Source organism: Phyllopteryx taeniolatus, chromosome 3, assembly GCF_024500385.1.
Source record: "Phyllopteryx taeniolatus isolate TA_2022b chromosome 3, UOR_Ptae_1.2, whole genome shotgun sequence".
In the NCBI taxonomy this organism is placed as follows: domain Eukaryota; kingdom Metazoa; phylum Chordata; class Actinopteri; order Syngnathiformes; family Syngnathidae; genus Phyllopteryx; species Phyllopteryx taeniolatus.
Window position 1 is genome coordinate 7098655 of NC_084504.1, and position 55903 is coordinate 7154557.

The window sequence follows — 55903 nt, forward strand, 5'->3', positions numbered from 1 at the left end:
ATGGATGGATCACTGTGGTGGTACTTAGAGTGCAATGTATTTTTAAGGTTATACCTGGTGAAAGAAACACTGGCCTAGAACCATGCCTTTCAGCTTGCTAATATGCTTGCCCATTGTCACGCAATATGTAACAATGAACAAATTGAACAAAAAATTTAGGAATGACTGAACACACAACACGAAGATAATTATTTTACAGTTTGCTTATGTTACAGTCAGAAGTACTGGAGAAAATGTTCTGAAGCGTTACAGTCAGTGGTGTGTGTAGTCGGCTTTTAGGGACAAGTAGGTGCAACTACATTGCTCTCCCTGTAGCAAGATAATAGTGTTCTGCTTACATTCTAACATGAAAGGAATATAGTCAGAAAGATGTCATAACATATCAAATGAGAGGACTAAAATCAGAATCAGATTCATCTTTATTTTCCAAGTATGTCTGGTAGTTGGAGCCGCTCTAGTAGAAAAAGTGCATTGAATCAAATCAAGAAAAAAAACAATTGACTATTTCAAACCACACATTTAATCAGTTTCGATTTTAAATATAAATTATGGTGATCAATATTAGAGTTCAGTCCATGCATGACCAGTGCCAGTGCCTCATCATCTGACATAAAAATGGTTAAATGTGCACTATTTCACAGCACTTAAGAGGCCTGGATCCCGAAGCAATCAGAAAAGCGCTAATTATCCATATTTAGCCTTGAAATGGCGCATCAACTTTACTACCCATTTGAATCAACGCGAGTGGATGTTATACCTATGAAAAAATGCCTCATGTCAACAATTGGATGGACACACTGCCAATCACGTGTGTTGCTTCAGCATATGTCAGGTGAGTGCACAGAGGTCAGCGAGCAGCGCAGTGGAGGGTCTGGTGAATCCGTCAGCGAAGCCTTCCCCTTCCACCAGTACTGGCCTCCTGTTGCACATGGGACAAAGTCTGTTGCGCTCCTGAGAGGATCTCATCCAAATGATGAGGTTCCATCGCTGGCCAGAGGATATAGGCAGGGCCCCATGCATGTGCTGGCCCCGGTGAAGAATGCCCTCGCACGCTCTGTGTTTGATCTCTGAACATTCAGTCTCACTGAGAGCCAACTGCAACATAACAATGTGGTGGAAATCAGCCACATAAAAAGTGGAATACAACAGTACTGCTCATTTTATATATATTACCAACCATAATAATAACAAATTGAAAGCGTTCCTACAAGAGGGACTCGCTGTAAACATGATCACCTGTCTCATATCGCCAAAGTAAAGGTTTCCCTCTGTGAAGTCCCTGCCCAGGGAGACATTAAGTGTGACCTCTGCGTTATCGTAGTGGTAGCTGAGGTCCAGGTCTTCATTTATGTCGTATTTGACAACAAAGGCTTTGTGACTGTCCAGACAGTGCCCTCCACAATCTGGGTAGAGCAAGGAGGTGAGTGGGTGTAGGTACTGCTCACGAAGAGGTGTAACAAAGCCCTCATCAAAGCCAAGTTCATTTAGGAGGATCTAAGAAGAAAACAAGACATCCCTTTGCATGATTGAACATATTCAAGTCAGCCATTTAAGATTCAATTAGAGCTTTGACTCTTTAAAAAGGGGCATATTACTTATCATTGTTTGTATAGAAATAGTTGGGTCTCTGGAGTGGCTGCCTATCTATCAAGAGGAAAATTGAACACATCCTATCTGCTTATTTCTGAAAATGTAACCAGGAGTGTCCAATAACACCATTAAAACACACTAGATTTGTTGGTCATCACTATTTTGGGAAAAATAGGTGGGGTGGAAAAGTTGCTAAATTTAGCGACAAAGTCTCTCAATTGGCAACACTGAGTAGCCGCTGGCTTCCTTGCATGCCCTTCAAGTTCTGACCTCGGTCATCACCTTTGTGTGAGATAGAAGCTTGACCAAAACACAAGTGATTTTAACCATTGTGTGACAAAGGGTAATTAAGTGCCCTGTAATTCTTTATTCTTTATATACTTTGACAGAAGAATGTCATTCACCTTTTATGACAACACCTGGGTAAAGATTTTTTTTTTTAAATTGCATGTCTCCTTTAGGTTTGTGATGAGTAAGATTGGAGCACGCTATGTGAAATGACGTGATTGCTAAGAATAGCAATAAAAATAATAATAATAATAATTAATTTAAAAAAAAAAAAACACATTTGAGCAGGACTGCAGCCCTAAAAAGTGAATTAATCACCCCATATTTGTTCATGGTGTTGGGTCGACCTTTAGGTGCTGCAGAACGCTCAAAGTTGTCCAGCTCGTCCATCAGATCCTGGCAGAAGCTCTTGTTGAACACTGGGAAGCGATAAACCCTGGGCGCTTTAACAGAAAAGTGCAGTGATTGTAAGCTGCTCTGTGTTTCAGTGTCATGGCAACAAGCAACCAACTACATTGGAACTTCGATAAAACAGACTAATAGAGGCGGGGGTTGTCCATGATAGCCAATTGTCCAGTACATTGAAGCACTTTTTTTTTTTGTGGCCATGTGAACCCATATAACTGTACAGTACAAAATTAATGTTTTAAATTGTTTAATTTTACATTGCCTTTTTTTGTGGCCTAAAACGCCCAGTACAGTACAAAGCTATTGTAAATAATTGTTAAAAAAAACAAAAAAAAAAAAACTGTAAAATGTCTGAAAAGTTTCAAAATGTTTCCAAACTTACCGCTGGTGTGCTTTTGTGTAGATACTGGGTTATATTTTTTTTTTATATGTACATTTGTTTGATGATTTTAAACAATTAAGTGAGGAAACTGTGCAAAAATAGAAGAATTTGAGAAGGGAGCCAATACTTTTTAACAGCACTGTATATTGCGCCACAGCAACAGTAAACAACAGCGGCCAATTCTAGAATTAACAGACTTTGTCAACGGGAGTTTAAGTGACTAATGGAAACTATTTTTGGACACATTGTTTGGTCCCGACGGTCCGTTTTATCCTCTATCCGATATATCAGGGTCCATTTTATCGAGGCTCCACTGCATGTCTAATGAGATCCAGTACAAAAGGCAACCTTTACACATAATTACAAATGCATTAACGTACATTAGGTGACTATGATGTAACCCACCAGAAATCCTGTATGGTGAACCCCAGATACAGTATGTTGCGGTTCAAAGCACAGCTAGATCACTGTTGTTATTTTTTCCCCCGAGCGCACCTACTTCCTCAGGGATCATTTTTAAAATGTATTTTTCCAGCTTTAATATTCATCTAAAAACTATGCAGTAAACATAACTATAGACCTAAATGCAGTGCAGGGTCAATACTGGTCTGTATATAAAATAATGACATTTAAGCAGTCTCACTGGGTTTTCATCATCTTGGGCTCTGATTGGCTGCTGATAACTTCTCGCATTGTTGGAAAGAATACTTTTAGTTTATTTTTAAGCGCTACAATGCCCACCCCAGATGCATCCTGCATCTTCGGAGGTTTCTGGTAATGAGCCTCAGCACCAGAGGAAGATCCTGACCATTCAAGGATATGAAATACCTGGATGTGCTCGGATATGGAACTGCATACCTTACGCGTTGCTGCCATCTAGAGATATTCACAGCACACAGCTCTTCAATATTGCTCAAGATTTTCTAATATGCTTGCAATTTTTTCGTGTTCAAATACATTAACATTAGTTAAAAGATGTTTCATTACGTTAAAATGTGTTTAAAGCAGGGGTATTGAAGGGGTAAACTATTACAAAAATGTTTTTATATCGCAGATTTTCACTTATATAGTGGGTGGGTCTTGAACGTATACCCTGTGATAAATGGTGGTTCACTGTAATTTCATTGTTTACAACGTACCAGTATGTAAGGCAAACACACTACTGATGAATCAAATCAATCTGGTGGCATACAATAAAATGTACTATCGTTGCATTACATTGATGAAAATGAGCTTGTCGTACAAAATTAAATGTGAAAATGTTTGTTGAGCTCACCCGTTTCTTCTTCCAACAAATCAGAAAGACTTCTGAGTGCGACATCGCGACTTTGACAATACTCGACTATGTGCTTGAACTCAGCCGCAAGAAACGTCTCCTGACAAGAGGCGTGCAAATGTCTCAAGAGGAATGTTTATGACACATAATGGTGACATCTACAACAACAAAATACTTTACCTGCAGATGGTAGACGTGAGGATGAAGAGGCCGATATGTGTTTTTTATGACAGCAGCTCTGTCAACAGATGTCACTGCAAGACGCATTCGCCTGTCCACTTCCTGGGAAATCTAAGCCAAGAAGTAAGAATTGACATCCAAGGGCTCTTTTGTGGTTTGCACAAGTACAGTATTTATCCCTTGAAGTTTTCCCACATTTTGTCACTTAACAACCACAAAAAACATTTTATTGGGACTTCATGTCACAGACCGCAGGTGTAAAACTCAAGGCCAGATCTGGCCTGCCATCTCATTTTATGTGGCCATATGCGTCCACTTCATGTTTATTACTAAAATCTGTAGCAAAACTGCTAATTCTTCACTTTTAATAACCAAAAGCATTTTTTTTTAACAAACCCCCTTTTTAAAATAAATTCAACAAACTATTGATGCATCAATGTGTTGCGTTTATTTGTATTAATAAAATGAGGCAATTATATATTTAGATGGTTTCACCATCATAACTGCCCTGTGGGAAACAATTACAATGTGGCCCGAGACAAAAATGTGTTTGATACAGAGACCCACATGAAGTGATGCATAACTGTAATGAGGAAGGAAAATGATCAATGGCTTTATTTTAGTTTTCAAATAAAAATCTAAAAAAAAATTATCATACAGAAGTATTAAGCCCTGCTGAGTCAATACGTTGTAGAATCTACCGCTGTAATTCCAGCTACAAGTATCTTAAGGTATGTCTTTGCCAGCTTTGCACACCTCCAGTGATTTTTTTTGTCCATTCTTTTTTGGAGAGATGGAGTCACACATTTTAAGTTTTGTCATGGGATTTAGGTATGGACTTTCACTGAGCCATTCAAACACTCACAAGTGCATTGATCTTGGGTTGTTATGACTATGAAAACTTATAAATGTATATTAACCTCATCATTTTATCACATATGTATAATAAAGTGGATTACCAGTTTTGGAATCAGAAGTCAAGGAAATGTTTGTTCTACAACTGTTCAATTTGTTTTAAAAGGGTAAAAAAAAAAATCTAAAAAAAATCAACATCATTAAAATATTAAATATCCATCCATCCATCCATTCTCTACCGCTTATCCGGGTCGGGTCGCGGGGGCAGTAGCTTCAGCAGGGACGCCCAGACTTCCCTCTCCCCAGCCACTTCATCCAGCTCTTCCGGGGGGATCCCGAGGCGTTCCCAGGCCAGCCGAAGGATGTAGTCTCTCCAGCGTGTCCTGGGTCGTCCCCGGGGTCTCCTCCCGGTGGGACATGCCCGGAACACCTCACCAGGGAGGCGTCCGGGAGGCATCCGAATCAGATGCCCCAGCCACCTCATCTGGCTCCTCTCAATGCGGAGGAGCAGCGGCTCTACTCTGAGATCCTCCCGGATGACCGAGCTTCTCACCCTATCTCTAAGGGAGAGCCCGGACACCCTGCGGAGGAAACTCATTTCGGCCGCTTGTATCCGGGATCTTGTTCTTTCGGTCACGACCCACAGCTCATGACCATAGGTGAGGGTAGGAACGAAGATCGACCGGTAAATTGAGAGCTTCGCCTTTCGGCTTAGCTCTTTCTTTACCACAACGGACCGATACAAAGTCGGTGTTTTTAGTGTCGCGATGCAGACGCTGCACCGATCCGCCTGTCTATCTCCCGTTCCATTCTTCCCTCACTCGTGAACAAGACCCCAAGATACTTGAATTCCTCCACTTGGGGCAGGATCTCATCCCCGACCTGGAGATGGCATGCCACCCTTTTCCGACTGAGAACCATGGTCTCAGATTTGGAGGTGCTGATTCTCATCCCAGCCGCTTCACACTCGGCTACGAACTGCTCCAATGAGAGTTGGAGGTCACGGCTTGATGAAGCCAACAGAAACACATCATCTGCAAAAAGCAGAGATGCAATACTGAGGCCACCAAACCGGACCCCCTCTACGCCTCGGCTGCGCCTAGAAATTCTGTCCATAAAAGTTATGAACAGAATCGGCGACAAAGGGCAGCCTTGGCGGAGTCCAACCCTCACCGGGAACGAGTCCGACTTACTGCCGGATATGCGGACCAAACCTTGACTCCGGTCGTACAGGGACCGAACAGCCCGTATCAGGGGGTTCGGTACCCCATACTCCCGAAGCACTCTCCACAGGACTCCCCGAGGGACACGGTTGAACGCCTTCTCCAAGTCCACAAAACACATGTAGACTGGTTGGGCGAACTCCCATGCCCCCTCGAGGACCCTGCCAAGAGTGTGGCGTTGGTCCATTGTTCCACAGCCAGGACGAAAACCACACTGCTCCTCCTGAATCTGTGATTCGACTTCCCGACGGACCCACCTCTCCAGCACCCCTGAATAGACCTTACCAGGGAGGCTGAGCAGTGTGATCCCCCTGTAGTTGGAACACACCCTCCGGTCCCCCTTCTTAAAAAGGGGGACCACCACCCCAGTCTGCCAATCCAGAGGCACTATCCCCGATGTCCACGCGATGTTGCAGAGGCGTGTCAACCAGGACAGCCCCACAACATCCAGAGCCTTTAGGAACTCCGGGCGAATCTCATCCACCCCCGGGGCCCTGCCACCGAGGAGCTTTTTAACTACCTCGGTGACCTCAAACCCAGAGATAGGAGAGCCCGCCTCAGAGAACCCACACTCTGCTTCCCCATGGGAAGGCGTGTCGGTGGAATTGAGGAGGTCTTTGAAGTATTCTCCCCACCGACTCACAACGTCCCGAGTCGAGGTCAGCAGCGCCCCATCCCCACTATACACAGTGTTGGTGGTGCACTGCTTTCCTCTCCTGAGACGTCGGATGGTGGACCAGAATTTCCTCGAAGCCGTCCGGAAGTCTTTCTCCATGGCCTCAACGAACTCCTCCCGTGCCCGGGTTTTTGCTTCAGCGACCACCAGAGCTGCATTCCTCTTGGCCAGCCGGTACCCATCAGCTGCCTCAGGAGTCCCACAGGCCAAAAAGGCCCGATAGGACTCCTTCTTCAGCTTGACGTCATCCACACCAACGGGTTCGGGGATTGCCGCCACGACAGGCACCGACCACCTTACGGCCACAGCTCCGGTCGGTCGCCTCAGCAATGGAGGCGCGGAACATGGTCCACTCGGACTCGATGTCCCCCGCCTCCCCCGGAACATGAGCAAAGTTCTGTCGGAGGTGGGAGTTGAAACTCCTTCTGACAGGGGATTCTGCCAGACGTTCCCAGCGGACCCTCACAATACGTTTGGGCCTGCCACGTCGGACCGGCATCTTCCCCCACCATCGGAGCCAACTCACCACCAGGTGGTGATCAGTTGACAGCTCCGTCCCTCTCTTCACCCGAGTGTCCAAGACATGCGGCTGCAAGTCCGATGACACGACCACAAAGTCGATCATCAAACTGCGACCTATGGTGTTCTGGTGCCAAGTGCATGTGTGGACACATTTATGCTTGAACATTGTGTTCGTTATGGACAATCTGTGACAAGCACAGAAGTCCAATAACAGAACACCGCTTGGGTTCTGATCGGGAGGGCCGTTCCTCCTAATCGCGCCCTTCCAGGTCTCACTGTCATTGCCCACGTGAGCATTGAAGTCCCCCAACAGAACAATGGAGTCCCCAGCGGGAGCGCTCTCCAGCACCCCCTCCAAGGACTCCAAAAAGGGTGGGTACTCTGAACTGCTGTTTGGTGCATAGGCACAAACAACAGTCAGGACCCGTCCCCCCACCCGAAGGCGGAGGGAGGCTACCCTCTCGTCCACAGGGCCCCAACGTACAGGCGCCGAGCCGGGGGGCAATAAGTACACCCACACCTGCTCGGCGCCTCTCACCATGGGCAACTCCAGAGTGGAAGAGAGTCCAACCCCTCTCGAGAGGACTGGTACCAGAGCCCAAGGTGTGTGTGGAGGCGAGTCCGACTATATCGAGTCGGAACTTCTCGACCTCACATACCAGCTCGGGCTCCTTCCCTGCCAGACACATTCCACGTCCCTAGAGCCAGCTTCTGTAGCCGGGGATCGGATCGCCAAGGTCCCCGCCTTCGGCCACCGCCCAGCTCACACTGCACCCGACCCCTATAGCCCCTCCCACAGGTGGTGAGCCCCTGGGAAGGGGGACCCAAGTTACCCTTTCGGGCTGTGCCCGGCCGGGCCCCATGGGTGCAGGCCCGGCTACCAGGCGCTCGCCTTCAAGCCCCACCACCAGGCCTGGCTCCAGTGGGGGACCCGGTGGCCCGCGTCCGGGGAAGGGAAAACGAAGTCCATTGTTTGTCGTCATCATTAGGGGTCTTTGAGCCGTGCTTTGTCTGGTCCCTCACCTAGGACCCGTTTGTCATGGGTGACCCTGCAAGGGGCATACAGCCCCAGACAACTTAGCTCCTAGGATCACTGGGACACACAAACCCCTCCACCACGACAAGGTGACGGCTCAAGGAGGGGAATATATTAAATATATTAATATTAAATATTAAATATCATTAAATATTAAAATATTTTCGGATGATGCATTGAACGGCGTTCCGTGAGATATTCAAAGCTTGGGACATGTACTTAAAGACAAGTAATGTATTTTTTATTTGTTTTTGTCAAACCTCATTGTGTTTTAAACTTGTCCACAACCTTTTATCCCGGACCTGTTTGTTGATGACGATGATTACTCCGGCTTCATGGTTCTGATTGTTACCTAACAATCCCAACTAGTTGCAGTAATATCACGTCTCAACGCACTTGCCTTGTTCAGGATATCCCCAAATTGTTGCTCCGTAACGCAGCCAAGCCTCTTCAGTTGCTAAAATAGACGTGTCAGATAGGTTAGTGGGGTTCAAAAGTGCAATCAAAACAAGCAACTCTGAACTCAACTCACAGCTTCATGGTCTCGTCTGAACTGCTCCTCTGTCACAAAGCGAACGTGAAGCTTGTAGTCCTCGAGGAAAATGTTGTCCGTCGTGAAGCAGCTGCAGATATAAAACTGCGGCTTGCTTTTCCCCTCGTTTGTCATTGTGGGCTGGTCAGTATGAAAGAGCTGACTACAACTTGAAAAATATCAACACACAAGAACTGACACGCGACAACTTCCTTGTTAGCTCTTATTTGCAAATTATCACAACAACCACTTCCGGTTCACAAGCAAATGCGTGATAAATGCGACAATAACAATGAAAATATATTTTTTTTAACTTAATATGATTTATGTGGCATTCTGGAAGTATATTAACGTTCAAAACCAAAATCACTGATCTATTTTAAAACATGTTGGGTGTCAAATAATTCATGCGAGTGACTCTGTGGCGACCCCTGATGTGAAAAGCCCAAAGTCACAAAAACAACAATACTACGTACTGTATGTGCACATCATGTGTAACTTTATTTTTGTGATGGCACTATTACTACAAAAATAAATAGATTTTTTTTATTTCAGTTCTGTATGGAGTCTAGACCAACTCAAGCACATTTATTATATCCATCCATCCATCCATCCATCTTCTTCTGCTTATCCGAGGTCGGGTCGCGGGGGCAGTAGCTTTAGCAGGGAGGCCCAGATTTCCCTCTCGCGAGCTACTTCCACCAGCACTTCCGCGGGGATCCCGAGGCATTCCCAGGCCAGCCGGGAGACGTAGTCTCTCCAGCGTGTCCTGGGTCGTCCCCGGGGTCTCTTCCCGGTGGGACGTGCCCGGAATATCTCACCAAGGAGGTGTCTGGGAGGCATCCTAATCAGATGCCCGAGCCACCTCATCTGGGTCCTCCAATGTGGAGGAGCAGCGGCTCTACTCTGAGCTCCTCCCGGATGACCGAGCTTCCGACTGAGGACCATGGTCTCAGATTTGGAGGAGCTGATTTTCATCCCCAGCTGCTTCATACACTGGTGCGAAATGGACCGCCAACAGAACCACATCATCTGCAAAAAGCAGAGATGCAATACTGAGGCCACCAAACCGGACCCCCTCGACGCCTCGGCTCCTCCTAGAAATTCTGTTAATAAAGGTTATGAACAGAACCGGTGACAAAGGGCGGCCTTGGCGGAGTCCAACCATCACCAAAAACGAGTCTGACTTACTGCCGGCAATGCGGACCAAACTCTGACACCGGTCGTACAGGGACCAAACAACCTGTATCAGGGGGTACGGTACCCCATACTCCCGAAGCACCCCCCACAGGATTCCACGAGGGACACGGTCGAACGCCTTCTCCAAGTCCACAAAACACATGTAAACACTGGTTGGGCGAACTCCCATGCACCCTCGAGGACCCTGAGTGAAGAGCTGGTCCACTGTTCCACGGCCAGGACAAAAACCACACTTCTCCTCCTGAATCCGAGATTCGACTTCCCGACGGACCCTCCTCTCCAGCACCCCTGAATAGACCTTACCAGGGAGGCTGAGGAGTGTGATCGCCCTGTAGTTGGAACACACCATCCTTGGATCGGCTCAACCATTTCTCATACTGTACATTAAATTAAGTTTCGTTTCTGTTCCAGTGATGAAAAAACGGAAACATCCAACCACATTTACTAGCCACTGATTTTAAACTGAAATCAAATCAAATAATACAGCTGTTGTAGGCCAATGTTTTAAGGCACAATAGACCCCCGCCCACTTTATGAGCCAAAAATAACATCTATTAAATAACCTTTACATATGAAATGAGATGTTTTTACATATGACAAACGTATACGTCATTATTTTTCTGCAGTGTTTACCACTGGGCGGCACGGTGGACGACTGGTTAGCACATCCACCTCACAGTTCTGAGGACCCGGGTTCAAATCCCGGCTCGGCCTGTGTGGAGTTAGCATATTCTCCCCGTGCCTACGTGGGTTTTCTCCGGGCACTCCGGTTTCCTCCCACATTCCAAAAACATGCGTGGTGGGTCGATCGAAGAGTGTTTGTTTCTCTGTGCCCTGCGATTGGCTGGCGACCGGTTCAGGGTGAAGACCGAAGATAGCTGGCAGCAGCAGCAAATAGCAGTCGTGACAGCTCCGTGTGCGTTTTCAAAACACGTTTTGAGTGCGAGACAGTTGGTGGCGATAATGATCCTCTGTGTTGCTTTTCATCATTATAATGAAAGAAAGAAGAAGACGACGCTCCTCCCGTAGCATGCTGAAACATTAGCTTAAAATGCTTCTGGATGTATTCTGACGTTTATTTTTTGTCCTATTATTAATCAGGTCATTGGAAAAAAAATGTTGAGCGTGGACTCTTTGCAAGTAGCAGAAGAGGAAGTGATCGACTCCAGCTCGAATAAACTCGGTGACATTTACACTTTTGTGGCCGAGGGATGCTTCCCGCAGACGATGAATCCCTTAAGGAAGAAGAACCTCAAAAGATACGCACAGAAATTCATCATCGACGGTAAGACTTGCTTTAAAACATTATACACTACCGATTTGCCGAAATCTGTGTATAGATTCCCCCCATGTCAAACACGCGTCAAGATCGACGAGCTTCCGTTTCCTAAACATGTTTATTTGAAATCATCGTGGCTTTCTGTGTCATAAATACTATGCAATGCATATAATAATAATAACAATTATTATTAATATTATTATTGTTGTTGCTGTTGTTATTATTACTATTTAGGAATTTATTAAAAATGTTTGAAATGGCCACTTCCGCTGAGTGAGTGCCATGGATAAAACATTTTTAACTCTAAAAGTTGATCATCTTATTTAAGTTTTTTTTTTAGTTTGTCAGAAAAGTGCATGCCAAACTTAAACATTGATCCTAAGTTCGCAGTGATTTTTTACTAGCCGACACCCCGGCAAACAAGAAAACATTCAATACATTTAATGTGATAGTCTCTTTTCACTGTAAGAGCATTAACTTTTTCTTTCACAAATTTTTCACATTTATGTAATTTAAAATCGTTAATAAGAACCATTCCTGGCTGCACCCACTAAATTACAATTTGTCTCTGTATTTTAAGACGGCAAGCTCTATTATGTGGGGCCAAAGAAAGAAGAAAAGAGAGAGGTGGTCATTGAGGCTGACAGGAAGAGGCAGATTTTTCTCGACTGCCACTTTAATGACATCGGACATCATTTGGGTCAGAAGAAGACTGTCCATAGAATTCAAAGCAAGTACTACTGGCTGGGCATCATCAAGGATGTGGTGGACTGGGTACTGTTGTTATGTGCTTATTACTTTTTTTTTTTTTTACGTCAGTGGACTGTAGCAAAAAAATTATAATGCCTAACCTGTCTGATTTGATTTTTCAGATTAAAGTATGTGAGACATGTCAGCATGCAGAGAGGAATAAAAATCTGGCGAGGACAGTCCGACCTATCAAAGTTGATGCACCATGGGATATAGTTGGAATTGACATCATAGGTTTTTGCCTAATTTTCTTTTTTTTTTTAAATAATCATATTTTGTGGGACTGGTTCCAGATTTGAGACATTCTCTGCTTTTCTTTTTGTGTTCCACAGGGCCTTTCCCAGAGACCCAGCAATGCAACACACATGCTGCAGTTCTTATTGATTACTTTAGTAAATGGCCCGAGGCGTTTCCAGTGCAAAAGACGGATGCTGTCTCTGTAGCGAGATGTATTTCCAAATGCATGTCCAGGTAAAAGCACACATTCTGATCACTTGAAATGAGAGAGAACATAGGCTTTTGTCAACAAGAGTAAAGTTTAGTTCTCCAGTTGGTACTGGATATCTCAATAATTTTAAAGGTCAGAGGACAAAGATGTTAACATTTTTCTTGATAACTCTAGAACCCCTTTACAAACCACATCTGCCATTTCGAAATGATTATATAGCAGATATACAGCAGTTAAATCGATAAATATGATTCAGAATGCTCCTGCTTTTTGCATCTAGTGCCTTCCGGTCTTCGGCTCGATCTGGCGCTGTGACGTAACACGAGCCAAACAGCCTGTTCATTCGTAGTTGTGTGCTATTGTTCCCGTCCTTGTATATTTGTTGTCATATGACTTAGCGATTTCACGATGGTTTATTGTGTGGCATTTGTTTGTACAAATGGTTCGGGCAGTGGCAAGAGTTTCTTTGGCTTTCCAAGTGCAAAAGGAATACGTGACCAGTGGACAGGGGAAGAAACGTGGTCAGCTATGGGTGCATAGCAAGCATTCAAAACTCTGTGCTGATCACTTCGAACCGGCGTGCTTTGAGAAAGATTTAGCAGAAAGCATTGGATACACAGGTGTAGTTAGGCAGAGGCTGAAACCAGCTGCAGTGCCAACTATTTTTCCTATGGGCATCGGGACCTCAACCGCCAGCAAGAGAACTAAATCTCGCAGCCGCCACAGTGCAGCGGCGAAGTGGCGCAGACAAGAGCTGAGGATTTCCTTGTATATACCTACAACTCTATTATGGTTATTATGCACTGGGCAGTAGGAAAAAAAGACCCATGCAGTACTTTTAACTACTGTCGTCTGTACTTTTGCCAATATGAGAAGCCAGCAGACACTGCAAAGACTTTCTCTGCGGTGTGTTATAAAGCGAGGGGCACACAATATATAGGAATACTGCATATGATGTCAAAGCTAGTGCTGTGTCATTGAAACATATATGAATATATAATACGTACAGTCGGGCTCAGAAATATTGGCACCCTTGGGTTGCCATTATTTCTAGCCACGACTGTATAAAGACATACTGTCACATCGACCCAGTGGCCACTCTCTTTTTCTGTTGTACAGCTGCGACTTGGCTGCTCGTCGTCGTCACTGTCAGGTTCCGACCTGATCAGCTCAAACGTACGGTTTGACGATGCCAAGTTCAATTGGGTGCTCCTGTACGTCGAAATTGCGGTGGATAGAGTAACCGCACCCCGGTGTCTTGAGCTTCGGATATGTTCGGGGAGTAATCAATACGCGTAATAAAAACCAAATTTTTAGCTAAACTACAGTTGACAACTTTTTGGAAGTGACGTGCATGTACTACATAATATATAAACAATTCACATGAATTTTAACTGATCCCATAACGTCTTTGTCCTCTGACCTTTAAGTTGCCTGAATGGACTAAAGTGTTTATTTGTTCACCCTAATTGCAAGCCATGACCCTTCATCCAACATCATTGATAAACGAAGAAAGAAAATCTCTCAGACACACTCCAAAATATTGTTGAAAGTCCAAAATATTGGAACAGCTGCAAATTCTTAAACTCTTGTAGCTGAATAATCAGGTGTCATTTGCCCATGTAATTGCTGCCCTGAACCTCCACAAAGTTGTGTGTTTAAAGACCCTTTAAGTGTGTTCAGAGATTTGTTTCTAAATACTGTACATTGTACTTGTTTGAAGATAATTGCTCAAGACGTGCAAGACTGAGAACTGGGTTGTGCTTACTTAGCCTATTAGCCCGCAAGTTAGCTGGTGGCTACCATCTATCATGGTAAACTTAATAAACATATTTGATTGACAGTTGAGAGGATTGTGGTTTTAGCGCATTTGGCAGACATGCCCACAGCGTCTTGAGTGCTGAAAGAAAAGTTAGATTTATCATGAGTTTTTTGCTTCATTTTTCATTTATTTTTATTTTATACACATGGACAAAGTTGTTGGTACCCCTCTGTTAAACAAAGAAAACCCACAGTGGTGACAGAAAAACCTTCAATCTGACAAAAGTAGAGAGTTCTTACGCAGTATGTAAAGTATAGAATTTGATTTCATAAGTTTCCAGGTCTAGGAAAGTATGGAAAATGGAAACTATTGTATGGAAAATATATACAGCTGGCGGCATGGTGGACGACTGGTTAGAGCATCAGCCTCACAGTTCTGAGGACGGGGGTTCAATCCCCGGCCCCGCCTGTGTGGAGTTTGCATGTTCTCCCCGTGCCTGCGTGGGTTTTCTCCGGGCACTCCGGTTTCCTCCCACATCCCAAAAACATGCATGAATTGGCGACTCTAAATTGCTCGTAGGTGTGAATGTGAGTGCGAATGGTTGTTTGTTTGTTTGTATGTGCCCTGCGATTGGCCGGCAACCAGTTCAGGGTGTACCCCGCCTCCTGCCTGATGATAGCTGGGACAGGCTCCAGCATTCCCGCGACCCTTGTGAGGATAAGCGGCTCAGAAAATGGATGGATGGATGGATGTAGTGATTGCTTCAAAAGGTTGTGCAGAAACATATTAAGTTAAGGCTTGTTTCATGAGTTTCATTTTTAAAATCATTCTGTTGAACCACAATCCAAAAGCTATGCCTGATTTTCATTGTCTAATTTTCATCAGATTTTTATTCATTACTTTTGTCTGATTCAAGTTATTTCTGTGACCATTGTAGGGTTTTCATTAACAAAGGGGTAGCAACAATTTTGTCCATGTGTGTACTTGGCAAATTTTATTTTGGTTTTTTTTTTTAATTAAAAATGTTTTAAAAAATTCTGTTATGTCAAATTTATGACATTTTCATTTAAACTTTAGAGGGACTTTAAGGTCCTTAAAATCTTAACATAAAATCAAGAAAAAACAAAACTTAGAAATGTATTACTTTTAAAATTATGCTTTTATCCCGTTTTCAGGTTTGGTGCCCCTAAAACAGTTGTGTGCACACAGAGCGCAGACTTCTGTGATGAGGTGAGATGTAAGTCCAAAATGAATCAAGCAAGCTGATCAATCAGAGGATGACAAAGTTTGGAACTTTGGTGGGTCAGTGTGTTGTGGATTCTTTTTGGCAGGTTACAAATCTGCTGAGCAACAGATGGGGCATCGTGCAGAAAGTCTCTCCTCTGGCCCAACCCCAGCTTAACCCGTTACACGACTGCACCAGTCCGTTGCTGAAAGAGGCCATTAGGCAGATGGTGACGGAAAAGCAGGCAGACTGGGATGACTTCCTGGACCCTCTGCTGTTTCTCTTTAGAACATCCATAAACCCCACAACTAAGTTCACTCCTTATTCTCTCATGTTTAACCGGAAAGCTAACACTATAAACCAGGTAAGACTGGGCACAAGCTATTTCTAACAAGGCAGTTGGTTTCCTGTTCTCTAAATTCTCTTTGCTTTCATATAGGCTACATTTGGTCCACTTGGATATGATGATGAGCAGGATGTGTATTCTGTCAAAGAGAAGGCTTCTACATACATGACTATAATGCAGGAACAGCAGAACACTGTTAAGCAACTGGTAATTGATTATCTTATCTTAAGTGGAATAGGGTCATTATTGCTCATTTTGAGTATGGCTTGAAATGCTGATTTTCTGATGTGATTCTTTGCTATTTAAATTATTTACAAAAGTAAATCAGGTTACAAGACCAAGTCAGTAGAAATAGTTCCTTTTTCCTTGCGTTTTTCAATTTTTATGCAAAGACAACAAATGTAAGGTTCCAGAACCACGTTGCCACACAAATGACCAAAACGTTCAAATATCTGTTGCTTAATGGGTTCTGAAACCACGACTATTGATGCCGTTCTTAAACCCTTATTTTAAATACACACTGTGTAATTCTCTTTGTTTAGTTTGACATAAACGTCAACTGGGAGTGGCATTAAACGGCTTGAACCTTCTTGTTTGATCAATTGAGTGAATCATGTATGTGTGTGTATTACACCACAGTTTCTTTCCATTGCAGCCAAGATAATTGAGCTTGTGCTAGTCTAGTGAATGAATTTAAGATGACAGTAAAAAGTTGAATAGATTTAGAAAAAAATATATACTATGTTTCTGGATTATTTCAATGACATTGTTTATTTTCCTTCACGTGTTTTGTCTCTGAATGTGTGTCCTCTTTTCAGGTGATAGCCAACATGAAAGCAGCCTATAAACAGGAGAAGAGTGTAAAAAGAAAGGCACACAGCAACCCCTCAATGACTTTGAAAACATCTGAGCCACTGTTTTGTGCTGGAGATCCCCATTCCTCGAAAAAACTGAAAGAAGAGGGTTTATATTTGTCTTTCCCTGTGGAGACGGTGCTGACTACAGAGCAAAGCAGCTCTGAAGTTATAAAAACTGAATTGACCTATCACTTTGCTGAATCTGATGTACATTGAGGATTTAGGACTCTCTGGAATGTCCACCTCACAAGGAGGAGACCTCATTTCAGCTTTTTAAGGTTATGGATGGAAAAGGGTATCTAGATTGTGTTAAATTGAACAGTTCGGTTTACCACTCACGAAGAAGTGGCTCTAATAATGATCAAGCTTAATTGTGCTTCTTCGCCTGGAAACCAGATCAAATACAGTATTTCCCCAGAAAATATTAAATTATTTCAGTCCACTTTTGTCTTTGGTAGTATTTTGTTGTTAAAGGAACCAGTTATTGGTGAGAACTTTAGCACTTATTCCATAGTTCTGCACTTTAAAAATTATGTTTGCAAGCCCCCTCTCCCTCTCCCCCAAAATGGATTTAGTAGTAATTTTAGGCTCATTTTTCTGATGAAATATTTGATTTTCAGCCACATTTTGGACACGTCAGCCTGTCAAGCCTGATGTAACGAGCAGTGGTGTAATTTTTGCCGATATTGTAAGTCTGGATGTTTTATTTTTTTGACGATAATGAGTGAAAATAGTGATAGTTAAACATGTTAGAAGGATTGTTGTTTGAAAAAAAAACAACAGTTGAAATGCCTGCTTGCGGAAAGAAGACAGCCAGGTCCTCCCACATGAAGTAATTCTTGCAGATTAATATCCGTATATGTCAGATACATTTTGTATTTATAGCACCACAAATGTCTCTTAAGATGTTTCAAAAGAGTTCCTATGGCTTACAAAGGTGTTTCCATAGGTTGCATTGAGTGACAGACTTTGGCTGGCTGTCATGATAGGCTCTGATGGCCAAAAGCGTTACGTCGCGTAATGTCCCAAAACTGACCGATCTTCACTAAAAGATATGTGAACATCCCTATTTATGCCCAATTACACCTCTGAAACTATCAGAGCAATCTGTCTGGTATTTATGATTTTATGGACCAAAGCATAATCCTGCTTATAGACGATCATTTGAGAAAAAGGAACACGCGTAGCATCCATAAAATCCCAAATATTGGGCCCATCGTTGTAATATTTTTTTTGGAGGTTGAATGTGCCATGAGTAAAGATGTCCTTGTAAATTTTGGTGATGATTGGTGACAGTTTTGGGACATTAAGCCACGTGCATGAGGTTTGTAAGAATGTGGCACTCGCCCGCTGTGTTTGTATCATTTTTTATCAATGACACCCTAATAAATCAGCAATTTTTTTCAGCATATTAGCGATTGAACATAATTTTGGGATGCTAGCTGTAGTTCATATGATAATACAATGATATATGACAGCAATAAGATATAATGCCAACTTGCACAAAGCGGTGTTAACTCAAGCAAGCTATAATTATTATTTTTTTATTTCCTGAAAAGTTGTCATTTTGGAGGTGATGGGGTTCCACCCAACAGCTACGATATATAAAACAAGTTAATACTCCAACTTTATAGTATATAGTATTCCTTTGTCCACACCGTTGTTGTTTTTTTTGTAGATGGGGCGATTCCACCCGACAGCGACAATATATTAAATACAGAGGTGGATAGTAACGCGCTACATTTACTCATTTACATTGACTTGAGTTTTAATACTGCATACTTTTTACTTTTACTCGTGTTTTTGTTAAGAAGAAATGGTACTTTTACTCCGTTACAATGATCTAAATGGTGCTCGCTGCTTTTATTGAACAATTATTGCTTATTTATCAACTATTTTGTGCGCGACTTCGACGTTAACGCATTGGGCGCTGTTTGCGCCTACCCAATTTAAGCGCAAGTGACGTTTAAGTCTGGTGACGTTTAAATCTAGTTCACCAATTAAGCGCGAGTGACGTTTAAGTCTGGTGACATTTAAATCTAGTTCACCAATCAAACGACACAAGAAAGTCACATGACCTCACACAACGTCTTCTATTGGGCTGCCCGGGCATAGGTATTAACACTAGATAAGCCAGCCCGGCTAATCAACGTACCTACGTGGCGACCATGTTGCCTCGTGTTTACATTTAAACAAAGAAAAACAACAGCTTTTATGTATTGTAGTATTTGTCTGCCCGAATGTGGATATTTCAGACCACTTATAACTTGAGAAAACACCTTGCGGTAAATAGCAGAGGTTTTGTTGTTGTTTTGGCTGTGCATATTAGCCCACATTACCCCTATTTTATCACAACTGTAAAACATGCATCTGTTGGGGTACTGCAAATCTCGCTCACACTGTACACATGCACACACATGCACAGTAATATCAGAACTTGCACATTCATTTTATTTTTTTATTTTTATTTTATTGATGTTAATGCTGTGATTAAAAATAGAAGTTACTCACCATTTACTCAGTACTTGGATAGTTTTTTCACGGTGTACTTTTACCCTTAAATACTTTTTTGGAGGACTACTTTTACTTGAGTCACATTATTGTCAAGTAACAGTACTCCTACTTGAGTGCAATATTTGGCTACTCTAACCACCTCTGATAAAATATGACTAATTCCTGCCACTTTTTAGTATAGTACATTTCTTTTACCACACTGGCTATGCAGTGAATTGTGTCTCCACTACTGCACTGACGTCATACCAAGACATGGGCAGCCTGTCGATTTTGGTGATGAAAAGGGGGTGTTCCAAAGGCAATTAGTTATTTACCAATTGCCCTAAAATTTATTGATATTATTGGAAATGGCTGGTAACTTCATTTACTTGAGCAATAAATAAAAAATAATAAAAAAGTACATAATATCAATTAGTTTGTGAAATATGGACCATTAAGACCCATCATTCCTTTAAGAGTGGGCTTTTAACATGAACCCTCATCAGTTTTATAGTTGAACTTGAATCAGAATCAGAATCATCTTTATTTGCCAAGTATGTCCAAAACACACAAGGAATTTGTCTCCGGTAGTTGGAGCCGCTCTAGTACAACAGACAGTCAATTTACAGAACACTTTGGAGACATAAAGACATTGACAAAAAACAATTGTGCAAAAAGATGCAGAGTCCTCTAGCACTTAGAGCAGTTCGAATGACTAATATTGCAATAGTCCGGTGCAATGACCATTGTGCAAAGGGAGCTGAGATTGTATGCGGTTTAAAGTGACGAGTAGTGCGATAATCTGGGACAATGTTGGTTGTGCAAATGTTACAGATACTCCTCAATCAGTGTGCAAATGGAGCAGATGCTACTCTGGCATGAGTGGCCAGTATATGCAAATAGTGCAGCATGGCGAGACAACTACAGTGAGTGCACGAGTAATACATAATTGGCCCCACAGAAATGTGACAACGAACTCAAGTCAAAAAATTGCCAGCTTGTTGTAATGGAATTATAGGTTAGGTGTTTAAGAAATTGATCGCAAGAGGGAAGAAGCTGTTGGAATGTCTACTAGCTAATATTAAGGTTTTCCAAATTTACCCCAAACCACAATGCGCTACGCCAAGTGCCTGCTTAACAATCAATAAAATAGTTGGTAGTTAATTGGCTGTATACAGTAGTATAATCCTACTATCTGTACTATAGTCTGAAATGCGCAGTGTATGTCAAAATACGTAGAAGCATTATAAAAGGCTTTCATGACGAAGTAATTGAACGCATCGGTGACGTTGTCTTTAAGAGCCGTGACTTGTGACTCGTGTTCTTGAACGAGCAGGAATTAATGTGGGCGGAGCTTTCCACTGGTCCCTTCCGCAGCCGAGATGGCCAAGCTCAGGTGTCTTTCTGCTTTTACCCCAGGAAGCATAATTTAGAGCGAAAGGGGGACGCCGCAGTCACGTCAATTACTTCCCAAGTCAATGTCAAAGTCCCAGGACCTAGACGGGGGCACACCGTTACGTCGATATAAACGCGAATTCTCACCTGACCAAACTAACACGACTTGACATTGCGAGGTTAGCGCATTGACTCCCAAGTTTGTTTGCGCCTAACCGAGACTGTTAACACAGCATACCCTCGGTAAGTCTCTTTGGACTTTACTAACATCATGACTGGCAGTGCCATGAGACGTGATAAAGGAGGTGCTGATAGCAGCGGAAAGACACTTTGCTATCTGCCGTAAGCTAATTAACATGGATAGCTGAAAATTGCGGTGGCACTGTCTGTGTCCCCCAAATAATTCCCAAAGTGAGAATTATTTTTTGTTGTTGACAGTTCATTCCGGAATTATTTTGCTACTGCCCCGAATGTAACCTGAACCGTCAGCATATAGTAAATACACTTCATTGAGGGATTTATAATTGGCCCCAAATCCTCAAACTGAATACGGTATACTATTCCTATAGAACAGTAGCGGAACACTGTTTTGTCTTTTAGCATCAGCATGGGTATTAAAATAAATGTGACTTGTACTATTTCATACATCCTACTGGACATCATTATCGCCACACTCTTATATATTCACGGATCACAGTTTAACATTTTTGTAGAAGATGGTTTGAACTTTAGCATTCTGCAGTCGGCATTGGACATCTGGGGGACTGTGCTGCTTCGAGCTTCTCTCCTCCTGGGTGCCTCTATTGGAGTCTTATGGAACAGAGAAGATGGCCCACACACGGTGGCTAAACTCACCACCCTCATCCTCTTAGTCTGCCAGACTATTATTACATATACTCTGGCCAAGCTGCTGATGCTGAGTGAACTTGAGTCGCTATCTCATCGTCCTTGGTCTTTGAGTCTGATTTGCTGGACCTGTTTCTCCTCGTTGGCAGTTCTGGGGCTGTGGTGGGTTCTCGGAAAGGAAAATAGCAGTGAACCGGGACATTGTGACGACACTGAGGACTTGCTTCAGCCAGATGGTAAAGAGGAGGAGGAAGATGGGGTACGCAGTGAGAGGAAGAACAATTGTGAGAAGAAAGAAACAGAGAAGACCACCACAGGAGCTACACTGGGGCGTCTACTGAGCTACACGAAACAAGATGGTGGACTGTTAACTGTGGCTATTATCTTCCTTGTCATTTCTGCTGTGTGTGAGTATCTTTAGTGGGATTGCTTCCTTTTTTTTCAACTAACATGCTATGATCATACAGCTGGACGACACATTTAGGTGGAGGGTTATTCAAAACGATTTTACTCTGTAAAATACTGTAGTTTTGTCTGAATAGGTTTTCCAGAATGTTACATACCAACTCATGTCGCAAATTAGTTTAAACGTTGCCTATAGTACGCTTCAAAATCCCTATTTATTGTATTTTTAATGCTACAGGTTACTTTAGTATCATTCATTTATACCAGTCATTCTCAAACCTGTCACACCAAGTACCACTTGAAAAAATACTGAGGGCTCCAAGTACCACCATCATGACCAACATTGGAACACAGTAACGTAGTAGGTCTAAGTGTTCATCAAAATTGTAAGTCATTGTAAAATACTCCACAGTTTGAACATTAAACTTTGCCTAAATATAGGAAAATTGTACGAAAACGTTCAATACAATTGAACTGCACTTGGGCAGTGATTCTGTCGTGTACCACTAGAGTGAGCCTGAGTACCACACTTTGAGAATCACTGGTTTAGACGATAATGTCTTAGTGCCACACTTTGTTCACCACCATTTATTTGTATATAACAATTAATAACTGATAATTATAGAATAAATGTAAGTATTATTTCCACTGCGACTCTCTTTTTTCACTCACAGGTGAAGCCTTCATACCTTACTACTATGGGAAGGCGATAGATAGCATTGTGGTTCACCATAGCATGGAATACTTTGCTAAACCTGCCATCACACTCACAGTCTTGGCCTTCACCAGGTGAGTATTATCATTTTGATGGGGCAGAGGGAGAGCTGCATCTCTAAAATATTGCACACCGTATCAGAATCAGAATCATCTTTATTTGCCAAGTATGTCCAAAAAACACAAGGAATTTGTCTCCGGTAGTTGGAGCCGCTCTAGTATGACAACAGACAGTCAATTTACAGAACACTTAGGAGACAGAAAGACATTGACAAAAAAAAAGAAAGAAAAAATACAATATATATATATATATATATATAATATAATATATAATATATATATCCCCTCCTTGAGCCGTCACCTTGTCGTGGTGGAGGGGTTTGTGTGTCCCAGTGATCCTAGGAGCTAAGTTGTCTTAGGCTTTATGCCCCTGGCAGGGTCACCCATGACAAACAGGTCCTAGGTGAGGGACCAGACAAACGATGACGACAAACAATGGACTTCGTTTTCCCTTGCCCGGACGCGGGCCACCGGGGCCCCCCACTGGAGCCAGGCCTGGTGGTGGGGCTCGAAGGCGAGCGCCTGGTGGCCGGGCCTGCACCCATGGGGCCCGGCCGGGCACAGCCCGAAAGGGTAACGTGGGTCCCCCTTCCCATGGGCTCACCACCTGTGGGAGGGGCCATAGGGGTCGGGTGCAGTGTGAGCTGGGCGGTGGCCGAAGGCGGGGACCTTGGCGATCCGATCCCCGGCTACAGAAGCTGGCTCTAGGGACGTGGAATGTCACCTCTCTGGCAGGGAAGGAGCCCGAGCTGGTGTGTGAGGTCGAGAAGTTCCGACTCGATATAGTCGGACTCGCCTCCACACACACCTTGGACTCTGGTACCAGTCCTCTCGAGAGGGGTTGGACTCTCTTCCACTCTGGAGTTGCCCATGGTGAGAGGCGCCGAGCAGGTGTGGGTATACTTATTGCCCCCCGGCTCGGCGCCTGTACGTTGGGGTTCACCCCGGTGGACGAGAGGGTAGCCTCCCTCCGCCTTCGGGTGGGGGGACGGGTCCTGACTGTTGTTTGTGCCTATGCACCAAACAGCAGTTCAGAGTACCCACCCTTTTTGGAGTCCTTGGAGGGGGTGCTGGAGAGCGCTCCCGCTGGGGACTCCATTGTTCTGTTGGGGGACTTCAATGCTCACGTGGGCAATGACAGTGAGACCTGGAAGGGTGCGATTGGGAGGAACGGCCCCCCCGATCAGAACCCGAGCGGTGTTCTGTTATTGGACTTCTGTGCTCGTCACGGATTGTCCATAACGAACACCATGTTCAAGCATAAGGGTGTCCACACGTGCACTTGGCACCAGGACACCCTAGGTCGCAGTTCGATGATCGACTTTGTGGTCGTGTCATCGGACTTGCGGCCGCATGTCTTGGACACTCGGGTGAAGAAAGGGGCGGAGCTGTCAACTGATCAACACCTGGTGGTGAGTTGGCTCCGATGGTGGGGGAAGATGCCGGTCCGACGTGGCAGGCCCAAACGTATTGTGAGGGTCTGCTGGGAATGTCTGGCAGAATCCCCTGTCAGAAGGAGTTTCAACTCCCACCTCCGACAGAACTTTGCTCATGTTCCGGGGGAGGCGGGGGACATCAAGTCCGAGTGGACCATGTTCCGCGCCTCCATTGCTGAGGCGGCCGACCGGAGCTGTGGCCGTAAGGTGGTCGGTGCCTGTCGTGGCGGCAATCCCCGAACCCGTTGGTGGACACCAACGGTGAGGGATGCCGTCAAGCTGAAGAAGGAGTCCTATCGGGCCTTTTTGGCCTGTGGGACTCCTGAGGCAGCTGATGGGTACCGGCTGGCCAAGCGGAATGCAGCTCTGGTGGTCGCTGAAGCAAAAACCCGGGCATGGGAGGAGTTCGGTGAGGCCATGGAGAAAGACTTCCGGACGGCTTCGAGGAAATTCTGGTCCACCATCCGACGTCTCAGGAGAGGAAAGCAGTGTACCACCAACACTGTGTATAGTGGGGATGGGGCGCTGCTGACCTCGACTCGGGACGTTGTGAGTCGGTGGGGAGAATACTTCGAAGACCTCCTCAATTCCACCGACACGCCTTCCCATGGGGAAGCAGAGTGTGGGTTCTCTGAGGCGTGCTCTCCTATCTCTGGGTTTGAGGTCACCGAGGTAGTTAAAAAGCTCCTCGGTGGCAGGGCCCCGGGGGTGGATGAGATTCGCCCGGAGTTCCTAAAGGCTCTGGATGTTGTGGGGCTGTTCTGGTTGACACGCCTCTGCAACATCGCGTGGACATCGGGGACAGTGCCTCTGGATTGGCAGACTGGGGTGGTGGTCCCCCTTTTTAAGAAGGGGGACCGGAGGGTGTGTTCCAACTACAGGGGGATCACACTGTTCAGCCTCCCTGGTAAGGTCTATTCAGGGGTGCTGGAGAGGAGGGTCCGTCGGGAAGTCGAATCTCAGATTCAGGAGGAGCAGTGTGGTTTTCGTCCTGGCCGTGGAACAGTGGACCAGCTCTACACCCTCGGCAGGGTCCTCGAGGGTGCATGGGAGTTCGCCCAACCAGTCTACATGTGTTTTGTGGACTTGGAGAAGGCGTTCGACCGTGTCCCTCGGGGAGTCCTGTGGAGAGTGCTTCGGGAGTATGGGGTACCGAACCCCCTGATACGGGCTGTTCGGTCCCTGTACGACCGGAGTCAGAGTTTGGTCCGCATATCCGGCAGTAAGTCGGACTCGTTCCCGGTGAGGGTTGGACTCCGCCAAGGCTGCCCTTTGTCGCCGATTCTGTTCATAACTTTTATGGACAGAATTTCTAGGCGCAGCCGAGGCGTAGAGGGGGTCCGGTTTGGTGGCCTCAGTATTGCATCTCTGCTTTTTGCAGATGATGTGGTTCTGTTGGCTTCATCAAGCCGTGACCTCCAACTCTCATTGGAGCAGTTCGCAGCCGAGTGTGAAGCGGCTGGGATGAGAATCAGCACCTCCAAATCTGAGACCATGGTCCTCAGTCGGGAAAGGGTGGCATGCCATCTCCAGGTCGGGGATGAGATCCTGCCCCGAGTGGAGGAATTCAAGTATCTTGGGGTCTTGTTCATGAGTGAGGGAAGAATGGAACGGGAGATCGACAGGCGGATCGGTGCAGCGTCTGCAGTGATGCGGACTTTGTATCGGTCCGTTGTGGTAAAGAAAGAGCTAAGCCGAAAAGCGAAGCTCTCAATTTACCGGTCGATCTTCGTTCCTACCCTCACCTATGGTCATGAGCTGTGGGTCGTGACCGAAAGAACAAGATCCCGGATACAAGCGGCCGAAATGAGTTTCCTCCGCAGGGTGTCCGGGCTCTCCCTTAGAGATAGGGTGAGAAGCTCGGTCATCCGGGAGGATCTCAGAGTAGAGCCGCTGCTCCTCCGCATTGAGAGGAGCCAGATGAGGTGGCTGGGGCATCTGATTCGGATGTCTCCCGGACGCCTCCCTGGTGAGGTGTTCCGGGCATGTCCCACCGGGAGGAGACCCCGGGGACGACCCAGGACACGCTGGAGAGACTACATCCTTCGGCTGGCCTGGGAACGCCTCGGGATCCCCCCGGAAGAGCTGGATGAAGTGGCTGGGGAGAGGGAAGTCTGGGCGTCCCTGCTGAAGCTACTGCCCCCGCGACCCGACCCGGATAAGCGGTAGAGAATGGATGGATGGATGGATAATAAATATATATATATATATATATATATATATATATATATATAATATATAGATAATATATATATATATATATATATATATATATATATATATATAATATATATAGATAATATATATATATATATATATATATATATAGATAATATATATATATTATATAGATAATATATATATATATATATATATATAATATATTATATATAATATAATATATATATATATATATATATATATATATATATATAGATAATATATATATATATATTATCTATATAATATATTATATATATTTTTTTTTTCAAAAGAATTATTCTGAAGTTAAGCACTTTATTTGAACATGTAATGCTTTCTTTTTTATTTACTTACTCTTATTTTAAAATTCACAACCCTACTTTTATTTAGTAAATGAGAAAACACACAGTTGTGCTCATATGTTTGATTACCCTGGTAGAATGTGTAAAATGGGTACAATTCTTTAAAGAAAACATGAAGGCGAAAACACATTTAATTTTATTGGGATTCAAATTAAACGGTCATGCATTTCAGAAAAGCATTATGATTCAACAAAAATAACCACACAGAAATTAATAATGATTGTTGTTCAGTCATCAGCCATATTATTAAAAAAAAAAAAAAAAAAAAAAAAACACAAATTCTGCCTGGGTATGTAAACTTATGGGCACAATAGTACATATATGCAATCATACGTCCCTGTCATATTGGAATGAAAGTGTAGGCTACACCTTCTTCATAACCACTTGGTGGCGGTGGCATATTAGAATGAAAGTGTACACCTCTCATAACCTTCAGGTGGCAGTGGCATTTTGGAATGCAACTGTACAGCTTTTTCATAACTTCTAAATGGCGGCATATATTTATAAAATGTGAAAGTTTTTTCCCCCCCCCCATCAGAATCAGAATCATCTTTATTTGCCAAGTATGTCCAAAACACACAAGGAATTTGTCTCCGGTAGTTGGAGCCGCTCTAGTACAACAGACAGTCAATTTACAGAACACTTTGGAGACATACAGACATTGACAAAAAACAACAACAAACAACAATTGTGCAAAAAGATGCAGAGTCCTCAGTTCGAATGGCTAATATCGCAATAGTCCGGTGCAATGACCATTGTGCAAAGGGCACTGAGACTTCAAGGAGTGTATGCGGTTTAAAGTGACGAGTACTGCGATAATCTGGGACAATGGTTGTGCAAATGTTACAGATACTCCTCAATCAGTGTGCAAATGGAGCAGATGCTACTCTGGCATGAGTGGCCACTATATGCAAATAGTGCAGCACGGCGAGACAACTACAGTGAGTGCACGAGTAATACATAATACAGAAATGTGACAACGAACTCAAGTCAAAAAATTGCCAGCTTGTTGTAATGGAATTGTAAGTTAGCTGTTCAAGAAGTTGATTGCAAGAGGGAAGAAGCTGTTGGAATGTCTACTAGTTCTAGTTTGCATTGATCGGTAGCGCCTACCTGAGGGAAGGAGCTGGAAGAGCTGGTGACCAGGGTGGGGAGGGTCCGAGAGGATTTTGCACGCCCTTGTCTTAGTTCTGGCAGCGTGCAAGTCCTCAAGGGTGGGTAGGGGGGTACCGACAATCCTTTCAGCAGTTTTGATTGTCCGTTGCAGTCGGAGTTTGTCCTTTTTTGTAGCAGCACCAAACCAGACTGTGATGGAAGAACACAGGACTGATTCATTTTCCACCTATACCCATGTATAACGTGCACGATTGACTCTTGACAATTTCTTTGGGGAAAAAATGCACATTATACAAGAGAAATTTCGGTAACTTTAATTTTGTATTTTGCAAAAACATCACTGATTACAACATGATTGCTTCTGTAAAAGCTTTTAGCCCAGGATGTCAGTAATGTAGTTAATGATAAAAAAAATTTATGTTAAAATGCCAACAAAACCACTTTACCTCCATTCAGTTCAATTGCAATTGGAGTGCGTGGAGGAGTGTTTACACTCACATTTGCACGATTGAATCTTCGGTTCAGGAACCACCTCTTTAGAACTCTAATGAGGCAGGATATTGGCTTTTTTGATGAGAACCATACAGGTAAGTTAAGAGCTTAATTATAACATCAATCATTCGGTGTACAAGGCACTTTAATATTCTCATCTATGTATCACTCTTTAGGTGACATCACGTCACGTCTGTCAGCTGACACCACCCAAGTGAGTGACCTCATCTCCCAGAACATTAACGTGTTCTTGAGGAGCACCATCAAGGCTGTTGGGTTTCTCATTTTCATGTTTGGAATGTCCTGGAAGCTAACATTAGTGAACATGATGGGACTTCCTTTTATTGCCCTTCTTTCTGAGTATTATGGAAATTATTACAAGGTAATCTACTGTTGAATCTTTTCTTATGATGCTGATTATTATTATATAATTTTAAGATTAATGGTAGCTAGCCACTCTAAATACTTTATTTCCAGAAACTAACTAAAGAGGTGCAAACAACTCTTGCAAAGGCTAACAAAGTTGCGGAAGAAACCATTTCAGCTATGAAGACAGTACGAAGCTTTGCCAACGAGCATCGAGAGGCTGACTCCTACTACGACAAGCTGGTTGTCATGTATCATCTCAACAAGAAACAAGCCCTGGCATATGCTTGCTATATGTGGTCCAGTTGTGTAGGTATCAGATGATGCATCACTAATTTATATTTTTTTCTAAAATAATTTCATTGGTATTGGTCATTGAGCAGGTATTTATCTAGTATTTCTGTTTTCTAGATCTCAGAGCTTGCTCTGGAGGTTACCATTCTCGCCTACGGTGGCCACCTTGTGGTGACTGGTCAGATGGAAAGCAGCCAGTTGTTATCGTTTTTCATATACATGCTTGAAATGGGGGAATGTTTGGCGGTATATAATCTCCATTTTCTATTATTGTGTTTGTTTGCACTGAAACATTAACAAGGTCCATAAATCTGTTACTAAATTCATGTGGAATCCACCCTGCAGAACATTGCATCAGTTTACTCAGGGCTCATGCAGGGCGTAGGAGCTGCTGAAAAGGTTTTCGAGTACTTGGACAGAAAACCCAAACACCCACCTGATGGTACAGATACTCTGGAGTCATTCACTGGTCTGGTAGATTTTCAAGACATCACATTTTCCTACCCTACTCGGCCAGAGATTGAAATCCTCAAGGTTATATTTACATATAGTATAACAAATATAGTATAACAGCTTGTGATTCAAGCTGGTTCACTGCTGAGGTTGAATAATTATTTGTATATTGCAGGGAGTGTCATTCACTCTAAAGCCTGGCGAGGTTACCGCCCTGGTTGGACCGTCAGGCAGTGGAAAGAGCTCCTGTGTCAACCTATTGGAAAACTTCTATGTTCCCCAGCATGGTCAAGTCCTGCTGGACGGAAAGCCTGTTCACACCTTCCAGCATGGAGACCTCCATTCTCGGGTCAGTCCATGTCAAATGGTCAGGAAAAAATCTGACATTTATCAAATGTACTATAAATTCATAGAAATGGCAATGGAAGACAATCGTACCATTATTAATCATTCATTATTGTTGATGAACCTAACCAATACATTACTATTATATATTATTATTTTGATGATATGCTGCAGGACTTGAATATATGCACTTACATTTTGAGTAATTTCAAGCCATCATTATGCAGGTGGCGCTTGTAGGCCAAGAACCAGTGCTTTTTGCCCGAACAATCGAGGAGAACATCACTTATGGTCTGACTGATGTCCCCGTGGAGGCTGTCATACAGGCAGCCACAAAGGCGAATGCTCATGATTTCATCATCGCCCTGCCCCAAGGCTATCAAACAAGTTATTATTGCATATTTTCATTTCTGTCTTTCAAATCTATTTCTCCTAGAGTAGATGTAATATTGTTAAGTGTTGTACGAGTTTCCCCTCAAATGATGGCCAAGAGTTAAACTATTTCTGCTCTCAGTGTTTGCATCTCACTGTTTGCTAGGTGTTGGAGAGAAAGGCGCACAGTTGTCAGGTGGGCAAAAACAAAGAGTGGCCATTGCAAGAGCTCTTGTCCGACAACCTCGTGTTCTTATCTTGGATGAGGCGACCAGTGCCTTGGATGCAGAGAGTGAACATGTTGTGAGTGGCATAATGTTTTTACTTAGTGAAAAATTATCTGATGTACTGGTGGGAAATGAAAGACACCCTTGTAATGCAATCCCATAACTTGGCTTGATTCAGTGAATGCTGTCCAGTGGAACCTGTGAAGTCAAATCCACCTCATGTCATATAATTCACAAATCAACCAGAACATTAAGGGGGTAAAAGTGCATGTAAAGTTGCACTAAACTTTGGAGTTGTAACTGCCATCATGCAGGATGTCAGCATATCGAGCAATATTATCAAACGGGAAAGGATTCATTCAGGGTGTGTTTTGCAGCACTTAATGAAAAATATGTCTGCATGCAGTGCAAGACTTCATCACCTATACAGCTCAGTTCAGTGAAGAACGTATTATTTGTGTTTCGCTTATAGTGGATGGATGTTTATTTTAAATTTTCGGGTGGGTGCAAATGTGGAACAGACTGAGCACAAGCCGGTCAGATTATAGGAGTAGTAATTATAATAATAATAATCACAATCACAATAAAAGTAAGAATAACATTGTTGTAGCTGACTTGGTTTATGTTTTCAGCAGTTAAGGGTTATTTAATGTTGTAAATGTTCATAATATAGTGTGTTCCAAAAATTCCGGAAGGCAAATGCAGCAAAAATTAGCTTGTAGCTACATGCGCAGGACAAAGACTTGTTTTTGTTGTTGGCGTAGGTTACAGCAGACAGTTCTTTTGAATAAAGCTTCTGGAAAGGAGTGATTCTGTCGGGATGCTACGATTATATTTTAATCCTGCGACCACTATGCTTGATCATCAGCAACTCAATTGTACGAGAATACGGAGGAAATTAAATAAAATCACTGTCAGCAGCAACATTGAGCACAATTGAATTTGAAGAGTAACTTCATATGTTTAGGGGTGCACACAACTTCAGGTCTTAAAGCTCCCATATTTTGGCGATTTACACTTCCCATAGAGTGACTCTTTAACATGGACTTAATGTAAAAGTCAATTTCGTTTAAAAAAAAAACACCTTGGTTTTGTCATACGAGTGTCCAGAAAAGGCCCCTCTGAGAGCTACTTCTGTTTGACCCAGTTTTCTGTCCGCTTTGTTCATATTTGGCTAAGATCTCCATGTAGAAGACCCACTTGTGAGAGCACACGTTTGTTATGTTGACAGCGCTTGCTCGGAGTGGAAAAGGAAGGTGGAGATTTTCGCTAGTGACGTAGATAAGCTCGAGAAATTCAAATGACTTGATTTCAGGCCTCTCGGCAGAAAAAAAGCATCTGGAACTCGGGAATGCGTGGATGAGTTTAATTTGTATTTCACATGTTTATTCAGGTACCGTAGAGCCAATATTACATCCCAAATACTAGAAAAACTTGGTTTGGTAAAATATGGCCCCTTTAAGGAGACCTTAAGGAGCAACATCAATAGAATCTGGAGTTGTTTGGTTTTCATCCATTTCTTAGGATGTTACAGAGCCTACAGAATGGACAATAGAAAAATACTGAATAACCTCCAACAATTGGTACACCTAAACAATAGTATTGTTTTGTTTTTGTTTTTTTAAAGTCCCTTAATATTTAACTTATGAAATGACTACTCATTAGTACTGAAAGCGAAACAGGAAAAAGACTGCTAATGAATGTTCTGCTCTCAAAAGATGTCATCACTCCCACCCAGTCTGCAATGTTTTTTGGGGGGTTTTGTTTGACAGATAGTAACAGGTTGGGCATCTGGAGGGCCCAGACTACCCACCTCTCCAATAAAATCACTGATTGCATTTTGTGCAGTTTGATTGGCCTCTAAATTAATTTTGTAGCTCGTTAAACGCTTCGGTGAGCCCACTCTTCCAGGAAGTATCTGGGTGTCTAATCTGACATATTTAAGGTACTCAAACATTCTGATCTAGTCCACGATATATTTTGACCGGACACCTGTATGCCCCTTATGTGATATAAAAATCATAGGAGCATTGCTTTAGTTGTATGTGCATGTTCCTTAGAGGTTTCAATTTGAAGAGACTTTAATAATTGATAAGATAAAATGTGAGACATTTAATCTTTGCTTTAATCTTATCGTTCGTACAGGTACAGCAAGCGCTGAACAACATCATGAGGGAGCACACAGTGTTAGTTGTTGCACATCGGCTCAGCACCGTGGAGAGGGCAGACAGCATCATTGTGATCGATAAGGGCCATGTGGCTGAACAGGGATCTCACGGTCAGCTGATGGCCAGTGGGGGGTTGTACTACAAACTGGTGCAGCGACAGGTTCTGGGCATAGAGACGGGGGATGAAGTACTAAATCTTTCAGAGAATTCCTCCTGGAAGCCTGATGGAGGACACCAGCGTAGCAGACAAAGCAGCAGTGCAAGTGAGCAAGAGTACAGCCCTCGCTATTGAGAATAAACTGTGTGGAAATGTTTTTTGTTATTGAATATCCATTATCCATTTTCAACACCGCTTATCCTGGTTAGGGTCACAGGGTGCTGGAGCCTATCCCAGCTGACTTCGGGCAAAAAGGCCGACGACACCCTGAATCTGTCGCCAGTCAGTCGCAGGGCACATATAGACACGGACAACCATTTGCACTCAGATTTACACAGTCACTGAGTAGGAACTGAACCCAGGCTGCCTCACCAAAGTCAGGCGAGTGTACCACTGCACCATCAGTGACTGGTTATTGAATACTCCATCAAATATATACATAATCTTAACAACAATACTGTGGAAAAAGTATTTGCCACTTCCTGATTTCAGTTTTTTTTTAAATTTTTTTTTTTTTTTAATATAAATACAAATGTTTTTGATAATCCAACCAATTCCAATCCTCCAAAGACAGCCCAAATAATTGCAAAATGCAGTTTCTAAATTAAAATTGTATTTTTTAAGAAACCTATCCAAACCTATCTGGCCCTTTGTAAAAAAGTAATTGCCAGTTTTGTCAAATGAAGAAATCACTTAAATAGTACCTGTAAAACAACGTGAAGTGGGCTATGAGATCTAAACAATCAGTCGCGCCACAATCCAAAGAAATCAAGAACACACGAGGAACAAAGTAATCAGTCTGTAGCAGTCTGGTTTTGGGACTCCAGTGACCCATTTGGAGCCATTACCCACAAATGGAGAAAACTAGGAATGGTGAACCTTCTCAGGAGTGGTCGGCCATACAAAATTACTCCAGGAGTGCAACGATTTGTCAAAGTGGTCCTAAATGAACCCAAAATGACATCTGAAGAACTGCAGGCCTCATTGCCACTCAACTTTAAAATAGACACTTGGCTAAAATGGAATCCATGGGAGAGTTCCAAGGTGAAAACTACTGCTGACAACAAACAAAGGCTTACCTCCCATTTACCCCAAAGATTTGATGGCCCCTAAATAATCTGTAGACTGGACAACTTGCTGTGATTATTGGAACAATTCTGCGGTATACTAATAAATCATGAAGGTGAACGTCCGGCTAGCTCTTCATACCCTCAAGTGCCCTTGGGTTATGCAGTAAAGAAAATCTAAAATCAACCAGTAAGTCCACCTGAATGACAAGAAAAATGAGGTGCTGTGCTTAACTGCAGTTCATGCCCATCCATCCATTTTCTGAGCCGCTTCTCCTCACTAGGGTCGCGGGCGTGCTGGAGCCTATCCCAGCTGTCATCGGGCAGGAGGCGGGGTACACCCTGAACTGGTTGCCAGCCAATCAGTTCATGCCCAGAAACCCTAAAGAACTAAGTTAAAAGAATTCTGCAAAGGGGATTGAGCCAAAATTGTTCTCCAGTGATGCAAACAAACTCATCAGTTATTGCAAACTCTTGATTTCAGTTATTGCTGTCAAGGCCGGCACAACAGGTTATTAGGTTTAGGCCTTCTTCACATAGGACAAGATAGATTTGGATTTTTTTCCCTTAATAAATAAAATTATTTAGAAACAGAATTTTACATTTGGATTGTCTTTGTGAAATATTAAAATCAGCATGATGATCTGAGATATTTTAGTGATAAATACGCAAAAAACAAACAAACAAAAACAAAAAACAATCAGGAGCGGTGAAGCTTTCACAGCACTATATACATTATTGTTTAAATAGAATTTATGCCATGTGGAATTAAAATTAGTGCACGAGATAACTAAGTTAAATAAGGTTGTGTTTGTATCTTGACTATAATTTCTATACCTCAATAATTGAAAATTTTGATCTTGGGTTTCTGACCCCAGTGTAATTTGCTGAGTCAGTAACTGTAATTTTCCTATTGCACTCATTTATTACATTGTGATATATGTTACATGTAGCCATGTCAGGACTTGATCAGCTATTAGACACTTTATTCATCCTCATCATATGCTAGACATAGCATTGATGATACTCAATTTCTTCAAATCATTACCCATCGCATTATATCCTTTCTGGACAATTCCTGTGCCCTTGCCACTTGTGGTAGCATGAGGCGGTATCTGCAACCTGCAAATGTGCTGTGACCAGGAGTTTTGCGGTATCTTCCAGCACTGTGTCAGAAGTGTGGAGGGGATCGTTGGAAATCAACGGTGAATCAAGAGTAGCTCAAATACTGGTTTCCTCTTTATCCAATGAAGAACAGTCTACCAGCAAGCCACTTGTATACGATCCTGCCAAAACTGTCAAGACTCCATGAGGGCCTGACATCCACAGGAGAGGCCTCAAGGCTCGTGGTTCCATCTATAACTTGAATATGTCAGTTCTTGTGGTTGGAGTGTATCAGCAGTTTCTTGATGACAAAGCCATTGATGCTATACTGGCCCACCCATTCTCCAGACCTGAATCCAATCGATTCTCATCACTGACTAGTGATCCAGGTCTGGAAGGCCCCCGGCCAGGACCATAAGTCGTCTTGTCAGGAGCAAGTCCATATGGTGTAGGAAGAGTACACAGGCACGTGAATCCTCCACACTGATCAACATCTCCTGTTTTATTTTGAATATGATCCTGAACTACTTTGTTCTAAGAAAATATGTTCTGAAAAAAATGTATTCAATAAAGATTTTCCATTAGAATATTTCATTCATTGAGCTCTGGGATGTCTGATACAAGTGTGCTTTATTCATTTATTACATTATTGAGTATATAATACAGTACTCATTGATTTAAGGCCAAATGCTGCATACATGCCCAATTGATTAAAAAAAAGGCCGATGAGCTATTTAGGCTGTAAATAGTTTCGGTTTTCTGTTTGTGTGATTATTTTGTATGTGGATAAAGTAGTAGTAAAATAACCAATACAGGATGGCCTCCTTATTTCTTATTTCTTGTGTTACGTTTTATTTAATCTGTATTTCCTTTGTCGAGATGTCAAAAAGAAAAACGAGGAATTTTTCTCCGGTGGTTGAAGCCGCTCTAGTACGACAACAGACAGTCAATAGACAGAATACTTTTGAGACATAAAGACATTGAGAAAACAGTCGGTATTAAGTGAATTAAGCAGTGATGAGACGAGCCCAGAGCTCCAGGAGGTTTGACACGGTATGCGTTTTTAGCGTAGTATAGCAGTGGTCTAAAATGTTATTTTCCCGGGTAGGATAGTCGATGTGCTGCTTGTATTTAGGGATTTCGTGGTTGAGTTTAGCTTTGTTAAAGTACAAAGTAAAGTACAGTAGCAAGTACGTATTTAATTAGAAATGTAGGTTTTGTATATTTAAGAAAAGGCAGTTACTGTATACTACTTTGAATCCTCAGTGACGATTCATTTGTTATTCTCGTACTGTAAGTACTGTAATTTAGCTTTTTGTCAACAATCTGGTAATGCGCTTAAATAGTTAACTTATTTTTACTTGATGTATTCCCGGTTTGCCGTATCTATGAAATAGTTATTTATTTTTCATTTTTATTTGATCTATTTCTTGTTTGCATTATTTCTCTCGCAAATGCGTATTATACGACATGAACCTAAGGTGTTTCGATATATTTCCGACTGGCCTTGAATGCAACATTGGGCCTGTATGCTATGTACTTCCTGTAGGAGAAGCTCAGTCAGCTGTCACAAACAGAGGGGAGAAGAGGGACCGTAGCCGAGGATAAATACACGACGACAGCGAAAATGTCCAACTTTTCCAACAAGTTCAGCGAGTACTCGTTGACACAGCTCAACGAAATTCTCGAGGACGACGAAAAACTTACCAAAATGATTCAAGCAATGGACGAGGTATGTTACGCTTTTGCTAATGTCGTCGTTGCTAGCTACTGGCTCTCTTGTCGGTTACTGTTTCTTGAACCCTTTGTTTTGTTTTCCCACCAAACGCCCCTCTCGACATTGTATGAATATTTGTCATTGAATTATAATAACAATATACAGAGATAAATAAATATATTTAAAGTGGTTTCACTTGTTGACAAATGTACATATTTTTAACATTGGCGAGCAAACATTGTCTCAAGTGATCGTTAGTGTATTCAGTTTACGACAGCGGTCCAGACAAGATGTTTTTCGAACATCTGAATGCAGATTTTCCAACAGTTTGATGGAATATGGGTGAGACCCTTTAAAGGAACCACTGTCTTGGTGAGTCACGGGAAAACATGCCAAGAAGTTTCCTAGCTACGACACGACACTTACGGTTACGTGTCGTCCTGCCAGACAGCACTGGCAAAACCTGCTAATTATTGGCTAACTCGTGAACATACTATCTCGATTATCTAATCTGACAGACATTAACCTGCTTTTCGTATATCGCGAGAACAGTGTTTCCGTAAAACAGAAGCTAGCGAAATGCTGTCACACTAACTATTGTGATTTACACTCGGGATTTTGTGCTACAGTACTTAACTCAACTCCAAAATCGAGACTTTTGATCTTGGGTTTACGGCGCCAATGTAATTTGCTGAGTCAGTAGCTCAGGATAATTTTCCTGTTATTGCACTCATTTATTACATTGTGATATACGCCACACGTGGCCATGTGAGGAGTTCACCCTCTATCAGATACTTTATTCATCCCGTGAGGGAAGTTCAATAGAAACATTAAACGTGATGTCTAGACAAAGGATTTTTTCAAGTTACTTGAGCGTTTTATTTTCGATTCCATTCAGATCATTTAAGATGTAAGTGTGATTTTCTTGTACAGTACACGAATGACTTTTCCCTTCCCTACTGTCAATCATAAGGTAGAGGGTTCAAGTGGGATCATTCACTTCACCTGACAAAGGTAGATTATTACTGGGTTGTGAGTCAGTCTTTCTGTTTCTTATCCACACCCTGTCAGTCAGTCTCCATGGTTTCCTCTTTCCATAAGATACAGAGTGGGAGGGGTGTATTTACTTGAACAACAATACAATTGTTGACTTTAGTCATGAGAAGCGGTTCAAACAAGTAAAAACTTGCATAGGTGCTCTGATGGTAGTTCTCGCTAAAAGGCACTGAATGGAAACAAAGAGAGTGGGTGTCATGTGTCATTGTCTGAAATTTAGGTGTGCACAGAAGTGGACCTCAATAATGTGCTATATGAAGACAATACCTTACCTGGATTCTCAATTCTTGCTTCACCAAAACTGCATGTTGTATTTTGCGTATAACCCAACATGTCCTCACACATGAGGCACTCTTTGCTTAATGATAAATACCTCATATTGTACCTACTAACAACAACAAAAACAGAAGCATGTCGTATTGTTACTAAATTGCACCTGTTGTCAAAGAGCTTTTGAGACCTGCCTGCATTTGTCATTCATGCCCAAGCCCAAACTACTCTATTCTCTTCTTTTTAATTAAGATCCTTAACTCATGTTGTTTCCTGAGCAGGGAACCCCCAGACTGCCAGGCATTTTTGAGCAATTTCACTCATTTTTTTTCAAGCACCACAGAATATTTTGTACTATGACTATGCAAACACCAAAACCACCAAAAGAAAGATGGACTCTCTTCTTCCATCAGAAAAAAGGTTTGTCTGTAGCTTATACCGTTCTTCAGTAATCAGCAGTCAAATATAGGCTAGTTTCAGCCAAATCTGTTTCTGAGGGGAAAAAAACTGAGAAAACGGCCTTTTTGGAAAGCAGACAGATCCATCAGATCAATGACTTTGACACCAATATTTGTTTTTCTTTTGTGAAAATCTCAAACATCTGAACATAAAACACTGAGAAAGTACTTTTGACAGAAAAATAATTTATTTACAAGTATAACTATGTACATAATTTACATTAGACAAAAATGGATGAACAAATGGGACTCCCACACTTGCACATTTTTCCGCCTAATTCTCCTGTACCGTTTGCTCAATAGTCTAGGTTTTTATTACCTTGCACATAAATCTAGCAAGGACTTATCCACATCTGGATTTTATTTGTTGTTGGTGGTGAATGGGATGTTGTGTGGTTGTCAATGTCTTTGAAACCAGTCCCTACCTCTGCTCGAAGCACAACCTGTGCAGTTTAGAAATATTACTATTATTATAAAAATAAATTGTTAAAATTGCTGTAGTGGGACGTGGAGGGGAAAAAAAAGCTTTCAATTACCTTTTTTCTTCGCACTGGAATGCATAACCTGTAAGTTTTAAACAATACATACGATTAGAAGAGAATACTTTTTATTGATATGTTTTGCGAGGGTAAAAAAAAAAACACATTACTGTTCTTTGTTGCAATCATAAAAGACGTTCGACTCGCGGGTGTTCCATTACTGCAAGACGGACGAGCTGGAAATGGAAAATTCAAATCAGTACTGGCAACAGATGTTACATTGGAATGTGAACTAGTGGGACTAAATTATGTTTACGTGACAAGGATTGAAGGAGCGTGTTTGCTCACTAAATGTAGCTAACGCGAGCTGGAAATGGGTTACCATCGTCTCCATTATCATCCGGACGTAGCTCGGGATGAAGCGCTGTTGCTTCCAGACGATCCAGAGGGAGTTCACTCATCATGATTCCGGATCCCATTTACTCAAATCCTGGTCAGGAGACGATCAACTGGCAAGCGGCCGAGATTATCTCGCCATATGGCCCGGCATGTTTGGCGATGGCTTTGCAACAAAGGGATCGGCTTGGAGCGTCGTCCTTTATTCCCCCGCATGATCTAAGGCAGTGGTGTCAAACTCAAATATGTCACGGGCCAGCCACATCGGAGTTATGACTCCCCTCGGAGGGCCGCTACCTCTCTGAACCCATATAAATAAAAGATTAAAACATATATTCTAATTACATACAGTATACACAACACATTGATGAATAACCAGTTTTGAAATCAGAATCCTATAAAAACATGTTTTTCAAATATTACATTTATTTTCAAAGGGGGATTGGTAACAAAAAAAATGCTTGCAAATATCTCAATGGTATTACACCAGAACCCAATGAGCAATTTTTATTTGCTTTCGCGGGCCACATAAAATGATGTGGCGGGCCAGATCAGGCTCACGGGCCACCAGTTTGACACCTGTGATCTAAGGTGTCATTCCTGTCGGTCGCAGGAATATCTTTCTTGCCTTCGTGCAATAAATTTCTAGTACCGAAAGCTTTTTTTTTTTTTCCCCCATTTTGTCTTCTCTCTTTTCTGCCATTATGCTTGGATCTTCTCATTGTCTCCTGCACTCCGCCCCATCCTTGTTCTTCCTCTTCTTCAATCTGACAGAGGGACGTTGACCTCAAGGCATTGTTTCCCTCTACAGGGTGCCATTTCTCATTGCAGTTATCCAGAGGCTTGACGGTCACATATAAACTGCACAAGACCCTCCCCCACCCATCCCCGTTAAAAAACGCCATTGATGTCTTTTGACGGCATTGGCAGAGAATAGCTTGATTTTGAATGATGTCTTTGGACGGCATTTGCAGGGAATGAGTTAAGGTAGACTGCTACATTTGGCAGTCACCAGAGTTCACACATTTAGAATTGCGGCGGTACCTCTAAGGTTGACTACTGTACAATCTGTCCTTCTGGTCTATCTGTGTAATGTGCACGTTTCAAAAAGATGTTTCCCATAATACATGATATCAATGGAATTGTTTCAGGGTTAACCTGTCTCACCGTCTTTGAACCTTTATTAAGTGTAACTGTCATACAAGTGTGATAATATAAAATATCCAACTATTCACCTATATCTTTGATGTGTTGTGAACATGTAGAAAGTGGGGCTGAAGGATGCAAGTCAGTATGTGTAAAGATTACAACCAGTGTACATTCCACTCTTCTTGTTATGAATATACAGTATTGTAGTGATCAGCAGGACAGATAGGTGTACCCCTGTTGTATATACCCCTAGCAACACATTCAGTTGCCGGCTGTTGTTACTCATCAGAATCAGAATCCTCTTTATTTGCCAAGTATGTCCAAAAACACACAAGGAATTTGTCTCCGGTAGTTGGAGCCGTTCTAGTACGACAACAGACAGTCAATTGACAGAGAACACTTTGGAGACATAAAAACACTCACAAAAAAACAGTCACTGAGCAGTAAAGGGTTGCTAGTTATCTGATAATGCCGGTACATTATTATTATTTTTTTTTGACAATTGTGCAAAAGGATGCAGAGTCCTCTAGCACTTAGAGCAGTTCGAATGACTAATATTGCAATGAACATTGTGCAAAGGGCGCCTAGACTTCAAGGAGTGTATGCGGTTTAAAGTGACAAGTAGTGCGATAATTTGGGACAATGTTGGTTGTGCAAATGTTGCAGATACTCCTCAATCAGTGTGCAAATGGAGCAGATGCTACTCTGGCATGAGTGGCCAGTATATGCAAATAGTGCAGCATGGCGAGACAACTACAGTGAGTGCACGAGTAATGTATAATTGGCCCCACAGAAATGTGACAACGAACTCAAGTCAAAAAATTGCCAGCATGTTGTAATGGAATTGTAGGTTAGGTGTTTAAGAAGTTGATCGCAAGAGGGAAGATGCTGTCGGAATGTCTGCTAGTTTTAGTTTGCATTGATCGGTAGCACCTACCTGAGGGAAGGAGCTGGAAGAGCTGGTCACCGGGGTGCGGAGGGTCCGAGAGGATTTTGCACGCTCTTGTCTTAGTTCTGGCAGCGTGCAAGTCCTCAATGGTGGGGAGGGGGGTACCGACAATCCTTTCAGCAATTTTGATTGTCCGTTGCAGTCGGAGTTTGTCCTTTTTTGTAGCAGCACCAAACCAGACTGTTATGGAAGAACACAGGACTGATTTGATGACCGCTGTGTAGAACTGTCTCAGCAGCTGCGGTGGCAGGCCGTGCTTTCTCAGAAGCCGCAGGAAGTACATCCTCTGCTGGGCCTTTTTGAGGACGGAGTTGATGTTGGTCGCCCACATCAGGTCCTGAGAGACTGTAATTCCCAGGAACTTGAAGGTCTTGACGGTTGAGACAAGGCAGCTGGACAACGTGAGGGGCAGCTGTGGCGAAGGATGCCTCCTGAAGTCCACGATCATCTCTACAGTTTTGAGCGTGTTCAGCTCCAGCTTGTGTTGGCCGCACCACAGCTCCAGCCGCTCTGCTTCCTGTTGATATGCAGACTCGTCACCGTCCTTGATGAGGCTGATGACAGTGGTGTCATCTGCAAACTTCATGAGTTTGACCGTCTGGTGCGCTGAGGTGCAGCCGTTCGTGTTGAGAGAGAAGAGCAACGGAGAGAGGACACAACCTTGGGGCGCCCCAGCGCTGATGCTGCGTGTGGATGAGGTGGCCTCCCCCAGCCTGACCTGCTGTGTCCTGCCCGTCAGAAAGCTGTAAATCCACTGGCAGATGGCAGGTGAGACGCTGAGCTGGAGAAGCTTGGATGAAAGGAGTTCAGGGATGATGGTGTTGAACGCTGAGCTGAAGTCCACGAACAGGATCCTCGCGTAGGTCCCTGCACTGTCAAGGTGTTCTAGGATGAAGTGCAGTCCCATGTTGACTGCATCATCCGCAGACCTGTCCGCTTGGTAGGCAAACTGTAGGGGGTCCAGCAGGGGACCTGTGACACTCTTCGTTCAAAGGACTTCATGACCACAGATTTCAAAGCGACAGGCCTGTAGTAATTTAGAACCCATATTGCAGGTTTCTTGGGGACTGGAATGATGGTGGAGTGTTTGAAACAGGATGGTGCTTCGCACAGTTCCAGAGATCTATTGAATATCTGTGTGAAGACTGGAGCGAGCTGGTCCGCGCAGACTTTGAGGCAGAATGGGGACACATGGTCTGCGCCTGCCGCTTTGGTAATCTTTTGTTGTTTGAAGATGCGTCTCACATCCTGTTCATGTATGGTTAACGCAGAAGTCAGAGTTGTGATTGTGGTCGGGGGTGTAGCCGGATGGGTTTGGGGTGAAACTGTCCTTTTCAAATCTGCAGTAGAAGGTATTCAAGTCGTTGGCTAGTGTGCTATTGTTCTCAGTTTGGGGGGGATCGTCGCTTGTAATTAGTCAGCGATTTGAATGCATGCCAGACTGATTTAGAGTCGTTAACGCTAAACTGTTTTCCCAACTTTGCTTGCCTAGTTCCTCTTTGCAATGTTAATTTCTTTAGTCAGCTGGTTTCTAGCTCGATTATACAGGGCCCTGTCCCCGCTCTGATATGCATCCTCCTTAGCTTGGCGAAGCTGCTTAAGTTTAGCAGTGAACCACGGCTTGTTGTTGTTGAATGTGCGAAATGATTTTGTTGGTACACACACATCTTCACAGAAACTGATATAGGATGTAACAGTGTCCGTATATTCATCCAGGCTGCCAGCTGAATTTTCAAAGACACTCCAGTCTGAGCAGTCTAAACAGCTTTGAAGTTTCATCTTTGCTTCATTGGTCCACTTTTTCACTGTTTTCACTGTAGGCTTTCGCGCATTTAAATTCTTGCCTGTACATCAGTATTAAGTGAATTAAGCAGTGATCAGACGAGCCCAGGGCTGCACGAGGTATAGCACGGTATAAGTTTTTTACCGTGGTGTAGCAGTGGTCTAAAATGTTATTTTCCCTGGTAGGACAGTCGATGTGCTGCTTGTATTTAAGGAGTTCGTGGTTGAGTTTAGCTTTGTTAAAGTCCCCGAGAATAATGAGGAGTGAGTCCGGGTGTTTAAATTTCGTTGACTTGTTTGGTGAGCGTTAGCAGTGCGGTGTTCGTGTTAGCTTGAGGTGGAATGTAGACTCCAGCCAGGATGAATGATGCGAACTCATGTGGCGAGTAGAATGGCTTACAGTTCAAAAACAGTGACTCCAAATTCGGGCTGCAGTGTGTCCTGAGCTCCGTGACGTCTGTACACCATTTTTCGTTGATATAGAAGCATATCCCGCCGCCCTTTGTTTTCCCCGATGATTCCATGTCGCGGTCCGCTCGATGAATATGGAAGCCGGAAGCATGATGCCGCCATCGGGTACAGCGTCGCAAAGCCAGGTCTCCGTGAAGCACATGGCGGCGGTACGGCCGAAGTCTTTACTGGTCTTTAACAAAAGATGAAGCTCGTCCATTTTGTTGGGTAGGGAGCGTACATTCGCGAGGTGGATCGACGGGAACGCCAATCTGTGTCCTCTCTTGCGGAGTTTCACCTGAATGCCATCACGCTTCCCTCTGTGGCGCCGTTTCCGTCTCCATGCGCTGAAGACGGTAAGTAAGTAACTCGGGGAAAAAACTGAGCGGATTTGCGAAAGTTGGTGACAGAAAGTCCGGAGTAGCCTCCTTGATGGTTAGCAGGTCTCCCCTTGTGTAAGTGAGTCATGTAAGGTCTCTAAAGATGGACGAAAAACAGAAAAACAAAACAATATTAGAGAGCGCGTTACCGAGGCGACCATACTGGTAGGCGCCATCTTGGGGGGGGGGAAAAAAAAATCTTCATATTTCTTTTCTTTGCCATTGACACTAGTAAATCAAAACACACTTGGATTTAAACCATAAGATGCTCACAAAACTAAAGCCTTCTAAAGCCTTGCATGATTTGCAAACATACTGTTCAATGTCACTTCTTCAGTTATTTTCTATTGTTAGTGTTGGTCAAGCCAATCCTTTTTTTGCTTCAGACAAACTACCAGTCGCAGTTAGTTGTGATAGTATAATCATTCCACTCAGGGAAAAGACAAATCAAATAAATCATTGTACACTGTGCAATGACAAAGATTCTAATTCTAAAAGGCCAACATTTTAAAACTGCAGCAATGGTTTAACTTGGAGAGTGTTGTTGTGTACCATTGTTTTTAACTTGCGTTCATGTCACTGTGATTATTTTTCCCTTTAGTGTGTAGCAACAGCAAGATGGACAAGTGGTTAGCATATCAGCCTCAAAGTTCTTAGGTTCGAGAATTGCCAAAAGTATGAGGACAAGTCCAATTGAAATGAATGGATGGAGAGTGTAGCAAGAGGGGACTTTCCCTTGGCAAATGGTTGTTTTTTTCCCCCCTCAAACAAGACCTGCAGGTATGGATACTATTTAGAGATTTTCATCTTTAGCTTGCTGGGAAGAAAGAACAAACTGGCTTGTAAAGACTTCAGCATAAGACCATGGTATTTAATGTATTTAGCTACTTATCCAGTACAACATGTCTGTTCAGTGTAATACCAAAACAAGGTATGCATGAGTCAGTCTTAAAACATATTCCATTGTTTGTAACATTAAGGTATGTGTTCAACTTCCCAGAAGTCTTCACGTATATTGCTTCCGACATTTGCACATTTAGCCTGTTGGTTGGATGTGCAAATTTAGTCATCCATCCATTTTCTTCCGCTTATCTGAGGTCTGGTCGTGGGGGCAGCAGCCTCAGCAGGGAAGCCCAGACTTCTCCCCAGCCACTTTCTCTAGCTCTTCTGAGAGGATCCCGAGGCGTTCCCAGGCAAGCCGAGAGACGGAGTATCCAGGGTCGTCCCCGGGGTCTCCTCCCGGTGGGACGTGCCCTGAACACCTCACCGGGGAGGCGTCTAGGAGGCATCCTAAACAGATGCCCGAGCCACCTCATCTGGCTCCTCTCAATGCGGAGGAGCAGCGGCTCTACTCTGAGCCCCTCCCAGATGTCCGAGCTTCTCACCTTATCAAAAGGGAGAGCCTGGACACCCTGCGGAGGAAACTCATTTCGGCCGCTTGTATCCTGGATCTTGTTCTTTTGGTCACGACCCACAGCTTGTGACCATAGGTGAGGGTAGGAACATTTTTGCTAGCTAATGAGAAAATTGGACCTGCTGTGTCATGCTCAAATTTGGTGATTACTTAGATGTAGGTTTACCTCAGTATTTTGATGTGTATCTAATTGCAGATTGGAATGTAACCATGACTGATAACTGCATTAATGTTTGCTGCTATTACATGTTCCAACAACTGTCACACAAGATGGTCCATTGTATAGTGATGTCCATCCATCCGTTTTCGACACCGCTTATCCTCACTAGGGTCGCGGGTATGCTGGAGCCTATCCCAGCTAACTGCGGGCAGGAGGCGGGGTACACCTTGAACTGCTTGCCAGCCAATCGCAGGGCACATATAAACAAACAGCCATTCACACTCACATTCATAACTACGGACAATTTAGAGTCTTCAATTAACCTACTGTGGATGCTTTTCGGATTTGGGAGGAAATCGGAATACCCGGACAAAACCCATGCAGGCACGGGGAGAACATACAAACCACACTCCACACAGGCGAGGCCTGATTTGAACCCTGGTCCTCAGAACTGCGAGGCAGATGTGCTAACCGGCCGCAGATAGTGATGTAATATTTAAATTATTTTTGCAATTTATGTTGGAGAAATTTAAGGCGTGCCTTTTCCTTCAAATACAATACAAGTAATTCCTAGATCGAAAAGGAAACACATTTGATACTCATTAGCATAATAATTGATTCTTAATAGTCATAATTGCTAGGGCAGCACAATCATTGTATTGTTACAGTCACTATCAGTTTTCATGCCAATATGAACATTTTATATTTTTAAAACCACTAATCTCCAGTTTTAAGTTAGCCATTTTCTGATGATGTAATACAGCGTTGCTTAATAGAGAAGTGATTGTTGTGGACATGAAAAAGATTGTGAGACATTGTGCAATTTGTATAAAGACTGTTAACATCGACTATTTATTTCTCATATCAGTGACACAATAATGTTATGGACAAACGTAAGTAACTTGAAAAATTCCTTTGTCTAGACATCACGTTTAATGTTTCTATTGAACTTTTTTTTGTTTATTTTCTGATCTTGGAGGTAAATTTTATCCCTTTATTATGCCAAAATACATTGCTGATATTGTTTTGTTTCAGATGCAGGAAGTCCAGCTAAGCAAAGAGACAACACTGGTAAACAACAGAACCCTGGCAGAGGAAAACCTTGCCCTCCAGCCTGGACTGGAGCTCAAGAAAGAGAAACTCACTAAGACATATGGCTGTCTTCAAGAAAGCTTTGACGCCTATCAGCTGCGCAAGACCACTCTAGGTATAAAGGCAGTTTATTATGCTTGTTGTAACGCAGTCTAACTTTGATAACAGGCTTGACATTTGGATGGTAACAAAAGATGAGAGCATGTCTGATCATACAAACTTTTTTATCTTGTTTAATTTTTTATTTTTTGGGGCAGAAGGGTAGTACTGTATTATGAAAGGAAGAGACCTACTTGATTTGAAAATGTGTCTTGAGGTCAGGACATGTTCCTTTTAATCATACATACCAAATCAGATTTTTTACTAGAAATGTAGGGATTGTTTCTTGTAATGTTGATGCAAATATCCTGAAATGTTCACCTTTCTGTTTTGAGAGGACCAATAATTTCTTCTTTAGTGTGGACTAAATGCAGTTTCACGTTATATTTTCATAGATTAATTCTGCAATAGTATAATCTGTTAATAGCCTGCTATAATGCTCAATTGAATATTGAATACATTTCTTTTCCTGATTCCATGATACAGTCTCTAGTCAACCAAAGAAACAAAATTACACTCATAAGGTTGTAACAATACAGTATCGAAACCAATAATCGTCGTACTCTAAAGGCCTTTTCACACTGCACTTGGTCTGTGTGAAACGCCCCCCTCTCAAAGTGCGACGACGACCGAAACTGGGGTACGGCCATCCCATATTTGGAAATGGTTACAAAACAGCCTTGAAAAAAAGTCTGGAGGCTTTCCTTGCTGAGTGGACCGCAACTTGGCGATATGTATTCTTCATTGTTTGAAAGGAAAGCCTTAACTTTGCAGATTTTAAGGAGGAGGAAGTGACGCAACAGGAAAAAAAAAGAGAATGGGAATATCCCATACTAATTTCACGGCAGAAACTCAGTTTAATTGCGTTCGTGAGCTTTCTAGTTCCAGGAAAATTGCTTCAAGGTGTATTTCAGCTAAAGCTCCTGCCCCCGCGACCCGACCTATGGATAAGCGGAAGAAAATGGATGGATGGTCTATTTAAGGCTGAGCAGGGAGCTTTGAAGGGGAGTTTGAAAGCCTCCCGCAGAGATGTCTCTGTATATAATTATTCTACTGGCCCAAAGTTTGCGATAGTGGGACAACGCAATTATTATGCCTTCCTCCATTTCCACCCTTGCCGTTTACAGTACAACTCTGCCAAAATAGCACTCAGAAATCACTCCGCCAGCCTCTCTCCCATTGGAAGAGCTTTTTTGACATCAGCGCATCAAAGGCCCCAAGTAAAACGTTTTTCTATCCGATGATGCGACACTTTTAGACAACCTCTCCATTGACGCGATGCTCTGCGTCATATCAGAACGTGCTGACGCACCCTCAGCACACACACATTGAATGGGAAAGTCGAGGGCGTGAGACGCTTTGCTAAGTGCAGTGTGACAAGGCCTTAAGACATGAACCTGTGTTCTCTTTGAAATGACAGAACTGCGACACGCCTCTTCCAACTCTTCCAAGTTTGTGCTTCTATTCCAGACAGCCATATGAGCTCACAGTGCAAACTTATTATTATTACTATTATTATTATTAGGGTTGCATGATATTGAAAAAGCATGCGAAATGCAATATATGTTGAATATTGCGATATCGATATTATTGTGACATTTAACATGTCCATAAAGAGAGATCTTTTTATTATCTAATGAAATGAATAAATTTTTTTAATGTGTCAAAATAAGAAGGCTATATATATTCTCCCATATTTCATTCAGACATTATTCATTTTAGGCACAAGATGTTCGTTACATGCCTGTAAAGAAATATTTTTACCTAATGAATGTTCCGCGCCTCCATTGCTGAGGCGGCCGACCGGAGCTGTGGCCGTAAGGTAGTCTGTGCCTGTCGTGGCGGCAATCCCCGAACCCATTGTTGGACACCAGCGGTGAGGGATACCGTCAAGCTGAAGAAGGAGTCCTATCGGGCGTTTTTGGCCTGTGGGACTCCTGAGGGAGCTGATGGGTACCGGCTGGCCAAGCGGAATGCAGCTTTGGTGGTTGCTGAGGCAAAAACTCGGACGTGGGAGGAGTTCGGTGAGGCCATGGAGAACGATGTCCGAACGGCTTCGAGGAAATTCTGGTCCACCGTCCGGCGTCTCAGGAGAGGGAAGCAGTGCACCATCAACACTGTCTATAGTGGGGATGGTGCACTGCTGACCTCGACTCGGGACGTTGTGTGTCTGTGGGGAGAATACTTCGAAGACCTCCTCAATTCCACGACACACCTTCCTATAAGGAAGCAGAGTCTGGGGTCTCTGAGGCGGGCTCTCCTATCTCTGGGGTTGAGGTCATCGAGGTGGTTAAAAAGATCCTCTGTGGAAAGGGGTGGATGAGATTCGCCCAGCGTTCCTAAAGGCTCTCGATGTTGTGGGGCTGTCCTGGTTGACACGCCTCTGCAACATTGCGTGGACATTGGGGACAGTGCCTCTGGATTGGCAGACTTGGGTGGTGGTCCCTCTTTTTAACAAGGGGGACCGGAGGGTGTTCCAACTACAGGGGCATCACCCTTCCTGGTAAGGTCTATTCAGGGATGCTGGTCCGTCGGGAAGTCGAATCTCAGATTCAGGAGGAGCAGTGTGGTTTTCGTCCTGGCCGTGGAACAGTGGGCCAGCTCTACACCCTCGGCAGGGTCCTCGAGTGTGCGTGGGAGTTCGCCCAACCAGTCTACATATGTTTTGTGGACTTGGAAAAGGCGACCGTGTCCCTCAGGGATTTCTGTGGGGGGTGCTTCAGGAGTATGGTGTGCCGAACTCCCTGATAAGGACTGTACGACCAGTGTCAGAGTTTGGTCCGCATTGCCGGCAATAAGTCGGACTCATTTCCGGTGAGGGTTGGACTCTGCCAAGGCTGCCCTTTGTCACCGATTCTGTTATTTATGGACAGAATTTCTAGGCGCAGCCGAGGCATAGAGGGGGTCTGGTTTGGTGGCCTCAGTATTGCATATCTGCTTTTTGCAGATGTGGTTCTGTTGGCTTCATCAAGGTGTGATCTTCAACTCTCACTGGAGCGGTTCACAGTCAAGTGTGAAGCTTGGTCATCCGGGAGGGGTTGAGAGTAGAGCCGTTGCTCCTCCGCATTGAGAGGAGCCATATGAGGTGGCTCGGGCATCTGATTAGGATGCCTCCCAGCTGAGGTGTTCCGGGCACGTCCCACCAGGAGGAGACTGCGGGGACGACCCAGCACACGCTGGAGAGACTATGTCTCTCGGCTCACCACTCGAGTTCAACCCAAAGGTGTTTTATAGGGTTGAGGTCAGGATTGTGTAGGTCAATCAAGTTCATCCACATCAAACTCTCTCATCCATGTCCAAAAAATTTAAAATATCACTCAGAATTACGCTTCAACTAGCCTTTCTAAGATATCCACAGCACAGTGTGTTGTCAGACTCGGCAACGTCATCTGCCTACAGACAATTATGCATTTCTATTTCCCTGTTGCTAGTTGTCTTGTGCTTTCATTGTATTTGAAGATGCATACGCTTTGCCAGTCTCATGGTCGCAAGCGCTATTCCAACAGTCGTTACTCTAGTTAGAAGAAGAAGAATCACCTATATTGTCATGAACATGCATGCACACGAAATTTGTTCTCTGCATTTTACCCATCACAGTGAACACACACACACAGTGGAGCAGCGGGCATCTTACATGCGCTATCTGTCCTTAACCCAACTTCAATGATGAATAAAATTGTCATTAGCACACAGTTGTTGTCCGTGCATTATTGGACATAATAATCTGGCAACAAAGCAGCCATGGAGGCGGTAATTCGTGATTTAGTAGCATGATGATATTTTTTTTTTTTTTTTTTTCATAATTTCCCCACTTTAACGCAAGATCATCATCATCAATATTTATTTTTTCCTTAATAAATTAATAATTTACCATTTAAAAACAGCATTTTAAGTTCTTTTGGGTTACATTTGTCTGATATTTACATGTTTTATCGTAAACATTAAAGTGGGGAAAATATGCAAAAATAAGAATTTAAGAAGGGGGCCAATACTTTTTCACGGCACTGTATGTTGGGGAAACACTGCTGTAATACAATTGAGTTTGTTAGTGTTCTTCACTATCTAACAACAGATTTACCTGAAGCCTAGATGGAATCTTTGGCACATTTCATGTTAAGTGAACATTTTGGATGGCAAATAAGCAGTGACATACAAGCCTGATGAATTTGCCCTTCGTTGTTGATCTGACCAGAGTACTGGTGTTGACTTTCAGGCTTGCTTAGGAGCACAGATAAAACAAATACATTCCTTGTTGATTAAGAGGTAACATGATCGTTTCAGTTGAGTCAGTGGAACAACTTCTGGGTAAACAGAAAGCAGTTGTGGTTGTTGGGATGTGCTGGTCACAGGGCCAGGAGTGGCACATTTTGCATAACTTGGCTCAGCTCTGTGTGACAAGCATGTGTTTTCATAACAAAACGTATTCTCTGAAGAATAACATCTTCTGAGTCTGCTAGCACTCATTTAAACCTAACTTTCCAATAGTAATGTTATTGCGCCATAACTCTTTTTTTTCCCAGACCACAAGTCAGGAAACACATCACTGGACATTCTGTTGGCTCTACTGCAGGCAGAGGGAGCCAAAATAGAGGAGGAAACAGAGGTAATTACATCACCGTCTCCATAAATGTTGCATTATTCACAGTGACCTGCTAGCAATTTCTCTGCCTGATATTCTCATCTACAAAGTATTTTTCTGTAAAAATGTGGTAGACATCATTTACTATTTGGGTCAGTTGTTTTATCATTGCAACTGCTTTAATTCTGTGCTGATATTTTAAGCAGTAGTAGTGGTTGAAACGAGACAGAAGTTGTTTTTAGTAAAAAAGAATTTAAAACTACTGGTACACATTCAGCTTTTTATTTTGGTAAAATAATATGGAACAGCTGATACTGCATACACCTTATAGTGGGAAAAAAAATATTTACTCAGACATAATCTTTGCTATACCAATTTCTTTGTTGGATTTTACACTTTGCACTATAGAAGTATCTTTGTATTCACTACTATAGAATATGGCTGATTCTTTCCTGGATGGTGACATGACCCTGGAAGCCTTCATTGATTCCTACCAGAACCAGAGGAAGTTGGCGCACTTGAGAAGGGTGAAGATCGAGAAGCTGCAGGAGATGGTGCTGAAGGGTCAGCAGCTTCCACAGGCATCCGTATCGACCTCCCGATCTCAGGATATGTCAGCTGGAGCCAGGCCCTCCTCCTCCCTCCTCACTGAGGCAGGCAGTGACTCATCCCCTCTACTTCAACCCAGGAGGAAGCCTCCGCCTCCCCCATCCCAGACAGCCCCACTACTAAATCCAGCTCCAACTGTTCCCCCCCAGCCTTCGACCTACTATGCTGTATCACCATATCCGCCAATTCCTCCCAGAACGGGCCAACCCTATCCGAATGTTTCATCAGGCTATCCTTTCTTAGCGCAGTACCCACCTGCTTTGCCACAGAGAACCCCCTCTCGTGTGGCCCCGCAGCCTGGCTTCATCATTCAGTGAAAAATAGCCATTGCCACCCAAGAGTTAACAGTGTATGCCAAGGACACTTCACTACTGGAACTCTTGAACAATTTTACGTGGCGTTTGCCATCTTTGATTATGACCAACCCCAGACAGACCAGAAGGCAGACCTGCAACGTCTGCAATAGCAACGTTTAGCTGATGTCTATCTGTAATTGTGGGGATATGTGTGCACCTCTCACTCACCACTCCCATCAACACTCCAAACTACAACAAAATATGGCAATATCAGCCTGGCCTCCAGTTGGCCCAAATCTTCACAGAGGCAGCGCCCAGTGTAGCCTATAATGACACAAGCTGTAGTGTGTGGGCTGTTGAACTTGTCATCTATTAGCACTTTTTGTCTGCATTTAGTGCCCTCAGCTCTTTAAGTCTATTAGTTTTTGATCTCTCCACTCTCCCGGCATGTTCCTGAAGCTTTGCTGGAACTCGGGAGGAAAGTAGGTTTACTTAGTCATTGTTTTCCAACTGCAGCATACTAATATTACTGGTTGTGTGTATGCAAACAGAGACCATATTTACTGTGTTTTGACAAAAATATCATTTCCCAGAATATATTCAGGGGGAAAGCATCTACGCTGTGACTTTTTATTTTTATTTTTTATATATATATACACGTTCACATGGTACATAGAAAATCACTTAATTTCAGCATAATTTTATTAAATAGTACTTAATAGATATATGTTAATGAAAAACAGTCTAGACTGATCAACATGTAAAGGAAAACTTTGTTTGATGAATCAAAATGCAACGTGTCTCAGAAGGTCCAGACCTGCCTTATTCAAGAGGGCTGACTTTTGCGCGTAGTCCAATATCAGGGCAGATGTCAAAAGGGACTTGACAAGATGGGTGGCTGAGCCAAGTCTGAGATGAAGGATTTGTATATTGCCATACAGTACAATTTGTTTTTGTGTCTTCTCTGGATTCATGTGTGCAGCGCTTCGTGTCTCTCTTGTCTTCAACACCCTTGGTTTGGTCTGGAGCTTCTTCCAACAATTCAGTTGACCCTAACCCTATACTAGGTTGATCTCAAACATATGCTTACACGCTCAGTGTGAGGCTGCAGACTTCATGCATTACTGTGTTTGACAGTTGTTGTTGTTGTTTTTTTTTTGCAAAAGAAATCTTTGGTCACATTGTCTGCCATGTGTTATATGTGGATCAGAAACATTTGTACACATGCAAACCAGATTTCTTCAAGAGGGACTTGCAAGACTAGGAATTGGACTTGGAATTCATCTTTTGTGGTGTATCCAGAATATCACTTTTCACCTTTACTGCTGTTGCTGTGCACTGTTTAAGAGCCATGAGTGCCTACAGGTGTAGTGGCATTGACCACGTCCTGCTGACTGCTCCATTTTCTCTAGTCTCCTCATGGACTTGGCCACGTTGGGAAAGTTGATTAGTCTGAAAAGAGCAGCTTTATGACTGTCAAGTCTGTCAGTGTTTGCTCTCACAAGAAGCAGAAGGCCAGAGCATTGTGGCTGTGCCAGTGTGACATCCTTAGGCTTTGTACCTACTGGTGCTTGTGATCACCCCTATTCTTCCTATATTGTGCTGAGATATGCCTGGCGTGACTTAAAATATGTTTGCATGTTGTTTTTTTTACCCCATGTGTGAAATAACAGGGCTTTGAAATGTCATCTGTCAGTTGTATTTACCCACAAGAGTATAAGGATTACAGATTTGAAAGCTAAATCATCAATGACTTGTGAAAAAGCATTTCTATTGAATACTGGATAATTATTTTGTGCATGGCCTTTGTGCTTTGTCTGAAAACTCCTCTTAATACTTATTTTAGCTGCTGTTCGGCTGACCTGATACCTGTAGCCATGGTTTTATGTGGTTGGTGATATTTTCAGTGTACTGTTGAGGTGTTTACTTATTCTGAATGTTTAGGTGGAATTGTATGCTATTTTCAAGTTCAATAAATCTCAGATTTTTGTATCAGTTTCTTTTCTCATTAAGACATGTAATTGACATCACATAATTTCACGTATCTATAGTGGGTACTGTACAGTAATCTTACATTGACAGTAATTTTACATTGAACAAGACGGCCATCTAGTGTCCTGTGTTGAAAATGCATTAATCTTTCGAGCAGATTTCCAACCTTTATGGAGCTTAAGCGCATATTTTAAAATTGAAAAATGTCACAAAAAGCGGATACATTAATTACTAGATGTACTTCCTCCCATCTAATAGAATAGCATTTATTTGTTATGTCTGTCACTATGCCTCACTGGCATAAATAGATGAACAAAGATACAGTAGTTCTTGTAAATAAAAAATTTTTTTGAACAGTTATGTACATGTTTTAAATTTCCCATGGCACACCTGAGGAGTGCTCACGGCACACTGCGGGAGAATCGCTGGTCGAGACTTAGACGCCAGCTAACTGCTGGTGAGAAATCTTTGCCGCCACTTACAATGGGTACAGAAAGTACTCAGACCTCCTCAAACTTTTCACTTTGTTATATTGCAGCCATTTGTTAAAATCATTTGTTAATTCCCCCCCCCCCCCCCCCCCCCAATATACAGACAGCACCCCATATTGACAGAAAAAAGGTGAATTGTTGCAGATTGATTAAAAAAAAAAAGAAAAACTGAAATATCACACAGATATAAGTATTCAGACCCTTTGCGCAGTATTTAGTAGAAGCACCCTTTTGACCTAATACAGCCATGAGTCTTTTTGGGAATGATGGAACAGGTTTTTCACACCTGGATTTGGGGATCCTCTGCCATTCCTCCTCGCAGATCGTCTCCAGGGGCCTCATCTACAAAAGGTACGTACGCACAAAAACGTGGCCTCCGTTCTTTTTCACGGCAAAGGTCAGATGTATCAAGAGTGACATGAGCGTGGAAATGTGCGGTGCCTCACGCCAACTGCATGCGTGGCTGGTGTACGCACGTTTCTGCAGCTTTTGGTGCTTTGGCGACACTTAGAGGTGATGCTGGGAAACTGTTCTCATAAATCTGCACACCAGAGAGACATGAACAATTAGCGCTGATGAACAATTCATGCCCGCCAACATCTGATTTCAACAATGCAATTGAGGCAAGGACTGAGAATTCAATTGTTAACCAGTGTATTTAATGAACCACTGATAACTGTGAGGACATGATTAAAATGTGTTTAAATTGACATCATTTACCCCTCTTCTCCTAAATAAAAAAAAAAAACATGATTTTTTTTGTCAGTGTGCGTGTCCTCTCCCGTGTATTAAAATAATAAATTGAGTAATCAACAAGGAGTCAAAGTTTTTGATATCCTCTTTGATAAGCTGATGCGCTTCTATTTGAATTCAAAAGATTTATTACAAATTCCACACACACAACATTTACGCATGAACCTTTCTCACAGGGCTGAGTGTAGGTTACTGTATGAACACATTTGTTATGAGTTCTAAAAAATACATGGTCTTAACCTTGTGGGGTGATCATAGTCAGCCACGTCCTGCCATCACCCCTGAGAGAGCAGGACAGCGTGCCAAAGAGGATTTTCTTGCGTGACTCCACTTCATTGAGCAACTTCACATTCAGAAAAATAATTTTTCTTCATTACCTTGCTCATTTTCCTTTTTTTCTGCAGAGATCGGCATCTCAGGTGC

General features: G+C 43.0%; 4 protein-coding genes and 1 long non-coding RNA gene across 11 annotated transcripts; 3 read left to right on the forward strand and 2 right to left on the reverse strand.

Annotated features, from left to right (window-relative positions):
• Window positions 1–401: 401 nt before the first annotated feature.
• ogfod2 (2-oxoglutarate and iron-dependent oxygenase domain containing 2) lies at window positions 402–10846 on the reverse strand. 3 transcript variants are annotated; one of them, XM_061766731.1, is made up of 7 exons: window positions 8969–10846; window positions 8837–8893; window positions 4125–4235; window positions 3945–4044; window positions 2226–2321; window positions 1237–1403; window positions 402–1095 (listed from the first exon to the last, which is right to left on the reverse strand). In XM_061766731.1, exons 1-7 carry the CDS (start codon window positions 9101–9103, stop codon window positions 829–831), a joined length of 933 nt encoding a protein of 310 aa, XP_061622715.1. In that variant the 5' UTR covers window positions 9104–10846; the 3' UTR covers window positions 402–828. The 3 variants fall into 3 exon arrangements, with proteins under 3 accessions (XP_061622715.1, XP_061622714.1, XP_061622716.1); XM_061766730.1 differs by having other exon boundaries at window positions 1237–1494; window positions 2197–2321; XM_061766732.1 differs by lacking the exons at window positions 3945–4044; window positions 8837–8893; window positions 8969–10846 and having other exon boundaries at window positions 1237–1494; window positions 2197–2321; window positions 4125–4237.
• Window positions 10847–11107: 261 nt separating this feature from the next.
• On the forward strand, window positions 11108–18246 carry zgc:113436 (uncharacterized protein LOC503528 homolog). Of its 3 annotated transcripts, none has more exons than XM_061766727.1 (8): window positions 11131–11453; window positions 12028–12221; window positions 12320–12431; window positions 12530–12668; window positions 15583–15637; window positions 15715–15996; window positions 16072–16185; window positions 16797–18246. In XM_061766727.1, the coding sequence occupies exons 1-8, from the start codon at window positions 11285–11287 to the stop codon at window positions 17049–17051; spliced, it is 1320 nt and encodes a 439-aa protein (XP_061622711.1). In that variant the 5' UTR covers window positions 11131–11284; the 3' UTR covers window positions 17052–18246. The 3 variants fall into 3 exon arrangements, with proteins under 3 accessions (XP_061622713.1, XP_061622711.1, XP_061622712.1); XM_061766728.1 differs by having other exon boundaries at window positions 15739–15996; window positions 16797–17277; XM_061766729.1 differs by lacking the exon at window positions 16072–16185 and having other exon boundaries at window positions 11108–11453.
• A 2402-nt stretch (window positions 18247–20648) lies between these two features.
• Window positions 20649–46743, forward strand: abcb9 (ATP-binding cassette, sub-family B (MDR/TAP), member 9). 3 transcript variants are annotated; one of them, XM_061766724.1, is made up of 13 exons: window positions 20650–21976; window positions 22649–22763; window positions 28321–28451; window positions 28533–28738; window positions 28834–29031; window positions 29134–29262; window positions 29362–29550; window positions 29645–29818; window positions 30042–30201; window positions 30353–30489; window positions 32559–32844; window positions 36459–36641; window positions 46605–46743. In XM_061766724.1, the coding sequence occupies exons 1-12, from the start codon at window positions 21331–21333 to the stop codon at window positions 36515–36517; spliced, it is 2430 nt and encodes an 809-aa protein (XP_061622708.1). In that variant the 5' UTR covers window positions 20650–21330; the 3' UTR covers window positions 36518–36641; window positions 46605–46743. The 3 variants fall into 3 exon arrangements, with proteins under 3 accessions (XP_061622710.1, XP_061622709.1, XP_061622708.1); XM_061766726.1 differs by lacking the exons at window positions 36459–36641; window positions 46605–46743 and adding an exon at window positions 32948–35721 and having other exon boundaries at window positions 20649–21976; XM_061766725.1 differs by lacking the exons at window positions 36459–36641; window positions 46605–46743 and adding an exon at window positions 34970–35721 and having other exon boundaries at window positions 20649–21976.
• On the reverse strand, window positions 38573–39397 carry LOC133474753 (uncharacterized). The gene is made up of 3 exons (XR_009787610.1): window positions 39272–39397; window positions 39060–39125; window positions 38573–38974 (listed from the first exon to the last, which is right to left on the reverse strand). It is a non-coding gene; the product is annotated as an uncharacterized LOC133474753 (long non-coding RNA).
• vps37ba (VPS37B subunit of ESCRT-I a) lies at window positions 46365–52265 on the forward strand. The gene is made up of 4 exons (XM_061766716.1): window positions 46365–46376; window positions 46605–46776; window positions 51281–51363; window positions 51774–52265. The coding sequence occupies exons 1-4, from the start codon at window positions 46365–46367 to the stop codon at window positions 52263–52265; spliced, it is 759 nt and encodes a 252-aa protein (XP_061622700.1).
• The last annotated feature ends 3638 nt before the right edge of the window (window positions 52266–55903 follow it).

Bases quoted from the DNA above. Each gene is read 5' to 3' on its own strand.
- ogfod2 (XM_061766730.1), bottom strand. From the start codon at position 9,103: ATGACAAACGAGGGGAAAAGCAAGCCGCAGTTTTATATCTGCAGCTGC. The intron at 4,045-4,124 runs GTAAAGTATTTT...GCCTCTTGTCAG, and splicing joins CTCACGTCTACCATCTGCAG to GAGACGTTTCTTGCGGCTGA. The intron at 1,096-1,236 runs GTGATCATGTTT...GTTATGTTGCAG, and splicing joins ACTTTGGCGATATGAGACAG to TTGGCTCTCAGTGAGACTGA.
- zgc:113436 (XM_061766727.1), top strand. From the start codon at position 11,285: ATGTTGAGCGTGGACTCTTTGCAAGTAGCAGAAGAGGAAGTGATCGAC. The intron at 12,432-12,529 runs GTTTTTGCCTAA...TGTGTTCCACAG, and splicing joins AGTTGGAATTGACATCATAG to GGCCTTTCCCAGAGACCCAG. The intron at 12,669-15,582 runs GTAAAAGCACAC...TCCCGTTTTCAG, and splicing joins ATTTCCAAATGCATGTCCAG to GTTTGGTGCCCCTAAAACAG.
- abcb9 (XM_061766724.1), top strand. From the start codon at position 21,331: ATGGGTATTAAAATAAATGTGACTTGTACTATTTCATACATCCTACTG. The intron at 28,452-28,532 runs GTAAGTTAAGAG...ATCACTCTTTAG, and splicing joins TTTTGATGAGAACCATACAG to GTGACATCACGTCACGTCTG. The intron at 29,551-29,644 runs GTTATATTTACA...TGTATATTGCAG, and splicing joins CAGAGATTGAAATCCTCAAG to GGAGTGTCATTCACTCTAAA.
- vps37ba (XM_061766716.1), top strand. The intron at 46,777-51,280 runs GTATAAAGGCAG...TTTTTTTCCCAG, and splicing joins GCTGCGCAAGACCACTCTAG to ACCACAAGTCAGGAAACACA. The intron at 51,364-51,773 runs GTAATTACATCA...TCACTACTATAG, and splicing joins AAATAGAGGAGGAAACAGAG to AATATGGCTGATTCTTTCCT.